General features: G+C 38.9%; 1 protein-coding gene and 4 non-coding genes across 5 annotated transcripts; 2 read left to right on the top strand and 3 right to left on the bottom strand.

Annotated features, from left to right (window-relative positions):
- Window positions 1-3,412: 3,412 nt before the first annotated feature.
- On the bottom strand, window positions 3,413-54,911 carry LOC134532383 (PDF receptor-like). Its single transcript, XM_063368819.1, has 11 exons — window positions 54,754-54,911; window positions 46,394-46,501; window positions 40,199-40,359; window positions 38,634-38,737; window positions 34,133-34,283; window positions 23,878-23,980; window positions 22,978-23,095; window positions 21,865-21,934; window positions 18,423-18,508; window positions 15,394-15,577; window positions 3,413-4,568 (listed from the first exon to the last, which is right to left on the bottom strand). Exons 1-11 carry the CDS (start codon window positions 54,839-54,841, stop codon window positions 4,404-4,406), a joined length of 1,338 nt encoding a protein of 445 aa, XP_063224889.1. The 5' UTR covers window positions 54,842-54,911; the 3' UTR covers window positions 3,413-4,403.
- Trnap-ugg (transfer RNA proline (anticodon UGG)) lies at window positions 30,104-30,175 on the top strand. The gene has a single exon. It is a non-coding gene; the product is annotated as a tRNA-Pro (tRNA).
- On the bottom strand, window positions 41,622-41,693 carry Trnap-ugg (transfer RNA proline (anticodon UGG)). Its single transcript has one exon. It is a non-coding gene; the product is annotated as a tRNA-Pro (tRNA).
- On the top strand, window positions 43,299-43,370 carry Trnap-ugg (transfer RNA proline (anticodon UGG)). Its single transcript has one exon. It is a non-coding gene; the product is annotated as a tRNA-Pro (tRNA).
- A 5,096-nt stretch (window positions 54,912-60,007) lies between the features above and the next one.
- Window positions 60,008-60,079, bottom strand: Trnam-cau (transfer RNA methionine (anticodon CAU)). Its single transcript has one exon. It is a non-coding gene; the product is annotated as a tRNA-Met (tRNA).
- Window positions 60,080-60,948: the final 869 nt, after the last annotated feature.

Genomic DNA, 60,948 nt, shown 5'->3' with positions numbered 1-60,948 from the left:
AATCAGGGTTACATATGTTTTAGTGAGGCGGGGTAAGTTCGACGCTCGCTGGGGCCTCCTATGTCTCTCTATATATGTCCCTCTATAAAACTCAACTATACTTTTCAATATATAAATCTCTTTTTTTTCGCTATCCCTCTCTATATCTCTATCTATATTTCTCCATATCTCTATATATCTCTCTCGTATCTATGTTTCTATAACATCTCAATGTATCTCCCTACCTTTATCTATATACATCTCTCTATATATCTATATATTTATCGATCTATTTATATCTCTATATATGTATATCTCCCTCTCTCTATCACTTTATACCTCTCTATACATTTATCTCTCTATGTAAATATCTTCCTATCTCTAATTTTACAAAACAGAAGACGAACACTCAAAAATTTCTTGCAGGTGTGACATAGGTATAAAATAACACGTGCATACTATAATGCAATGCTGTGTCAAAATTTCAAAGCAATCGGTGAAAGAACTTTAGGGAGATTTAAGATTTTGAAAGAACGAACATTTACATTTTTTTTTTTTTGGATTTTTTTTTGGTGACAAAGTAACATTTTTGGGCCAAAGTAATTCGTATTTACGGTATTTTCTCTCTCTCTCTCTCTCTCTTTCTCTATCTCTCTTATCGTCTGTTCTGTAACAACCACTTCTAGTTCCCCTCCCTCCTCGAACAGCTGTAGCTGCGTCCCTCCGATCCAGAGAGGGGTGTTGGCCTTTGCGGGGAGGGGGAGAGGAGGTGGGCCCCTGGCACAGGAAATGGAGTTTTGATTGAGTGTCATTCAGCCCTGCAGCTTCCAGAATTAAGAGATTTAGTGCCCAAAAAAAATACATAATCCCCGTCGCCTGTCGTTCCACCCCAGGGGGTAGTTATCGCTACACCGTGTTTTCAGGGCCGGGTGTGGAAAGAAACAATGACGCTTTACATGACGTGTTATTGCTAGAACCTACTGTGGGGGTGGAAATAGGAAGGGAGGAATTGAGCAATGACTTGAATATATCGTGTGCGTGTGTGTGTGTGTGTGTGGGGGGGGGGGGAGAGAGAGAGAGGACGTAAATGCGAATGGTATAGAGCTTGAGGGGGAGAAAAATAGGAAACTAAAAACGCCAGCCATATTGTTTTAAACACTTTTCATGCCATAACAAATTTTTTCAACATATAGGCAATATTGGAAAATTGACATTCGATACCACAATGTCACACATTAAGTAATTTTCATAGATATTGACAGTATTCGTACAGTTGTAGACATTCCTGAAAATAAATTCGGTTCCTACTAAATACCAAAAGTATTCAGAAGGGAATATATTCGTAGCAGTTCTTTAAATGATTCGTGCATTGTGAAATTTTGATTTGATAAAACTTTTTGACATACGTCACTACAGTTTTGCAGATTTTTTAATGAAAAAAGGTTTAATAATGCAAAAAAAAAATAGAAAAACAAAAACGAAAGCATTAACCCATAAAGAACAAGCTCAAAACAGCTTATGTTGAACAGATGGACCGAATAATGAAACTAAACAGGTATCATTGAAAACACAACGACGACAGCACAGAAGAACACATTCAAACTTTGTATTTCAGTTGGCAAAATAAGTTCCGTGTAAGGAATTTAGTCATGAAAAATAAACAGCACAGATGAACGCTGTGGGCTGATAACGATGCCATGTCTCCATGGCAACGGCCATTTTATCGGTTGCTTGTAGTTTGGGTTGGATTTATCGATCAGTTAATATTTCAACTTAATTCTGACTTTTGTTATGTGGTTACTGTGTTTGTTAAGTGTTTTATTGCCTCGCAATCCGCAAACGTAAATCAAGTTATTCAGGCGCGAAGAATTGCAAATACGGAAATTCAAGCGGAACATCACAAAATTTTCAAAGGTGCACTCAGTTTGCGTTTAATGACGCGACATTTAATTCCGATCCTTTGATTGAGTACAAAAATTCAGAACCTTACTGTTCGTTTGTTTGTTTCTTCTAAAAATTGGTGAAATTTTGCACACTTAATCTTACAAACAAGAGGAAGGTCAATGTTTACGTGAAAATTTCGAGAAAACAGAGGTGTATGTGTGTTAGTGAGGCGGGATGATAAGCGCGACTCTCGCTGGTATTTCTAGCGCGCTATAGCCTCTAGCGCAAAGCTCTGAACTGGCGCGCAGTCTTCTCTTCGCCACATGATAGCTGTGATATTTGAGCGATGACCGTAACATTATATAGATGAGAAATGAAGATAAAGGTGTAATGCACGTCCCTTAAGTGCTTTCAAGAATTTGTACCGGTTGTTTTATGGCCAAAACTTACTCAATACATGCGTTTTAGTCATTTTAACTGTTCAAAAAATACAGTTTAAAAACTTAATCCGAAATCAAAAGTACTTTTCGGCCCTCACATAACTGCTTTTCATAAGCAGACCCCACTCGGGTATATTGAGTAGTTTTGAAATCGTGTTTTTTTCCCCTGAAGCTCTGCACACCGTGTGTGTGCCCGGGTAGGCGGAGCCCTTAAAACAGAATTTTGATACTACAAGACGAAAATGCGCTTTTGCGTTGTTGATGTTCTTTTCGTCTGCTGGCAACGCTTGGTTTTTTTCTTTTTCATTATTTCCCCTTCATTCGAGACTCGGCAGTGGCGTACACTCGTGGAGGGGCATGTATAATGAGTAGCGCGAGAGTTTTCCACCTGTAGACTACCGTAGTGAAGCACGGGTAGTTTAGTTATTTCCCGATAAATGGTTGCCCATAGCGAAGGCAGCTTTAAGATATAATTACTTTAATTTCAGCCCATCGTGAAATGAATTCACTTTTTCCCCCGGTCTCCGCTGATAATAAAAGAAACTTTGAAAAATATTTACAAAAATTTTAATTTAAAATAATTTAATGAAATTACGCCATTGCTGGTTTACACTGTAAATCTTCAAGAATGGATGGAAAAGATAAATACTTAAAACAAGACAATATCAACCAATGTATTATCTTGTTCTCCGTGTTTTTTTTTAAGTATTCGTCCTTCGTTGTCCATCCTTGAGAATTTTCTGTGCCAACCATTTGTAAACTAACAGCGGCATTTTATGGAATTGTTTTGAGATCAATCTTCCCCATTGCGTTAAAGAACGTCATATCACAACGCAACAAAGTCTAACCAAAAAAGTCCAATTTACGCGCGAAATGCAGGTGCCTCTAGGTAAAGGTAACATGGCAGACAATATCCAGAAATGTAGCAAAAAAGAAACTTCATTTTCCTTGTATTGGTGGAGGTCGAGATAGCTCAACGAAAGAAAGGTTCTGCTTGCCAGAACAATGTATTATTTGTTTGCATTCGGCGGGCGAACCAAACATACACAGTCAATTAAACACAAATATTATGTAGTGGCAAAGGATTTTGTTGAGCCAAAAAAACATTATTTTAAACTCAACTGTATATTTATAAACGCATTTTTTTACACGTGAATTCTGGATAGGCTTACAAAATATTTTGTCGTGTACAAACAACTAGGCATTTTTGTATCAGACAGACCTTTTCCTCTGTGTGGGTTAAGGTGAAATGTAGGCTTCTTTTTTCCACGCGGATGTTGAAGCTGTTTAGAACACAACAAAAATATCGGCAGGTGGAATCTGACGTTGTTTATACGGAGATGTGTTCATCTGGAACTTCAAAGAACTCTTGTTTACTTGAGATGCATGCTTCGTAAAGAATCGCAAATTTACTGTAACTTCTAACAGAAGTAGAGCCGCGATTATTTCACGGATTTATTTCACTACATGATGTACTTGACTTGCCATATTTTACTTTAGATGCTCTCACTAGCCTATAACATAGCCACACGCGATTGGGTTCCTCTTCTCCTCCTTTTTCACATCTGGCCCAGGATCATCAAGGGCACTGCAGTTCTGTCATCAACGCGAAGTAGATGCAATGTGGCAGCATAGAATTTCCGGGACCTCGGGTCCTTATATTTTTGGCGAAGGGCCTTATCGGATGGCCTGGGAGTTATGGAATAGTTCCCAGATATAAAGATGATGTGACGGTGAGGGAGGGGCTGGTAAAGGGGGGGAGGTGCTGGAGGGAAGCCCCTTCCCGGAATTTTCGAGACGTTTTCAAGCCAAACTGAATCTTAAATTTCGAGGGGTAAGTTTTGGCGAACTTTCGATTTCTTCACAAATGAATGCTAACGATCAAATGTCGATAAAAAAATCTCATCCTCACACGAGGCAGTAAAATCTTTGAAGGGTTTCTTAGTACGGAATCGAAAGTGCCTCCCCCCCCCCATCTACGTCCATATTGTTTATTAGATGAACTGGACGAGTGGAGCCACCCCCTGAGGAGATGTGTGTCATGGTTGGAGGCTGCTAGGTACAGGCAGTGGAGGTGAGCAGGCGTGCGTGTGAGGGAGGTCACCGCCGCAGCATCCCGGAGACGCTGGACCACCAGGAGGCACCGGCCCGGGGCGCCGCGGCGTCCTCGCCCGGCTCGCAGAGCTGGCTGTCGCCCAGTCGCGCCCTCTCGTAGCGCCGCGACACCAGGTAGTGGCCCGCCCACTGCCACACGCTCTCGTACACCTGCGGCGGGCACGTACCCTGTGCTGCTTCCACCACCCTGGTCCGCTGTCCGTCTCTTGCCTGGTCAGCCGGGCGATGGGTGGTCCTAGCCTCTGGTCACAGCTAGGGTCACCTGTATTTCGCGATTTCATTTCATGTCAAGGTGTTTCACAAAACACTGTAGCTTTTTCTAAGAGACCCGGAAAAATTCGCGCATTCATTTCGTGTTTGGCTGAAATTCAAACTTGTGTACATTTCTGCTGGTTCTGCTATTGGCTCGCAGTTTAACTGGAACTCTCTGGGCCGATGAGAGACTATCGATCAAAGAAGCGTCGAATCACAAGCTACCCAGTGGAGACGCCTCGCAATTTACCTAGTACCCAATGAACACGCGTGTTTACTTGAGAAATGCAGGGGATAATGGAGGCTATCCTAGAGGTCATTGAATCCGCGAATTTTGCAGGTCCCTAGTCATGGCAAATTGTGAGGGTGCAGCAGTACGGTGACCACATTCTCATTGGCCCCGTCAAGAGCGGGACGACACCTCTCATCGACCTCAGTCAATAACCACAGGAGAAAAGCTACAGTATTTTGTGAAATACCTTGACACGAAATGTACCTATTCGCGAAATACAAGTGTCCCTAGTCATAGCTAAAGCTCTAACACCTTCCCCGATAAAACAAGAGGGGAGCAATCCCCATACAGCTCTGGCTTTTTGCAACGGCTCTGTAGGTGACTCACAAACTACCCTTCAAGGGCGCTGACTTTGGAGGGAAGGTGGAGGATAGGCCGGCCTTCGGGTCGGAAAACACTGTTCGTCTCAACGACTCTTGGCTAAGGGCAGGAAAAAATCTGAATTCCTATTAGACAGCAACAAGGTACACTTTCACCAACGGTTTCTCCCTTGTGATTGGCCGCCGTGTCGGAGGGAGAAGTCGTCGCCTTGTCCGACCGAGCCACTCAGGACTAGTTCGCTTCCGCACTGAATTACTGTGGTTGGTTGTGAAACGATCGGAAATGAACTCACCCAACCACGGAACACGGACGATGCTACAGTGGTTTTAACTTTCGACTGGTCTCGGAATATTTTCGCAAAATACGCATGCCCCTGCTACTGTTGGCCAATTAGAAACCCTCAGCCAAAATAAGTATAGACTCACAAGTAGCAGTGCCAGGATTTTGTGAATGACAGTGTTCAGTATAACCATTACATCATTTTAATGAGCAAGTTTTCTTAATAATAGTTTTATTTTAAAGGAAATTAACTGTCACAATTAAAATCTCAGAGAGCAGTAGACTTCTAAATCTTGGACGTAAGTATACATACAAAACTACAAGTGATGGATTTGTTTTTGAGAAAAGAAAAGCTGAATATTTATTATTTTGGTTTTGATTTAATCGTTTCCAATTCTCTTTTCCACCATCAAATCTTTTGAGATTTCGTTAAAACAAGTCGCAAATACATATATATCTGCAATGAAATAAATAAACTACGTAGATTAAAAACTTGTATGAAAGACACGCTTACAGAAATACGTGTGCAAACCGGGATCAAATATAGAACTGCTTGGAAACACAATTCCTGTAGCGACTGTGCATTAGTCATGTCGGTCTATAATGAAGCCCACTGAGGAATACGATAACCCTTCTAAAATAATCTGTCTGTAACTAATTGTCTTGTTCTGTCTTTCCTTGTGTTTATTTTTAATCTTTGGAGGATGGGGTCCCAACCCCACGGATCTCTCTGCAAGTAGGGAGGGGAAAAATTCGCAGTTTCAACGACCTCCAGGATAGACTCCACTATCGTATGCACACTCGTGTAAACGTCACCTGTTCATTGGCTGCTGTACTTGTGAGACATCTAAGCCGGGTAATTCGTGATGATACGTCTTTGTGATGATACGTCTTTGATTGAAGTTCTCTAATTGCCAACAGTATTATGACAGTGAGCCAATAGCAGAAGAAGCACCAATGTATAATTATTTGAAATCTAGCATATCACTAAAATAATCCAGTAATAATTACAGTCTCTAATCAATAATCATACATCTTGTTGGTAGAGGTAGAGAAATCTCGCGGATTTATTTGGTCGCAAACTATAATGCAAAACTACATAATCTTGCACTATGGTCATGATTCGATCGCATTCGATTGGACACACCCTTTTGCGATCGTGAGCCAATGATGTCTAGCTAGGAAAGAAAAGTGAATCAGGTAGTGCCAATTAACAAGAACAGAAGGTTATCGCAGGGAAATCAGCCAATGTAAACTTTGGTAGAAATTTAAAATTGAATTTTGATTTAGAACTTAAGTCCGGTGCCAAGCGAATACTCCCCGATATTTCCCGGGTCTGTACTCACGGACGTAGATCCTGAAAAAAAAGGGGGGGCAGGAAAGTCAGACACCCCCTCCCCTGGAACTAAAACGCATCTCACTGAGAGGGGCAAATGTAACTGTCAAACAGGCACAATACAATTAATAATAATAATAATAACACCAAAACTGTGCCTAGAGACGAGGAAATTTTGCGTATTCGTTTGGCGTCAGGCTAAAATTCACAGTCCTATACTCCACCCAAATACGTTTTCATATTGGCTGATATCTTACAGCAGATACTCTCCTTCTTTTGAATGGGTGGATGTGATTAGGCCACTCCACAACTGGATGGTAGCTGACTGGACCACAGTCGTAGAGGGGAGTGTCGGGAGAATTGTGATCCACTTGCCAAATGAATTCAAATGTACGCATGTTTGCAGTCTGCGTTCTTGTAACCAAAAGAATAGCGAAATATCCGTGCCTCTAACTATGGTATTCGGACCAATTTTCTAATATTATTATGTTCTCCGCTTACACTGCATGCACACACATGGGCCTAGACAGCCCCTAGCGAGATGTCTTGCGTTGGTTCACGCACAAAACTCTTGGGCCGCAAATTTCACATGCTCGGCTACTTAGTCAAAATATTTCAACTTAATTAAGCAAGAACGCTGCTCACAAAACACCCAGAGATTTTCCGAATTTACAGATATCTTCGTGAAATTACGAATCCTCAGTTTACTTTATTTCAACCCGAACTCACGGGAAACTTTCCTTGAGAACAAACACAATATTTAAAGTATTTGTTCAATCAACGTTCTCAGAGAAATTGTTCATTGCTCATCCCCCAACATAAGACGGTTGCATCCCTTTTTTTTTCCTCCTGAGACTACTGCACGTACCCTGAATGGACTATACGGGTCAGTAAGACTTCAAAATCCTTTCTCCGTGTTTAAGAAAACATTATTATTTATGTCTTGGTTAGTTTAAATTCAAATGTTTTATGTCAAAAGGAATTTTAAAACCGTTAAAACTATAGCATTACATAGATTAAAAAACTTTTTAAAAGCTATGTTTAATATCTTATACGTAAGTTAAATCAGGTTTATCTTATGTGCTAATTTTAGTTGTTAGTTTTATATTTTCTATTGATTTGTTAATTTTGTTTTTAAGTATTTTTTGTTTTTCTGAGCTATAGTTTTTATTAAGCTAATCTTGCATATACCTACTTAGTAAATATATATGTGGTTAAGTGTAAGACAATGCGGCACGTCTTAACTTGACCACTTGAAATAAAAAAAATCTCCTTTCTTCCACGCGGATGTTTACGCTATTTACAACATAACAAAAACATCGTAAGTCAGAATCTAGCGTTGTTTATAAGAAAATATGTGTTTATCTGAAACTACAAACAACTCTTGTTTATTTGAGGTTCATGCTTCGTAAATACAGTAAATTTACTTTAACTGCTGACAGAAGTAGAGCTGCGATTATTTCATGGTTTTATTTCACTATAGGCTGGACTCATCTTGCCTATACATGACCGAGCAATTTTTTTAGAGCTTCAATTAGTAGATAACAAGTTCACACGTGGTTGGGTTCCTCTAAAAAAATTCAGCCAGAATAAAAAGGCAGTGCATATGAATGACATAACGACGACAAGACCAGTATAATTACAGAAGGAAAAAAAAATGAAAACAAATCCGTACAACACACCGACGCTCAGGCGAACCGCACGGACGAACACAGTAGGCTTTCAACGAAAAAAAACAAAACATTTGCGACGTTTCGGGAACTGGCATCCGCTCCCATCATCAGACGCAGACATACAAACAATGGTGTCCGTTCAAGGTATCATGTCAAATCAATCTTCACCATTGCAAGAATAATTCATAAAACTTTTAAAAAATTCTTGGTCATACTGTACTTTAACGCTGATTCCTAGCTGATGTGGTGTAAACATCTTTGTTTTACAAAACTCACTTCAAGATCCCATTTTTACGATTATTCCTAGCGTTATCGTTACCAGCTATTGAACAAACTTATAACTAGAGACCGGAAAAATTCGCGATTTCAATGACCTGTAGGATGGACTCCATGATCCTCTATGCACTCGGGCGAATTATGTCTGCTCATTGGTTACTGACTCGCAGCTCCTGTTAAATGGGATGCTCGTCATTCGCCACTTCTTTTGTTTACATTTTTTTCATTGGCCTAAAGTCCTTCAGATATACTGTGGCCCAATCACCGAAGCAGCGAAATTGCCAACTTTTTTGGATTCTAGCCTATCGTGAAATGAACGCGCGAATTTTTCAGGTCTCTACTTATAACATTAGCACTCATGCAGCTACGGTATTTTTTTGCTACCAACTGCTGACCAGAGTGACTCTTAGCTTTATAACAGACACACGCTTCATAGATTCCATGATAAAGACTAGACATTCCTAATAATCTGATGTCAACAAGGCAATGTGCGTTTGTTTACAATTAGTCTCAGGGATACGACTTTGGTTAAAACTATTACCATTAAGGTAATAATTTGATTCAGAACTAAAAAAAACTATTACTGAACTTAAACGTGAAATAAGTGTAGTAAGAAGTTAATACGTCATAAACCCACTGGTTGAATCCACCACGCCAGATGGTTGTGACGGTTGTTACTGGTGAACAATCTGTTTAGTTGGCGTATGATCTACGTCCCTATTTAACATGTATTGGCTCTGATTTCTAATAAGTAAAAAGTGCTCCAAATGAGTGTAAGTAGGGGGATAAAGCCCTGCCATTTAGGATTTTTCCATATTTTTTGCTATAATTCTTGTTTTGAACTATTCATCCCAATTTTTGGCATGTCAAAGCATAAATCAAATCTCTCATACCTTCTGTACCTTGTTGTAACTACGTGTTTACTAACAGTGCCGCGAGGAATCAACTTGTTACTTCACGTGGGTGACCACAATTGTTATGATGATCAAACCAGCTCACAAGTGTTGACTTAAACAAGAATCCAAAGCTAAGTACTACGCCATTGTCAAACCCAAAAGTTTAGCACGGAAGCTATATTTAAAGCGGTATAAAAATATATGAAATTGCCTGATGGCGAGGCCGTATCTCCCTTAACTGCTCAGCTTAGATGATGGATCAATGCAGCATGTTTCATATACAAGAAATTTTGATTCATCAATGGATTTTTGCTGACGTGATGTAAACTTTTGGACATACGCCATTTCTAAGCACTTGTATGTCTCTAGAAGAAAACTACAAAAAACCCAAAAGACAAAAACACAAATTAAGCAAAAAATTGCTGTTGTCAACAGGATATAAACACCACATAATATTCCATAACAGGAATATGGTCAACAAACAAAGAAAAACAAAGAAAAATGGACTAAGAGAACGAAAAAAAACACAAATGATGACAGCACAAAAATATTGAACCAAAAAAAAAATTCAGCACAACAATTGAAACGAGACAAAAATACGACAAAACGAAAATACGAAACAAACACAACAGTTTTGAAAAACAGAAACACGCGACGTTTCGGGAACTGCTATCTGCTCCCGTCCTCAGGCAGAGACGCGCATGGTACGAAAACACAGGTGCTGATTTTCCAATAGTAATTCCAGTCTCAGCGCAGTAATTTACAAGTTAGTAAACACTCTTTATTTTTTAAGATTTTTCAATCACTATCGTTTCACGGATTCAGATTTGTAGAGTAGAAATAAAAAATGAACAGGCTTAACGTATGTTTCAACATGATGATGAAGATGATGATGGAGCTCTGATGAGGCACAGTTACGGAAACGATCTGTTCCCTTTTCCTTTCATCAGGCACAAGCAGACTTATTTCGTGTGTGTGTGGACAGAGTGGCTTACCTTGAAACAGGTGAAGGACTCGGACAATTGAGAATGGCAGCTCGTCAAGTCTAAGGTTGAATCCGATGTTTGGAAAGCGAGCGGAGGTGAGTCCTTCACCGACATCAGGGGAGATATCTGGGTCAAGAGGCCGCGCTTCACGTTCAGTCGCGTCCGCAGTCGAACCAAGAGTTCGCGCGGTCCGATTCTAATCTGCTTGGTTTGAAGGCTTCTGCCGAAACACGTGAAAGCGTGAGTTGTGACTTGAGTCGCCCGCCTGTTCAGGAGTGTATCTGTGTATAGTGGGGTGGGATGATAAGTGTGACGCTCGCTGGTGCTTCTAGCGCGGTATCGCCTCTACATAAGTGCAAGGCTCTGAACTGGCGCGGTGCCTTCGCGCCGACAACTGTGAAATTTGAGCGGTGACTGTAACACTATATGAAGGCGAAATGAGGATAAAGGTGTATTGTAAGTCTCTTAAATGCTTTCAAGAATCTGTAATTGTTTTGTGATGTCTAAATAATAATCTGAAAACACGCCTTTTAGCCACTTTAACTCTTTTAAAAATACCGTTTAAATCTTTAACTGGTAACAAAACTACTTATCGGCCCTCAGCGAATTTTTAAATGTTTTTCGTAAAAAGGCCCCACGCGGATATCTTGAGCAGATTTCAAATAGCGTGGTTTGTCCTGAAGCTCTGCGCACCGCGTGTGTGCCCAGGTAGACGGGGGCCTTAAGGGCCCTTATAGGTCTCGCCTACCTGGGCACACACACGTAGTGCCGAGCTGCCGAAGAAACCACGCTGTTTGAAAACTGGTCAAGTTATTAAAGTGTGTTTACTGTTTACAAGAAGCATTCAAGAATACACTAAGGTCATGTGAACAGTCCTGTTTCCGTATTTTTTTTTAAACGTCTTTAAATGTCTCTCAAAAAGAGTGAGAATGGCTAAAACGCCTTTCTGGTTCAGGATGATTTCTACACTGTTAGAAATTACAGTAAATGAAAATTTTAACCCAAATAAACGAAAACTTCTTCGTAATTTCAGACAGCTGAATTTTCGTAGAAACTACGCCGTATTTTGACTTCCAAGTTGTATGCTTCGTTCTAAACAAAGGCAAACACACACATTGACAAAATAAGAGTGTTCTTGCTGTAGACTTAAACGGTTTTTCTTTAATGTTTTATTTATGTACACCAAGAATATTCTTTTGAGTTCGTGTTAATAGTAAAAGATTAAGTTCACGAAGATAGCCGTAAAGTTTCGATGAGCCTTGGATAATTTGTAACCAGCTTTCTTCGTAAATTAAAGGTGATAATTCTTAACAGTTTAGGCATGAAACAACCAGTAAAGATTCTTGAATTCACTCAAGGGACTTGCATTTCACCTTTATCTTCATTTATCCGCACATATAATGTTTCGGTTACCACTGATAGCTACGACGAGAAGACTCCGCGCTAGTTCAGAGGCGACACCGCGCTAGAAGCACCAGCGAGCGTCGCACTTATCATCCCGCCTCACTGACACAGGTACACCCCTGAATTGTCGACATCGGGGAGGAGCTGAATTGTTGCCCCTTGGAAGGGCAGCCCTTCAGGATTTTTCTGGCAATGGTATGTTAGTACAGCGACTGGAAGGGCAGCCCATCCAATTTCTGAAAACATGTTTCTTTAAGTGTTTAAATAATCCTGAAAACTTTCCCCTTGGAAGGGCAGCCCATCAGGATTTTTCTGACAGTAGTGTTTTTGAAAGGTTATCTGAATTGTTGCCCCTTGGATGGGGGCAGCCCTTCAGGATTTTTCTGACAGTGGTTAGTTTAGGTTAGGGCAGGGCAGGTTAGGTTAGGTTAGGTCACTTTACAAACTAACCACTGTCAGAAAAATCCTGAAGGACTGCCCATCCAAGGGGCAACAATTCAGACAACCTTTCAAAAACACTACTGTCAGAAAAATCCTGATGGACTGCCCTTCATAGGGGCAAGTTTTCAGGATTATTTAAACACTTAAAGAAACATGTTTTCAGAAATTGGATGGGCTGCCCTTCCGGTCGCTGTACAAACAAACCATTGCCAGAAAAATCCTGAAGGTCTGCCCTTCCAAGGGGCAGCAATTCAGTCGCCCCGACATCGGTGTCATCAGAGACTTCGAGCCGGAGAAGACGTGATAACGAAGCACTGGCGGAAAAGAGCGCACTCCGAGGGAAACTCACCAGATCACGGAAACGTCCGCCACGTTCTGCATTCCGGTAATCGAACCCGGACCCCTGTTGATGGACATCGAGTTATCCGACCACCCAACCACCACGCGTGAAAATAGAAGTTGTCACCGGTGCTCCACCTTGGAATGTGTGTGACGTCGGGACTTTCACGTTCTTTAAATTATTCATGCAATGGAGAATTTTGATTTAGTACAATAATTTCTTGGACATACGCCATTGAAGTTTTGCACTGTTTGTCATGGAAAAACACAAATTAAGAAATAAAAATGAAAAAATAAATCCACAGAGAAAAAGCCTAAACCAGCTATGTCGAACAGATAGACGCATGATGTACCTAAACAGGTATTATGAACAACACAACGACGACTACACGGATGAACACATTCATTTTTTTAAATATCAGACCGCACAAGAATTACGTTGAAGGAATATTAGTGATGTAAAAAATTATAACAGCACAGACGTGCACAGTGGGCAAACAACGAGACAGATTCAACAATAACAGTAAATGCAGGAAGACAACGAAACCTGGACAAACGCAGCAAATATACGAGCACAGCGATGAAGATAAACAGATATTACGGACAACTTAAAATACAACGCCGGCGAACACAGTAGGTTTCCTACGACTAAACAGTTTCGACGTTTCGGGGAATGGCATCTGTTCCCGTCCTCAGGCCCAAACAAGACTCATACGTTTTTATTGATTATAAAGGACTCTGGAACACAACAAAGAGTCGGAAACGTTTTATCGATCCTCGCCTCGTCGAATGAGCGTGGTGTTTTAGAAATTACAACCACCGAATTACCTCTTTTGGACTCTCTGACTTCATCTACCACGTGTTCCTGATATACCAGACATTTCTACAGGGGAGCAAATCTGGAGGATTCTTTGGAGTAAGGGGGGGGGGGGGGGTTTGCGGGTGAGTTTTAACCGACACGAGTCACCTCTGGATACGTTGCATGTATGTCGTTTGCTACCTATAAGTTTGTATATATGTATACATTAAAAACAAATTTTAAAAATATACAGAACGTGTTCCATGAAACATATTTTGGACGTTTATATTTATCAAAAACCCATTCCAAAGTACGCTTTTGCAAGCAGTGAGGGGTCTCTTAATTCCCCGTGCAACCCCCCTCCCTCCTATCGCTCGGGATCTACGCCCAAGCTTTTCTGTAATGTAGGCTCGACAGGCTAAAGCAAATAATTTTTTCTTCTTCTCAAAATCACATTTTTGAATATTACACTTTTTATTGACATTATGGATGGAAGAATATTCATAAAAAAAAGTCTGAACTAACGATATCGCAATGAGAAGTACAGGTTGTCCATAAAATGAGTCCCAGTTTCAATGACATTATAACAGTTAATTTAGAACATTTACAGCAAATCATACGTCAAATCAAAGGTAAACTAACGTAATTTTTCTTACAAATGTTCAATATGTGCACCTTTAGCTAAACGGCACACTTCCAACTTAAAAGTCCAATTCTTCCCGCGTTTAGGTTAACAACTCCGGAGTATTGGAAGCAATGGCCTCTCTGCGTCTCAACTCTGGAAAATCATAAGGCAGTGGCCGAACGTAGACACGATCTTTTATAAAGCCCCAAATGGAAAAAAAAAAATTGCATGGCGTTATGCCAGGTGAACGTGGAGGCTAGCGCAAAAAAAAAAAAAAAGGAACTCACTCATAGCGACCATCGGCGGATATTTTTGCCACATGGGTGTTCACGATTAAACTTTAAACAAAACTGAAATAACTACAGATTCACTCTAAGCAAATTGCAGGACACAAAACGCTTTACGCTAAGGGTCGCCATTTGGCAAAGGGGACGCTGCAAGCGAGAAAACAACAAAGCAGTAAGTACTAACGCTTATCTAAATCTGTTTTGAGTTACTTCTTTAAGCGTGACCTCGAACCAAAACTCTACAAACGGTTTACAGTTGATACTACCAAACAATTTCTAACTGGGACATTCTTTTATGGACATTCTGCACATGCATCTGAGGAAGTAGAGACATTCGTAGAACATATTCTCTGCTTTGCAAAGATTAATAAACAATAGCAATGATGAAGTAAGGACTGAACCAGAGATTAGGAAATGATACAGATGGAGCATTAGGCCCGTCAGACGCGAAGAAATTTTTTTATCCCCAATTATTTTTTTGGTGAAGGTATTTTTTTTTAAATTAATATCAGCTGTTCCGGCCTGCTTTTATTAATGGCTGTAGTTTAGCTGTTCGGAACAAAATTTATATCAAAAAGGACCAAAAAGGAATCTTCATAACACAAAACAGATGTAATGATATTTTTCCCTCCAATTTAACCTCCGAAGCAGGTACAGCTGATGAATTTGCAGACAAACGGTACGTGTGGTACACACGGAAGTCTAGTCTGGGGAATCCTCCATCTGTACGCCGGCCCGGGCATTGGGAGGGGGGGGAGACAGGACGCACCTCCCGGCGCAGGAGGCAGTAGAGCAGCGCCGCGAACAGCCCCTGGAAGCCGCGGAAGACGCGGTACGAGTAGACCCACAGCTGCATCTGCCACAGGCTGCGCGGGCGGGACGCGTTGGAGGCCAGGTAGGCGTCGCTGACCAGCAGCAAGGGCAGCAGCACCAGCTCCAGCTTCGCCGCCCTCCTGCGAGCCGCGCACACACATAACTTAGAAAGTCACAACTTAGAACTGTCATAACTCAGAAAACTTGGAAAAATCCACGTAACTTAGAAACACACAACTTAGAAAGATCATAACTTAGAAATACACAACGCAGAACCACACAACTTAGAAACGTCATAACGTAGAAAGTTACAACTTAGAACTATCATAACTTAGAAACACACAACTTAGAACTCTCATTACTTAGATACACGTAACTTAGAAACACACAACGCAGAACCACACAACTTAGAAAAGTCATAACGTAGACAGTCACAACTTAGAACTATCACAACATAGAAACATACAACTTAGAACTGTCATAACTTAGAAACACGTAACTTAGAAACACGCAACGCAGAACCACACAACTTAGAAACACACAACTTAGAACTGTCATAACTTAGAAACACGTAACTTAGAAATACGCAACGCAGAACCACACAACTTAGAAACGTCATAACGTAGAAAGCCATAACTTAGACAATTCTAAGTTATGTGTTTCTAAGTTGTGTGTTTCTAAGTTGTGTGTTTCTAAGTTGTGTGTTTCTAAGTTATGACAGCACCCCCCTGCGAGCCACGCACACACGGTCCTGACACGGACCATGGGGGATGCCTTCATTTCACAGACGAGAGAGCCACACCCGAAGTTCCCCCAAGTTCGTGCTCGCTTTCCCCCCCCCCCCCCCCCCCCCCCCGGTTCTATCTCATTGTATAAACCTGTGTGGCATTAAATTTTGCGGTCGATTAGGATAGGTTAGCTACATTATAAATACTTTAAAACATTTTGGATGGTGGTTGGTTATATTAGGTAAGTATAGCTACATTAAAAATACTGTGAAATCTTTTTATGGTTGCTTAGCAAATAACTTTTTAATATGTAGCTATCCAGGGCTAGGAAACCGTTTACATGATTTAACAGTATCTTTAATGTAGCTATCCAAACCAAATCAACAGTCCACAATGTTTTAAAGTATTTATAATGTAGCTAACCTAACCTAACTGACCATTAGTTATCATAAGTTACAATGAACAAAAAAAGAACCGAAGATGCACGATCGGGCGCTTGGCTCTCTCGTCTGTGAAAAGAAGGCTTCCCACGCGAAGATCCCACAAGCCTTCTCGAGCGAGCTACGACAGTCATTACCGTGCAACACCGGCATTTGTTAGGAGTGATTTCGTGCACGGAGCGAACATGTGTGACAACCACGGTGCTGCCATCTGCGGCGGATGACGCGAACCAAAGTTCACAAAAGTCAAAAGGGAAACTTTTTTATTATTAGCTCTTTAATGAATTTTAACAATATGGGTAGGATTTTAATAAAAATTCCTTTTTGAAAATCAGGCCCAAAGCCGGTTTTTTTCCCCAAGGCTATTCCGCTTTTATCTGAGCCGTTTTATTACATAGTTTGAAATTTCGGTCTGCAAATCGAATGAATTGATTGTCTAGTTGAAAAAAAAAATTTGCTCGGCATAAATTAAGTTTCAAGTGTAGTATTATAAGTGTATTTGCAACATGAGAACACACGAATTAGCTCGTTACCGAGGTTGGATGTTGCACACCTCTGACAAGAACTGAAAGACTCGTTCACATTGTTTTTTTTTTGTCTTTTAATGGCTAATGAGCACAGCTTTTTTTCTATGTATAATGCAAAAAAAGTTTTTAAAACGGGTATTCTGATTCCAGTTTGCCGAGTTTATTCACACATGTTTGTAAATTATGTTCTGTTTTTCCTTCTCTGTTCGTACTCTTTCTACCCTTTTTTCTTCTGCATTTGAATGCCCGTGATCTCGTAGTAATAAGGATGTTACAGTTAGTTACGTGTTCTACACAAATGTAGCTTAACAGTGTGATTGCGATGTCACAAGACGTACGAGTTATCATTCGACATCTAACAGTGGTATCTGATGATTCTCCATTAAATGTTATGTAGCCATAGCACAAAGCGAACATAATTGTTTCCTAAATCTCGGCCCCAACTGACCATTTGAATTTTTTCTTTGGTTTTAATTTTAGACACTTGAATGTGTTAACTAGATGATGAAACAAAAAAAATGAATTTATAGTAATTAGGATAACGACGTAGTTAGTAAGGTGAAAGAAAATTTATAAATGATATTTTTTCATGATATTTAACAAACGTCGCATTAAATGGAGTATGAATCCAATGAAAATAAAAATGGCTGCAAAATGAAAATTTTATGTAGTGACACATTCGTAGAAAATGACCTAAATAAAAATTGGTTGTCTGTAAAGTCGGTTTACGGACGATAGTTTAACGTGACAACGTCATAACAAAACATTGATGAAATGATTGCATACTTCTATGAATAAAATTAAATAATTTTTATTGAATTATCACTATTTTGTATGGATACAAAGAAGGAGTGAAATGAAATCTACAATTTAATTGATAAATTTACTTTTATTTCTACTCATTAATTCAAATATGTTTATTACTTTAACGAAGAGATTATTTTAACTAAAACTTTTATACATGTTTGCTATTGAACTTCTTCCAATCTGTGTTATTCTGTTAAGGATAGGACGATGATAGGAAAAAATGGAAACGAATGGGAGTGTTTCAAGTTTAATGTGCCTCGGAAAAGTCAAATCGATGGTTGTTCCAATCGAGTGGAAGAGAGAATGTTGCGGCGCAAGCGTACAATGAGTGTAACGGGACACCTCGTAACGGGATAATGTGCGTAACGGGACACTTTTTCGTGCGTGCAGCCGGCGTTCATCGATTTATTAGACGTTGTCACGTCAAAACGCAAATGAAACAATGACCTGGCAGGTCGACCCGAGAGTTAAAAAAGGGCTTACCTGGCCTTGTCTATGTCCTCGGACTGCGAGTCCTTGTGCTTGGTGGACACTAGCCTGATGGTGTTCGCCAGAAGGCCGACAGCTAACTGGAACAAAGCGTTATTCACAGCATTAAACAATAACAGAAAGAAAAATAACAAACGGAAAGGCAGTCATGTGGACTGTCGACAGAAGTGAAAACTTAAAACTTTGTTTTTAAATGTGTAATGTGTAGGGACCGGAAAAATTCGCGGGTTCAATGACCTCTAGGATGAACTCCATAGTTCTACGTACACTCGGTCAAATGCCACCCACTCATTGGCTGCTGTCGTGTGAGACGTTCCAGTGTAGCAGCCTGTGATTCGATAAAGCTTTGGTTGGGTGTTTCTCATTGGCCCAGAGTCACCCAGGTGAGTTGTGAACCAATAACAGAGGCAGCACTGAGGTATAACGATTTGTATTTTAGCCTATCACGAAATGAATTCGCAAAATTTTCCGGTCTCTAGTGATGTGACATCATTTCTACGTAAATAAAAAAAATTGGTTGTCTGTAAAGTCGGTTTACGGACGATAGTTTAACGTGACAACGTCATAACAAAACATAGATGAAATGATTGATCCAGAAGAAAAGGAAATATCATATTCGGCCTGAGACTGAGCCGTAATAGGTTTTTGCAACCAAACCATTTAGACATTAAAAATATTATATTCTTTGAGGAAGAATTTTTTTTATAAATTTTTCTATCTTTTGAATGATAAAATCTACCTCTGCATACTTTTATGACTAAAATTGAATCAATTTTATTGAATTATCAATATTTTGTATGGATGCAAAGGAGTGAAATGAAATGTACAATTTAATTAATAAATTTACTTTTATTTGCATTCATTATTCAAATATATTTATTACTTTTGAAATGTTACGTGCGCCGTATTTATTTTTACAAGTACAAAAATTATTTTGGCACCTGCCGGGATTCGAGCCGACAACCTTACAATTAGAACATAGCGCCGCTGATCGCTCACCCACGAGGTTATTTTCGATAATTCATAGTTTCAAAGGTTATATATAAATTTATAAAAATTTTGTTTACGGTATGGGAATAATATTATTTCGTTTTTATAACTCGATTTTATAACAAATACGCATCCCAAACACACCAAACTTATTTATAATGTGTTACAATATTTTTTAAAACATTGTGCAAAAGATCCCGGTTGTAATTTGAATTATTATGTGTAACTGTAAAACACCATTGTTGGTTCAAAACGTATTTGAATATTCAACATTACTTTTAAATAACTGTACCGATTGTGCTGAAAATCGGTGGACAATCGTTAAATTACATAATATTAATAATTCAAACGACGAAAATATGATTGAAAAGTCAAATCGATGGTCGTTCCAATCGAGTGGAAGAGAGATGCCACGCATGCGTAGGCCCTACAATGAGCATGAAGAGAGATGCCACGCATGCGTACAATGAGCAAATAGGACACATCCGTAGTGGGACATCCGTAGTGGGACACTTTTTCGTGCGTGCAGCCGGCGTTCATCGATTTATTAGACGTTGTCACGTCAAAATGTACGTAAGAAAATGATTATGGTATCATATCAGTATGATGTCAGCATGATATATTTTGTCCTTACATCATTATTTAGTTACAACAGATGTCAGTGGTATGTCAGAATTACGTAAAAATTCATTACCTAGCTATGACTTACCAGTGATGACGGACCTAGGTCATGTGTTCACTGGGCAATGCACAGTATACACAAATTAAACAATTCACGTGGTCAATTTAACTTCACTTACTGATACTACAGTATGTCAGTGACGCGAACTCACAAGATTTTACCCATCCAGAAAGAGTCAAACACGCACATGATACAGTCGAGTATATACAATGTATTAGTTTATATATGAGTATACATGTACACAGGCCGCTGCGCGTAGCCAGTCTGACGCAACATGTCACTGGCATGTTGGTGACGCGAACCCATAAGTTTTGCCCATACCAAAAATCGCTCAGCGCTGCTAATTAAGTTTCACTTAAAAAAATCTTTAGAGTGGCGTTCTACCAACTGAATACCGCTAAACAAGACCTAAAAATATGACATTAAGGAATTGACCCGCACATTCAATGATCATGTAAAAGTTAAAATGTCTCTGTAACAGAGCTTCTCTAGGAAGAATCAAAACCAATTATTATAATTTAAAACTGCCATTAAATGTAACTTGAATATTACAAAAATATTTACTACAAGATGCAAAATATAATTTTTTTATAGTATGTTACAAATGTAAATGAAAAATTAACTCACTATTCAAACAAAATAAATTTAATTAAATATAAACCTAAACGGGAGCAATATAAATAGTATTAAAGCTAACCTAGTGTGAATTTTCTTACTTAGTAAAAAAAAACATTAAAATTTTTTTGCAAGAAGAAACTTATGCTTCTGGATCAAGAGTGATAGGCTTAAACGATTTTAATGTGACGACGATAAAAAGAAGGAATGAAACAGCATCAGAAAAAGTGTTGTTTTAGCGATCGCATATAAGGTTGATTTAGAGGTGATAAAAATGAGGTATGTTATTTTTTATACGTCTTTATCCCAACCAAATATATCTACCATCTCACTCAAACACAGTAAACAAATATTAAATCGTGCGTAAATACTTGCATACATAAAGGCAGTGTGGTCGCGAGTGAATGCGTGATCCCTCTCCGTGGCTCTATTTCAATCGTTACTCTATGGCCAAGGTTACACAAGCTTTATGTTTGTATTCCCAAGGGTAAACCTTTGTTTTTATATCTTCATGATATACCTATAGCTTACCTGTAATATTTGTTTACTACTGCGTTTACGTGTTTCATTATTTAAAAACGTACAATAAAAATGATTTTCGTCTACATACTTCTACAACTTATCAGTAAAAATTCTTATTTTAATACAAAATACAAATTAAGTATGAAGTTAAAATGAAAAAGTATACAAAAATACTTTAAAGTTGGGTTATATAAAATCAAAATTTATTTTGCTGACTAAATATTTTTCATAAGCATTCCCAATTTAATTAATTTAAATTTCTTTCGAAGGTATGGATATTTAAATAAAAAAAAATATGTCATTAACAAAATGATTTAAGGGCTGGAAATTTTAAGCTAGGAAATCATGATATGCAACAAAATGAAATGAGAATGTGACTAGTATATTTAATTTTCTGAAATATAACCCTCGTATATAATACAATTTTCGTAATACATTTTTGCAGTGCAAGATTAGGTATTCATTCATAAACTTTGTAACTAACATAAGACGTTCACAATAGCTACAAATTACAAGTTTGCAAAACGAAAACACAGTTTTCTTATTAATATCAAAAAGTATGCAACAAAAACACAATAATGACCATGCAGAGAATTATGGATGTGTATTATTATCTAGGCTGCTTACGCAAGTTAGGAATATTCTGGGTCCAAACTGAATCCAAAAATATGGAGTGGCCGTATACCCACGCAGACATCTGTAACATTCCAACACATTTTGTTTGAAACATATAAAATCATTTCAACACAGTCTTAATTGGTAAAAAATAAAAAGAACTTTGATTTGATTAATTAACAACCACCTTAGAGGCACAAACAGAAAAATACTTAAAACTTAAGACTATTCCCGTTTCTTATATATTTATATACCTTCGTATCTATCTCATGCGCACATCATAAATACATCGAGTAGCTGTAACTAGACGGAAATGATTTTGTCTGATATGTCAGACGAACGACTACCGTTAAAAAATTACATTTTGGTTGTACAGTATGCTGCACAGTCCCGTGTCTGGCCCCCTTGCGACACTGGTTTAGGAGAAGGGGGGGGGGGGGAGGGTGGACCCAGAACCTGTTGGCACTGCTGTGGACCCGAGATTATACATTTCGGTAACTGAGCCCAGAGAAAACTACTTCTTGGACGGTTATCCACAATACGGGCTCCGAGATGCGGCTGTGGGAGACTAACTAAAATGATGTTGTGGCAGGGATTTCGGTTAAGTTGCTGTTAAATTTGCTAACTTACCTGGGACGCGACGACCACTGATAGAGTGATCGATGTAGACGTTCGGCTAAAACTGACCAGTAAACGTATACCTGACGTGCAGACACCGGGCCTTTGAATTCTTCGCGAGACTCGCCGGAAAACGAATGACTTGATAAAGGCTGCACTGAGAAAAAGGATTGTTTGCCTCAACAAAATATTTGTTTATGTATGGCGAAATAAATATATTTTGTTAATTCAAACAAATATTTTTGAGTAGGAAAGATTCTGTTGACCCAAAAAAAAAAATGATTTTGTCAACTCAAATGTATATTTGGTTGGAAGTAACAATTTTTTTTGGTTACTTACCGAGTTTGGTTAAACTAACAAAATATTTTGTTCCACCAAGTAGTTATGTAAACAAATATTTGTTCGATTCAAACCAAACCTTTTTCTCTGTGATGGTCGTTGTGCTACTTTTGAGGAACTGTAAAAATAGATTGGAGACGGCTCACGTGTTGCGGGGACTGACTTCACCTCTGAGTGCTGTGCTTGATGAGTGTGGTGACGAGCCAGGCCGTCGTGACGACTGCACTTGACCCCCAGCCGATGGCCAGACTGGTGCGGTAGCCGAGCTTCCTCTTCAGAGCACCCCCTGCTGCACCAAGAAGACCACTACCGCCACTCGCCTCGCGCTCGTGAGATTTACTTTCAGATCCTTTTAATTGATCAAAAGTCTCAATTCTCATTGTAGTTTTACTGTTTTTGGTATTTTAATTTATGATCATTATTATTATGGTTCTAATATTCTAGTATTTAAAATTTGTCATAATTTGTGCCTTTTTTGCACCATTAAAAATTCTAATTTTTTCAGGCTAAATTGTGTCTGCTTAATAATCTGTTTTAATAAATTAATATTTAATTTTATATTTTTTCCATACCAGTTTGTTGACTCTGGTGTTCTACCAAAAGTTCCTTCTCGCCTCTCAAACAAATAAAAAAAACGTGTATGCAAGGAATGAATATCTTCCAACTGTTCAAAAACGATGGTGGCTGCTTTCAGGTTAATGACTAATTACTGCTTATGTAGTTTTTGTAAACCCGTGATGACACCACGATGATAATCAACAGGTATGAAAACGGCTTAAACGTAAGCGCCACTGAGAAGCAGAGTGGCGCAGATGCGTGGCCCTTTTGGGCTTTCAAAATGAAAAGACCTATCACTGTTCCTGAAAAGTGGAAAAATATATACAGCCCTGGTAGCCACAGTCTAGCAAAGCTATGCATTTTAAATAACCAACATTGTCTGTCAAATTTATAACGTCGAGAAAAATGTTCGGTAGTGGCAACGTGTTCTCATGGGAAACCCACTAATACCGTGTTTCAAACAAGCAGCTAAGCTGTACATGCTTTAGCTACGCTATCGCCTGGGCCTACCTGTCACGTGACTGTGAGTGACGTAAGCGTCCATGAACAGCCAGAGGAACATGGCAGTGCGGGAGTACTCGAGGAGCGAGTAACATATCTCGCACAGGATTGGCTGTAACAAACAGTAGCAATTATCCTTGTGGCATTGCCTACACGCGACTGTTTTATTTATCTTAAAGCCGTGTTTTATGATCTGCAAGAAATACTTATGCTTGTATGTAGACAACAGAATGTTGGAAATAGGTAATTCTTTTTGCATTCTGTAGAAATATATAAATATATAAACACAAAAGAATGTTTCAAAATTCATGATTAATGCGTTACTTGGTGACAGAACGCAACTAGACAATCACAAATCACCATACAATGTATTATCGGAACTCAATCGGTCCACATTTTGAAAAAACTGTGAGGTGGGACATGAGTAATTGAAAGTTTATGAAAGTTGTATGTAATAGGGGCTCCGGGCACAGGATGCAGGATGTGGATTGTGATTATCGGTCCGCCATCTTGGATTCTGACGTCACGGCGGCCATCTTGGATGAGCGTAACGGGACAAAGCGTAACGGGACATAGCGTAACGGGACAAGTAGATCACGGCGGCCATCTTGGATGACCGTGACCTTGACCTTTGACCTTGACCTTTTAACTGGTCCTTGACACCGGCAGTCATGAAGGACGAACTTCCTTCTCCTTGGAGACTAACGACGCCATCCTTCTTATGTGATCGATAGTGAGCATACTGCATAAAATAAATAAATATTATTTACCTGCAAGCAACACGTGACGTCATCTGATGTTGAAAAGCGCAACTACTTGCAGCAAGTACCTTTGCATGAGATAAATTAACTCTCACCACTGAATAGTGCTATTGTAGTCAGTTAGAGACATGAAGTTTCGTAGCCGCGCGGCCAATTAGTCATGCAGTCTCGTAACCATGCGTTCTGGAAGCTTCGTAGTCCTATAGCCTCGCGATCACGTAACCTTGAAGACTCGCAATCGCATAGACTCGTAACCTCATGGTTCGTAGTCTCGTAGTCATGATGCAATGGAGCCTCGTAGACTTGAAGCTACGTAAGCAAGCAACCTTGTAATCTTATAACATAATGCTGATGGTGCAGATGTAGCAAAAGAGAAAATTCAGTCGAAGACAGATACGGCAACTGGAGCCTTGTAGACGAGTAGCTTCGTAGTCAAGTACTCATACAGACTTGATGACCTCTATCCTCGCAGTCACGTAAACTCGTTTTCTAGAGGCTTCGTAGCTCTGTAGCCTCGCAGTCTCGTAAACTTATAGATTCGTAGTCACGTAGTCTCGTAACCTCATGGCTCGTAGTCGCGTAGACATTATGTCTTGGGACCTCGTAGAATTGTAGCCTCGCAGTCTCGTAACCATGCGTCCTGGAAGCTTCGTAGTCCTATAGCCTCGCGATCACGTAACCTTGAAGACTCGCAATCGCATAGACTCGTAACCTCATGGTTCGTAGTCTCGTAGTCATGATGCATTGGAGCCTCGTAGACTTGAAGCTACGTAAGCAAGCAACCTTGTAATCTTATAACATAATGCTGATGGTGCAGATGTAGCAAAAGAGAAAATTCAGTCGAAGACAGATACGGCAACTGGAGCCTTGTAGACGAGTAGCTTCGTAGTCAAGTACTCATGCAGACTTGAAGTCCTGTATCCTCGCAGTCACGTAAACTTGTGTACTAGAAGCTTCGTAGCTCTGTAGCCTCGCAAGCCATGTATAACTCGTAACCAGCTAGATCATTTTAGACTCGTAGCCATGTGGTCTCATAGTCTCTTAGACTCGAAGAATTCTAGCCAAATATATTTGGAGCCAAAAGACTTTTGGAACCAAAAGACTGTCGGTGTCAATGACTGATGGAGCTAATGAATATTGAAGCCAATGAATATTGGAGCCAATGAATATTGGAGCCAATTAATACTGGAGCCAATGAATATTGTAGCCTTTGATTATTCCGTTTTCCTGTGTGTACGTTCCGTTTTCCTGTGTGTAAATTCCGTTTTCCTGCGTGTAAATTCCGTTTTCCTGCGTGTACGTTCCGTTTTCCTGCGTGTACATTCCGTTTTCCTGTGTGTACTGAGTTCATGGTCTATATGTCTGATATTGCCATGACCCGTTCTTGCGGTCCGTGCCTTTTCGATGACGGTGCTTCCAAATGTGCTGCCTTTTCGATGGTGGTGCTGCCTTTTCGTTGTCGGTGCTTCCAAATGTGCTGTCTTTTCGTTGGCGTTGCTGCCTTTTCGTTCTCGGTGCTTCCAAATGAGCTGCCTTTTCGTTGGTGGTGCTGTCTTTTCGTTGTCAGTGCTTCCCTTTTGTTGATTGCGCGTAGTACAAAATGTAGTGATTGAATATTTACTAATTTAAAACCACTTGGTGTTACTAAAATATTTTTCAAGGTCACTTGGTCCTTTAGTATGTATAAAAAATGTCACGATGGATTAATAGAATATAATTAGATAACGACGAAGGTCATGCGGTCCTGAAATGACTAGCCTATACGTCTGATAATGTCATGACTCGGTCTCATGGACTGAAGAAAATTGATCTATATGTGTGGCTTTGTACATGAACAGCTTATAGGTTATTCAGATTATTGAAAAATTAGACTTTCATGTAATGCATAGCGGTACTGTATTTAATTCGTTGGTCAGGTATATTTCCTTGAGTTGTTTTTCGTAGAGCGAATGATTAATAAACTCCACGAAAGGTAATGGAAAACAGAATCTCAAATTTATTTAATATTTAGTTACAACTGACACTGGTCAGGAATCGAACCGTGGGCAGGAATCCATCGATTCAATTTGAAAATTAATAATTGATTTTTTTTCCGGTGACTTTTGGAATTTTCCCCGCATTTCTAGCTAAATAATTACATGATTTCAAGATGGCGGCCAAATTCCAAGATGGCGAGCACCTCAGTAATAAATGATTACTGCACTGTAGCAGGTTATAATAAAACTATCATGATGGTAAGACGAGTACACACAAGATGGTGTCCTCCAGCAGACGAAAACATGATGGTGGCAATGACCGCTAGCATGAGGTAGCTCCTGGTAGCATGTACTGAACATACAATGACGGTTCCATGATGTTAATAAAGGTCAAAGATCAAGGTCAAGGTCAAATTTCAAGGTCACATTTCAAGGTCAAGGTCAAATTTCAAGATCAAAGTTCAAGGTCAAATGTCAAGGTCAAGGGTCAAGGTAAAGTTCAAAGTCAAAGTTCAAGGTTAAAGGTATGGCGAACAGAACATTATACTAACATGTCGCCAGCACACTCTAGCAGACTACAACAAGATGGCGGTCTTCTGCGTACGAAGACAAGATGGCGGAAATGACATCATAACAGCTGATGGTAAATACCTTGATATTGGTGGTAGGTCAGTCTGTAGGTGGCTTCTGTGGAGGAAGGATCTGATCGTTTTTATTTTTTATTTTTTGCCCTCACCGGTTTCGAACCAAGGACGGGAATTGATATAATCAATCAGAATTCTATTAAGTTAATTTTTTGATGAATTTTGGAATTTTTACCGATTTTCTAACATAAAAAATACGGATTTCCAAGATGGCGTCTAAATTTCAAGATGGCGACCATAACGATGATTGCAACATTAATAGGATCCAATATGGCGGTCGTAACGTAAAGTGTAAGAATGACATGGTACTCAACCAAGATGGCGGGTGTAACGAAATATGCAACATTTATATAATCCAAGATGGCGACCGTAACGATAACTGCAACAGTGGTTTTTAAGATTTTTATTTAATTCGGTTATTTAAATTTTTTAATGATTTTTAAAATTTTTCCCGATTTGCCGATTTTCAAGATGGTGGGCGTAACGAAAATTGCAACGGTTACGACTCAATACAAGATGGTGGTTCTGTCTTAAACAGGAAGTGCTATTATTACTTAAAATTTAAAAAAAATTCAAGTTCGAATATGCATGTTATTTTTTATATACCTTATTTAATTCTCAGTCTGGTAAATGTCTCGATGGCCGAGCGGTCAAAGGCGTATGTTCTCCAACCTAGAAATCAGAGCTGCGCTGGTTCGAATCACAGCGCTTCCAATGTATTTTGCATAAAAAATTAAATATACTATGTCGATAAGGATCATAATAGCTTTGGAAGGTAATGGAACATCGACCATATGTGATGAGACAGAGCGACGCTGGCGCTATCTAGGAACAATCAACAGAAACAAAGTCGACGGTATCCAAGATGGCGGCTTCCAGTGGAACTGAAAAAAATCAAGAGCGACGCTGTCGCTATCTAGGAACAAACAACAGAAACAATGTAGTCGGTATCCAAGATGGCGGCCTCCAGTGGAACAAATAAAAAATCAAAAGCGACACTGGCGCTATCTAGGAACAAACAACAGAAACATAGTCTACGGTATCCAAGATGTCGGCCTCCAGCGGAACAGAAAAAAATCAAGAGCGACACTGGCACTATCTAGGAACAAACAACAGAAACAAAATCGACGGTATCCAAGATGTCTGATCCAATATGGCGGATCCAATATGACTGCCGGGGTCAAGGAGCAGTTAAAAGGTCAAGGTCACGGTCATCCAAGATGGCCGCCGTGATCTACTTGTCCCGTTACGCTATGTCCCGTTACGCTCATCCCAGATGTCCGCCGTGACGTCATAATCCAAGATGGCGGACCGACAATCACAATCCACATCCTGCATCCTGTGCCCGGAGCCCCTATTACATACTACTTATGAACATAACGTTTTTCTTAACTAATTCGTTGTCCTGCCATTTCCACTATTTTTGTCTTATTTCTCATCATTTCATAAAACAGCACATATCTCACACTTTTTGGCCCGTTCTACAATGACGGATCACGTAAACGGAAACGGATCTCACGGAACAGAGTTTCCACAACAGCGCGCAGACGGAGACGGACCCGTACATATTAGCTCTGCAATGTTGAGCTCTTCCGTTTACGTTGTTCCGTGCGACCAATAGAAGCTGAGTATTTGGCTGCGGTGGTAGCCATGTTTGTTTATGTTCTAAATACGTTAAAAATTGTTTCAAGTACAATAATATCTAGTGTTATATTATTACCTTGTGGTTTATTTTTATTATATACGCCAATTCTGCCCCGTGATATGATTTCGGAACATAATTTTATTTAAATTAAATTAATATTTCGTAACCTTGAAATTAAATCTCAATGGTTGCCATTTGTTACGTTTCCGTGCGTTGTGGAAAAAGAAGACCCGATTGTGAAATGTTCCTGGTGATCCGTCTCCTTTTACGTGATCCGATTTTGTTTCCGTGCTATTGTAGAACGGGCCTTAGCGCTTCACCGTTTTATTTCCGAGAAAATATTGTATGGGAACTTGTGTTTGTCTAATTTTTTCTGTCACAACCAAACTTTTGTACCATGAATATTAAAACTCACTGTATATTAAATATAAACAACAACAGAGCTGGAGAAGAACTGGGAATTGTGAACTTCATTCCGCTGCTGACTGCCGAATATTCGTCGTAAATAATGTCTAATGTGGATAGCGCGTTTTTCATATTGAAAACAACATTATACTTTCAACTGTCCATCACAAGTCGGCATTAATGGACTGATTATGTATGAACGTATGTCGTTTGACACTTTAGTTAAACATATAAAATAAAGCTACAGCATATCGCGCTAAAGCCTATTACATGTAACTTTATTTTTAATTTATAGTTTTAAAAACTAGTACTAATGTTTCACTTATCTTTTTGACATTGTTGTTCAGTCAACAGTGCTCGTGAAAACCTTCACTTACTTGTATGTTTTCGTAAACACACATTATGAAATTTGGAAGATAGGTAGCACTGATACTAATTATAGGCTGATAGATTAAAGAAGTATAAGTCAAAAATGGAAAAAAATGGGATTAAGCCAAACGTCTGCTAACCGAAAGAACCTGATGTGCATGTTGTCTTAGCAATATAGTTCTGCAGTGAAAGTTTTTTTTACATGAAATTAGGCATTGGGTGTTTATTAGAATACGTCAAAAATTTCCAAAACTGGTAAGGATAACGAGTACAGGTCAAATTTTGACCAATATTTTTACCTATTAGCCTAGAATTTTGATAATTGTCACATTTCAGACAATTTATCTGAAACATGCGTTATCAGTACGAGATAACAATGGAGTACGTCTCTGCTATCAGTACTTATTTGGTTGGTTAGGAAAACTTACCTATTGTGGCTCGTTGGTCTAGGGGCATGATTCTCGGTTTGGGTCCGAGAGGTCCCGGGTTCAAATCCCGGACGAGCCCTCATTTTTTTGCTGGACAAATATGTTTATATGTAAAGTAGTATTATAAAAGATAAAATTGTGAGTTTGTATGTTTGTCCGAAGAAAACTCGAAAACATCTGGACTGTTTTCAAGGATTCTTTTACTGTTATAAGTCTACGTTATACCAGACCAACATAGGCTACGTTTCACTTTTATAAACTTAATTTTAATTATACTTAAAAATAATGGTAAACAAATACCACATATAAACACATGAATGTCTTGAGTACATGCACATCAGGAACAAGTAAAATTGAACCAAAAATACATGGACGTGTGGATGTATATTGATTGTTTATTCAACTCAATTTTGTTACCTATTTTATTCGTGCTAACCTTTCCATGGCGGTAAGACTATGTTTCACATTAGACGTTTGAAAAAAAATGTTAAATAAGATATAGCAATATTTGCTTTGCAAGCTTAAGCTGAGTAAAAGTTACAGCTATAATGTAGTTAAAAATGTAGGCAATAATGCAAACGAACATTTTATCGAAACTTTAAACAAACGCTATTGTGGTTAGTGTCAACGTGTGTTATCATTATAAATGGATCTAATATCCAGGCACTAAGTGACTTTTATTATTATAAAAAAATTGAATTTCTCAATTCCATCTATCCATAAAGCCTTCTATCTCACTGTCTAAACATAATAGTTGGGCTTCTAATTACTTTGATAAGTAACCAACCCCCAACAAACCTGTGAAAGATTGCAAGTGAAAGAACTCAAGAACAACATGATTGAAACTACCATGCTGATCTGAGAAAAGAATGCTATTCTCGTGGACAACTGTATGTTGGTCTATCTATCAGCGAGTGCGAAGGATCGGTATATTTTTAATCCTTTCATAAATAGTACAAAAAATTGTGGTGTACTCAGAGATAAAGTGTCTCTTTCACTGCTTCCGCTCGTCAGTCAGTGCGACAGGCATTCCTATAGGGCATAGGTACTCCAAACATTGAGGCCAGCACCCAACACCGCGAGCAATTGTCCAATTACAATCCAGCGGGCTGACTTTAAGTATCAGTCAAGATGCGTAAGGAGCCACATAAAGCACTACATATAATTACCACTAAGCAGAGAAACCTGAGAGCGTACCTCTACTATGACGCTGCGGTACCTAGCGAATATCAGTGACGTCAAAGCAATGATAACGAAAAAGATCTGAGTGTAAACGTAGTTTTCTTATGGTAGTTATTGCAAGTGCCCGTGAATATTGATACTAGGGACAATATTGGTGGAGAGGATACGCTAAAAGCTAAACTGGACTTTAAATACACACTGATCTGATTTACATTGATTTTTTTAAACCTGTAATTAAAAAAAACTCTTGCATCATAATTATCCGCTGTTAATTATTCCATTGCACTTAATATTAGGAAAATATTTCATGCTTACGTTATCTTGTATCGTTTAACAATCGATTCTTGGCTCGTGAGATTAGTTGTTCTCAATCTAAACAGATAGCGCGCGGTTCTTTTATGGCGTGTTCGAAATCTTCCTATGTATGGTCACAAAAACCATAGCAAAAACGTTTAAGATTGAAGCAGAAGGTGTTTAACAATAAATTATTTTTAATGTTTTATCAAGCGAGTGTAGCTAGCGCTAAGAAGGTCGCTTCTTATTGACGTATTAAAATTTGTCGAGGACAGCAGAGACGAGACGGCAAGCAGTAGGTACACAATTTGGCAGTAGATTAAATAAAACGTAGACCGTGCAAAGTAAGCAGCACAAGAGTGCGGCTAATATCGTCGGATTACTGGGAAAATTTAGTAACAAAAAAAACCAGCAACAGGTATAAATATTCCGCTGCTTACAATAAGACAAAACTGCATCTGCCAAAACATTTTCTTGTCTGAAACATTCATAAGAAATGTGGCTTGCACTTCTTGACTTCTTCTTGGCTCGGAGACATTTCTCGTCACCTTGGCTGTTAGAAATCACCAGATTTTAAACTATTAACTTACCAAATTTTTTCACTAACCCAGTGGTTTTCAAAGAGTGGACCAGCGCGTACTAATACACCCTAGTATCCTTCGGTATTTCAGAGGAATATGTGTGCAGATATAAAAATAAATATAGTCACACTATTATACCATTTCATAAAGAATATTCCACTCGTTTTATAAACACACATTTTTATGTGTTATTTGAACGACTCTAAATGTTTTCGTTTAGCAGTGATTTCGTTCGGAGTGGCGCTATAGTCGCTCTTTACTGTTTGTAGACAAACTTTGAGTTGACCATTGTTGAAGTGAAAATTCTTTGCTGAGGGGGCTACAATTTTCGAGCGTTACGAAAATTTCGTTCACACGAGGGGAATAGTTGGGTACGTGGTGGGGGAACCGGTAGAGGAGGAGAGTGCGTCAGCGGTGACGCCACTCCAACGCAAGCGCTAGCGGTCGAATGGGAAGATGGCAAATGGGAAGGGGAAACAGGTACGTAGCGCAGCATGCTATATGCTAGTTATACGGCCGGAATGGGAGACGACAGGGGAGAGGTAGACATGAAGAAGCAGTGATGCTACGGAATTCTCGTAACGCTGCTTGTGTTTGTCTACTCCCCAGTTCAATTTATTTCTAACAATACCAAATAAGCAAGAATTTTCACTTCTATCTCATGTGGAATTCACGCACACGCTTTATTGTATACATGCGAAGCGTTAATTATTGTAACATATTTCTCAAAAAATTTTATATGGTACGCCTACAATTATGTGTAGGATTTTTAGTCTGACCCGGCTTCAGAAAGTTTGAAAGGTACTACACTAACCCGATTAAATATGCAATTTCCAAAGTGTAGCTACTAACTCAGCACTCAGGGCTGCCAGGAGATGAAGTTTTAAACAGGACCGCGCGCCAGCCAGATCTATTCGCTCGTTGCAGTGATAGTCGTTCGAACTTATAACTACGAAACTAATAATGCTTCAAGAAAGATTGAGCCCACAACGGGTAGATCACGTCCTTACGTGTTTGTAGAGCGCGGTATTTGTTTTGGTTTTCTTGACGTCATCGTACCAGTGTGGTTGATTTTCACGATTTAGTTTTGTGTAAAGTTATAAAATTGGTGTAGCATTGGAAACGCGTTTAGCTAGGACATCGATTATTGTGCCTTTGTGAAGAGCTAGAGAGCACTATTTGGAACCAACTGAGACAATAAAAATATTCGCTGCAATATAAGTGAAAATCCGTTTTATATTGAAAAAATATAAAATAACTAAAGATTTTTAATCTAACGTGGATTATAAATATGATCGGGATCATAGAAAAAGCTATTCAGAGGAAATAATGCTTATAAAGGAATCCCATAAGCCTAAAGACCAGTACCGAGCGAATGAGAGAGCTACGGCAGCGTCGAAAAGGAGATGATGAAAAAAAAACAGCGCAGAGTGATTACGTAGCTGGCTCATCGGGCATATAGCGGCTAGAGATAGTCCAAAGTCTATGAATAATTTAACCATTGTATTGAAGAGATTTATAATAATAAAAATGGGTGCGTGTACTTAGGTATGCGCGTGAGAAGTTATACTACTTTGGCATCATTAAAAAATAGTTTTTAATTGCATGCAAATAATTCTTCACGGTAGCGTTATTCTCCATGGTAGCGTTAAACGTTTAACGCAACCTTGTTGGAAGTCGCATTAGAAGTATAACTTCAAAAAAAATGGGTGCGTGTACTTAGGTACGCGCGTGAGAAGTTATACTTCTTTGGCATTATTAGAAAATAGTTTTTAATTGCATGCAAATAGTTCTCCATGGTAGCGTTATTCTCCATGGTAGCGTTGAACGTTTAACGCAACCTTGTTGGAAGTCGCATTAGAAGTATAACTTCAAATAAATTTTAATACGAAACATTTTTTTTATTATTTCATCCTGAAGATTTCACGAACAATCTACGGCGTGTATCCGAACTACGGTTTTTCTTTGTATTTTTTTACCGTGTTCCTGAGCTGCAGCGGAGACGGCAGCTGTTCGAGGTCGCCGACCTTCAAGGCGCGGTCCATGTACACCAGCAGGCGCAGTAGCACCTGCGCCAGCATCGCACCCAGCAGGTTGCGGTGAAGGCGCACCTCCTTGCCCCTGCCGTACCTGCAACCACCCACACCAGGCAATAAGGGAAAAAAAGCGCACCTCCTTGCCCCTGCCGTACCTGCAACCACCCACACCAGGCAATGAGGGGGAAAAAAAGTGCACCTCCTTGCCCCTGCCCTACCTGCAACCACCAACACCAGGCAATAAGGGAAAAAAAGCGCACCTCCTTGCCCCTGCCGTACCTGCAACCACCCACACCAGGCAATGAGGGGGAAAAAAAGTGCACCTCCTTGCCCCTGCCCTACCTGCAACCACCAACACCAGGCAATAAGGAAAAAAAAGCGCACCTCCTTGCCCCTGCCGTACCAGCAACCACCCACACCAGGCAATGAGGGAAAAAAAAGTGCACCTCCTTGCCCCTGCCCTACCTGCAACCACCAACACCAGGCAATAAGGAAAAAAAAGCGCACCTCCTTGCCCCTGCCGTACCAGCAACCACCAACACCAGGCAATAAGGAAAAAAAAGCGCACCTCCTTGCCCCTGCCGTACCTGCAATCACCCACACCCAGCAATGAGGAAAAAAATTTGGTTGTCTGTAAAGTCAGTTCACGGACGATAGTTTAACGTGACAACGTCATAACAAAACATTTATGAAATGATTGCATTATTTTATGAATAAAATTGAATAATTTTTTATTTAATTATCAATATTTTGTATGGATACAAAGAAGGAGTGAAATGAAATATACAATTTAATTGATAAATTTACTTTTATTTGCACTCATTAATTCAAATATGTTTATAACTTTAACGGAGAGATTATTTTAACTATAACTTTTATACATGTTTGCTATTTAACTTCTTACAATCTGTGTTATTCTGTTATGGATAGGACGATGATAGGAAAAGTAGGAAACGAATGGGAGTGTTTCAAGGATGATGTGAAGGAAAATGGCTTACCCAACACCAAAATGCTGTCAAAAATAACATATTTGCGCCACGGACTCCGCAGCAATGCTAGGAGGAACGGGTTAGCAAAGAGCAATGAAAATGTTACATTGAAATGCATGAAAACAGAATTACGCCACGGACTCGGTCGCAATGCTAGGAGGTTCAGGTTAGCAAAGAGCAATATAAAATTAGCGTAACGGGACACAGCGAAACGGGATTATGTGCGTAACGGGACACTTTCATGCGTGCAGCCGGCGTTCATCAATTTATTAGATGTTGTCACGTCAAAAAAGCGCACCTCCTTGCCCCTGCGGTATCTGCAACCACTAACACCTGTAGGCAAATAAAAAAGCTTAACTCCTTGCCCCTGCCGTATTTGCAACCACCAACACCGGGAATTCTTGATTAGAACGATGGAGGGGGGCGGGGGGGAAAGGGGAGAACACCCCTTCTTGCAACTAATATACCTACCTGGAACCAGCAAACGTTCTTGGGGTAGCACACGTTAGACGCAACATTACGTTACGTTTTTTACGTCACGCAATGCCCGAATATTCGAGTCATGCAGGGGTATGTACTGGGTCTTAACCCACGACCCTTGCCTCGTGAGCCGAGAAGGTTAAAAGGCTGGCACGGAGAATCGCCGAAATGCATGGTTAAGAGAATCGGGAACACCCAGAAAAAATACACCGGCTGATGTCAACGTCCGTAATGTTTACAACAAATAAGAATAAAATTCTTAAATGACTTACCATGTCTCAATACTTGTTTTTAATTATACGAACATAAGTGAAAGTTTTTAATTGTAAATTAAATAATTATTGCAGAAATAGGGTTAAGTTTATAATTTTTTCTCTCATTACCAAAGCAGCCTTCATTTTTGAGCAAAATACCACTCACTGAATCACTCATCACAAATTAACTGGAACTATAAGACCCACAGACTGGTAATTCGGCATGTATATTCCTTTTACTACATATACGTCCGCTAAGAAAGGATTTTACGAAAATCAGCTCCCAATTTTGGTGAAGGATGGGGGGGGGGGGGGGGGTGTTCAGTGAGCTTTAAAGTTTAAATTTTTCCTGTATTTCAAGTAAATGTCCTACAGACTTGATCTGATGTGTAATGATGTGCAAAGCCCGGTCAGCACTTCAGTTAGTCAGTCATGAATATCGAAAAAATTAAATTTCAAAATAAATTTCGGAAACCTAACCTGAGTTCTCCAGGAATTTTTTTTTGATAATGTCATAAAACTAAATAGTTTAACGACAAGGTTAAATTAAATACGAATGGTTAATTAAATACTTTAAACAACAGTTCATGCTAGGATTGAAACATAAATTAGTATTTATCTTTTTATAAAACCTTAAAATAAACAGTCACCAAAGCAAGGGCGTCGCCAGCCGATGGCCTGAGGGGGGGGGGGGGAGGGGGTGGCAAGTTGTAGGAAAAGTATGTTTTTATTTGCATTTGGCTACATTTATTTGAATCTCTAAGGCTCTAGGGGGGGGGGAACTGACCCTCCCCCTACTCCCCCCCCCCCTGGCGACGCCCTTGCACCGAAGTGATATAAACATCTCTCTCTCTGGCAGTTAAACATAGTTATATTATGTTTTCAACTTAAATGGTGGAAAATAATGAATGATCGAGGTCACTCCAGGGTTTGAACTGGAGACCCAGGCACACACGGCACACGAGCAGGTCGAGTCTCCAGCCAGGACGCCGACGTGAAAAGACGATTGACGCGCGGATGGAGACAGCTTTTGATGATCGCCAGGGACTGGGGGGAAATCGGCGGGTTCAGCGACCTCCAGGATAGACTCTATGATCAGGGACCGGAAAAACACGCGGATTCAATGACCTCTAGGACAGCCTCCTTTTATCCTCTGCATTTCTCAAGTAAACACGCGTGTTCATTGGGTACTATATTGTGTGGCGTCTCCACTGGGTAGCTCGTGATTCGACGCTTCTTTAGTCGATAGTCTCTCATTGGCCCAGAGAGCTCCAGTTAAACTGCGAGCCAATACCAGAACCAGCAGAATTGCACACATGTTTGAATTTCAGCCTATCACGAAATGAATCCGCAAATTTTTCCGGTCTCTATCTATGATCCTCTGCATGTTCGGGCAAGCTTCACTTGTTCGTTTGCTGCTATTTGTGTGTCGTGTCCAGGGTCGGCCTCCAGCAGACAGGCCCAGGGCCTGCCCAACATTTTTTCAAAATTGAAAACTGGAAATAAGACTTTCTATAAATAAAATACACAATTGAAATATAAACAATTTGGTCGTTCACCTTTTCACGTCGAAGTCCTGGCTGGATCGTGGAGACTCAAGCTGCGCTCACGTTGTGTGCGCCTGGGTATCCAGCCCGACCCCTGGCATGACCTAAATTATTAATTGTATTTCCCAAGAATTAACTAAATGCCCGCCATTGTTGAATGTATAATATAACTAAATATGTTTGTCAGAGAGATGTTTATATCACTTCAATGACTGCTTATTTTAAGGTTTTATAAAAAAGGTAAATTAAATTATATATTTCGTAAACTATGATAAAAAGTAAATCTTATTTTCATTACAAACCGCAATTGCCTGCCCTTCATAGAGAAGGGCAGTTTGCAATGAAATTAATCTTATGCATTCGCCTGCAGATTTGTAACATTTTACATTAACGTACGAGTTGTGTTGTATCATTCACCTTATTATATTAACACAAACTTTAATCTTAGAAGTTAACCTTTGTAGATATTGACGTGTATTTCGTTGACGTTCAATCATACATTTATGATATTTCTTATGATTAATATATTATACATGTTGGACTTCGGAGAGAAATAAATTTCCCTCGGAAAGCCACATATCTTACCATTTTAATTTTGAGCTTTAAAAATTCCCCGGACCATCCTTTGATGCGGGGGAGGGGGGTGGGCTATACTCCCCGGGTATAGCCCGGTCTCCCAAAAACTGCGCACACGTCCCTGCAGGTACAGTCCGGGCCAAAAAAAATAATCCTGGAGCCGTGCCTGCTCATGTCACCTGAGTAACTCGTGAGTTACTTGGGTCCCACCTCCCTGATTGGCCCAGAGTCGTCCGGGTTAGTAGCGAACGAGCACCAAAACGCAGCACATGGGTTCGCAATGGTATCACGTAGAGACCTGCCAAAATTCGCGGATTCATTCGGCGATAGGCTAGAAATTCAAACACACATACCTCTCAGATAATTTTGCTATTGGCTTACTGTTCATCTGGACGAATCTCAACCAGTTGTGAACCTTCAACCGAAAGAAGGATCGAATCACAGACAAACCAGCTGAGACGACTTGCAAGTCGGCAGCCGATGAACTTGCGCGCTATTTGCCCGAGTGTGCAGAGGGGTACATGTGCAGTCCGTCCCGAAGGCCATCGAAACCGCGAGTTTGGCAGGTCTCTAGCCGTATCGGACACCGAGGGCTCACCGGGACTTGAACAGGATGAACAGGGAGACCAGCAGGGCGACCAACGACAGGCCGAGTCCCACCTGCTCCACGGTCCAGCCGCTCTTCGACACCGTCACCCGGTCCTGGAACAGCAGACGCGAAAAGAAATTTCGTTTTTATTTACCTAGTGGGTAAATTTTTTTTTGAAGTTTAGTCTTGTAAGGGTTCCGGTTCTGCTTTCCGTCGTGCGGCTGAGTAGCGCGGGACTGAGTGATGGACAGAGGCGCGTGCCAGGTAAGAGGCGAGCCACTGTCGATACGAGCTCCAGTAGGGGAGGGTGAACTGCGGACTGGACCAGATATTGATTAATAAGTGAACAGACATTTTGAGTGCTATACTTTAATTAAGAGTGTACGAATTAGTAATATATTAAAGTTTATTCAACTAATTGGGCTATCCTTTACGAACCTGTAGTCCCACTCGTAACAGTACTTGTAAGTATCGGTCTCACATTTTTTCATTATTTCGTCATTACCTTTTTTTCAAGTAATACTTCTAAAACTTTAACTCTATCCTCCCTTGCAATTGTTTTTCAGCCATAAATATTTTCAACCGATATTCACTTAGTTTAATATCATTGCGCAAGTGATGATAATTAAGAGGAGTTGCGCACCTTTTTACACCCAGGATATTGCGCTAAGTGAACATATGTTAGAATTATTTGTGGTAGAATTAAAATTGGTTAAAAAAAGCCTTAAATAAAGGAGAAAAAATGTGAGGGAATCTTTCAGTACGCGCCAGTGAATTTGCAAATACACTTATAATACGAAACTCGGACACAAAATATAACTTAGAATTATTTAAAATAATGCCGAGCGTAATGAATATGCGCAAAATTTAGTTCTGAACAACATTTCTGGGTGCGTGAAGCACACGCAGTTTTCCGCACCCGCCGTTAGAATTCGTTGTCGGAGAAGCTACGCCGACTATCGAATCATTCGAATTATTGTAAAGCGAAATTTTAAAACTACCCGGCTTTGGGTCTGATTTTCTACCAGGTGTTTGATTTAAAATACTAACCATTTTGTTTTAAAAATTCATTAAACAGTTAATACTATAAATTTTCCCTTTGGCTTTGTGAACTTTGATTCGCGCCATCCGCAAACAGACGGCAGCACCGTGGTTGTTACACAATTTCCGTTCCTAGACATCCATCGCTACTAACACCTAATGCCTAGAGACCCGGAAATTACGCGGATTCTTCTGGCCTCAGGATAGAATTCAAAGTTATAGGTGTGCTCGACCCATGTTTACTTTCCCATTGGTTGATTTCTTAGCGAGAACATTTTTATCCTTGTTAATTGGCACTACCTGATCCGCTTACTTCTCTCCTAGCTGGCCATCGTTGGCTCACGGTCGTAGAGGGGCGTGTCCAAACAACTGCGTGCCAATCATGAACACAGTGCGAGAGTGTGAAGGTTTGCATTCTAGCTTGCGACTAAATGAATGCGCGAAAATTCCGGGTCTCTACTAATGCCGTGTGCCGACAGCTGGGATAGACGCATGGACGTGGTGTGAGGATGATGGATGGACGTTGACGGTACCTTGTAGGCCTCGACGTACATGCCGTACAGCTTCTTCATGGTCTTGAGCAGGTCGGGCTTGAGGCATGTCGTGTAGTTGGTCCACCCCCAGGGACTGCCCAGGTCACCGGGCTGTCGGCCCTGCCACACCCCTTCCGGCCGGCACGTCTTGTACGCGTACTCTGGGGGCAGTCGGAGGGGAAAAGACACTCCACAACAACACCAGGGGCGGCATTCCAAGACGTCACCGCAACGTAGCGAATAAGCACTGCCTTGTCGGGATACAACAACAGTGACCTAACTCGCGAGCCGTATTCCAGGACGTGTCCAAAATGAATCCCGGTAAGGTAACAAATCGGCAAACGTTTTAATAAACGGGGGCCCTGCGCGAGGCTAGCAACTGGTTTCAACGCATTCCAGCAGACGTTTCGCAACCAACGATACAATTATTAGGTACGGCAAAAAAAATACCAGAGAGATCAACACCATCGCAGCAAAACAGAACGTCTTTATGATATTCTCAAGTACTTTTTTTTATGACAGTTAAAGTGTAAAAAAAATGTATTTAAGGATAGTTTCGTAATCATAAAGTTTCATTTGGCACACCGACAAACTTGTTACGTCACCAAATGATTACAAAAAATGACTATATGCGAGTTAGTGGCGCCAGACGTGGGTCCAGAAGTGAGCTCTGTGCATGCGCGGAATTCGGAAAACTGATCGGCAACTAGAGACTTACCGTGTCCTATCGCGCACTAGGAATATGGCGAGGGTTGCAAGTGTAGCATATTCAACACCTAAAACCTTATTTTCGTGTCTTGGAATACCGTCCCAAAGCCCGCCCGTTAAACAATCACACGGACAAATAATATCAGTAATGATCAGCTCGGTAATGCCCAACTCTTCCGTGCTACCAACATAATTCGAGTATGCTGCGTGGCGCAATATAATATGCCTGAGGGCATAGCGTCATGTTTTGACGAGGCCAATACTTTCAGCGTTTTTCATTGATAAAGTAGAGAGCCGTAACTTAGTTCGACACGTTTTGGCTGCATATATCTGTTTAATATAATTCAAGTTGTTGGCCTCCAATTACAAATATGAATCTACCAACCACTGTTGTGTCAATTTTCCAGCGCTAATGATAGTAGCTATTAAATTGATGACGAATAGATGTAAAGGCACATTTGAATTTTAGTATGCTTATGTTTTTGCGAACTCTATTCAATTGAGCACCTTCATAGAAACCGCCCTGCAACTATGGTTTTCATCCTGCTGTATTTTGAATCGAATCCACAGAAAGGACGATCATTCAATGGCCAGAGATCATTAACATGCAACGCAGTTTTTCAGGAGGTTCTTCATTAAAATTTTTTTTGCCAAATATTTTTTTTATAATTTAATATATATAAGAAATAGTTTTCAAATGCAATCAAAAACAAACGGGCTCGTCCGGGATTTGAACCCGGGACCTCTCGGACCCAAACCGAGAATCATGCCCCTAGACCAACGAGCCGATATTTTTGATTTATTCACAAAATATATATACAGTAATCTACGTTATCAGTGATAACTACGGAGTACTTCACAGATATATTCTGATAAGACATTTCATTTGATTTTTCCAAAACACAACCACACACACCTACACACACACACACACACATCTATATTCAAGGCAACGCAATCTATTGACAAAGTTATGAATTAAACTGTTATTAGCGCCTTTAGTTCACTAGCAGCCACGAGCTTCATTTAGCGGATGGGTTTCGCCAAGGAGAAGGATATGTAGTTGCCAGACCTTACTATATGACCGTGTGGCTGATATAGAGAAATCACAAAAATTCAATGATTGTGTGTCTATGACATACCTCCTACGATGTTCTGTTATAAAACTGAATTTACTTCTTTTTCACTCCTTTGGGGATTGAATTTCATAATTATATGTAGTCTAAGTCATTCTCCGGATCATAAACTATCATTATGCAAAAAACCATGCCAATCTGTTGCTGCGTGAAAGGACAAACATACAAACACTCTTTAGAATTAAAATATTACTAGCAGTTGTGTGTGTGTATATATAAATATATATATATATAAATATATATATATATATATATATATATATATATATATATATATATATATATATATATATTGACACGTGGCTTTGTAGATTAAAAAAAAACTGATTATTGCATTTGTTATAATGCTGTGACATCAAAAAACATTCCTATCTAGTTTTCTTTTCTTGGTACCGAGACCCAAAAGCCAACGTGAAATCAAAAGCACATATATTCGCTATATATGTACATGTCTATCTAACTTTTTATGGACACAATAACGTCCGTTATTTTGAGCAAATTACTTCCAGACAGATACATAAAATATAAGAAATGGAAATTTTGGAACAAGTTCGTTAAAGGGCAAAATAGTACCAAAGGGGTAGGAAAAGGAGTTTTTTTTTTTGAAAAACTGAAGAATCGCTATATCTCCCTTACTATTAAATATAGGAAACTATTTAAACTTATTAAGCCACTTACAAATAGATAAAAAAAATATTCAAAATATCGTTTAAGGGACAAAAAAATCATAAATTTCTTAGAAGAAACCTTTTTAAATTGGTTCAAAGTTAATGGAAATATTATATAAATATCTAAAACTTTCGTCTGAAACAATTTTGATACCACCTAGTACAATATGAAAATTGAGGTTGGCCTGTTTTGTTTCTACGTACAGAAATATAAACTTTTTTTTATTTTCAGGTAAGCAGTTAAGAGTTCACTTTTTTTTTTTAAATTCAAATACTTTAAGGGAGATTAGATAGTTTTAACAAAGGTCAAGTAAACGGCGCATAGAATAATATAGGCTAATGCTTTACAGTGCCATGCTAGGTTCTCTTCAGCTGCTTTACGATCCAATTTCACCAATTTGATAACGCACGTCACCCAATTAATTGAAGTACACCGCAGGTAAACATCTTACTTGGAAAAATTATCGATAATGTTGGAAACACCACATGAAATGTCTTATCAAAATATGATATCTGTGAAGTACTCCATAGTTATTACCGATAACGTAGATTTATATATATTATTCTAGGGAAATTTATAAAAATATCGGCTCGTTGGTCTAGGGGCATGATTTTCGGTTTGGGTCCGAGAGATCCCGGGTTCAACTCCCGGACGAGCCCGCTTGTTTTTGATCGCATTTGGTTTTCGATCAGTAAAAACCAGTAGTTTTATTTGTTAGTAGAGATTAAATTTCACCATTTCTGACAATACTTCTAACCAAAACATTCTTACTTATTTATTTAAAAATATACTTTGTTAGAACTAAAAACCTGGTTCTTAAAGAAATCATAAACAACGAAAATATAAAAGGTTTCGCATAAATTTACTACTGGATTTACGTTGGTATAGAAACATGTCTATACTCCACATTACTTTCGTACAACATGCTACAATCTGTTACCGGCTTCGCCCTGGTAGATAAAGTAATATGTATATACTAGCTAAAGTACCCGTGCTTCGCTACGGCAGTGTGCCCCTCATCGTAGGTACGCCACTGCTTCGCCTTGAATGAAAAAAAAAAATAAAAAAAATGAAACACGAAATTGGCGTGGCTAGGAGACTATTAAGATAGCATCAACCACGCAATAGTGAATTTTTATCTTGTAGGATCAAAATATTCCATAGAATTTTGCATTGTGCTTGGGATGCATTAGAACACTTAACAAACACAGTAACGAAACAAAGTCAAAACCGAGTGTGAATATCAACTAATCGACAAATTCAACCCGAACTGCAAGCAACCGTTGCAACTGGCCGTTGCCATGGAAACGCAGAAGGTATCAACAATGCAGAAGCCCGTCACCATGGATACAAATAAAGCTTCAACAACGCAATAGCAGAATCCGATAAGCCATTTATTTTTAGCATGAAGAGGTTATTACAGAATTACGCTCCAGAACTATACCACAGTAACCAAGATTTTTTCCAGGATAAAAAAAAAGTAGCCTTTGTCACTCTCCGACCCATAAACTAAATCTATTCAAAAATCATGTCGATCCGTTGCTCCCTTGCTGCGTGAAAGGACAAACCAACGAACACATTTTCGCATTCATAATACAGTAACTCCCGTTTATCCGCGAAATTAAGTGGCAGGGCTACCGCGGATAGTGAAAAACGCGGATAATCTGCAAAAGAGACGAAAATGTTGGGGGGGGGGGGGGGAAGGAAACATTAATTTCAATTTAAAAATCTAAAAATTTATTTACAGTTAAAGTTACAATGAATAGTAAACATTTTTAAATGATGCTAAAATTTTAGTATTTTACTGAATAATTAACATACAATACATTTCAGTAATGCAAAAATAAAAGAACTCGGTACTTACTTCGTACCAAGGATACAGTACTGTACGTACTCAGACACTTCATTAGACACTAAAAAAGCAACCATACGACTAGAAACAAAGCGCGACAGAGACAAAAATAGCAACGCATGCCAGCCTATTGCGTGAGTTCCGAGAAGGCCTGTGGCGTTTTACTGTATACTGCACAATACACTCGTCAGTAGAGTTCAAATTTGCTCACTTGTAATAAAATACAGATTTACATATGTGCTGTATTTTTTCGTAGCATGCGCGGATAATAGGGAGTTTACTGTATTAGTAAGGATGAGTATTATCACATGGTGTCACACAGTTACGCTTTAAGTTACATTTATATATACATCGTACAATGACATGATATAGATAGGATTATGCCTACTTTCTATGTTTCAAATTTCAATTAGTATTTGATTTGAAATATTGAATATTTAAAAATTTATAGCTGCGCCATATAAGTAACGTTTGAGTTAGCGTAAGCTTCCAGGAAGCAGTAAATGTAGTCCCTTTTTTTCAGGTTTTAGTTATAAAGTTTGCTATATCTTAAAGAACATTTCTATTAATAAATAAATAAAATTGACCACAACCCATGTACATCTGGAAGAATGTACATAAATAAAAGTAATAAATTTTTGAAATAATTGATTGATTGGTAAATGTTACATAATTAAAGGAAATGTGTTTGAAAATCACTCAATTATTTATATCCACACTTCCATCTCTCTTTGGTGTAACTTTATCCTTCACCACTGTCATATAAGCCTGTATGACCGTGTCTCTGACTGATATGCATATATTCATGATGTACATATATCCATGATACAATTGTTTCCTGTGATATTAAGTAATTTATTAATCAAAAAATTAATACATTGCCATGGCAATAATATAGATTTATAAAAGTGAAATAATACAGTAGTTTTCGAGATTACACCATAAACAAAACAACTATCTCACACTCTTATCTTTGTACCGATAGCACAGACTAAATATTATTACGTTGCCACGAAGAAAGCTATTTGACGCATGAAGGTAAGAAGTAAAGGAGTTAGTGCGTAAAATCTTTGCAATGTTAATACTTGAAGTCCAAATGCATAGCGTAACAGTTTTTTGGTTATAATAAAACGCTAATTTCGTGCAGATGTGTTGGTATTATGTTTGTTTAGTAATATTCACTACATCATGGCGTATTTACGACTCTTCCTAGCGAGTTATTTTTAAGTTATTGAAACAAATTTATAGCATACTAGCTAATGCCTGGCATGCGTTGCAATGCCGCAATCTTTTTATTTTAAAAAGGTACTCATATACAAAGCATCTGTCTATAATTCTCTATTTATGCATATTTATATATTTCTCTCTCTCTCTCTATCCCTATATACATACATATATACATATATCTATGTCTTTCTCCTTTTATATCTATCTGTATCTCCTATATCTCTCTAAACCTCTCCTCTATATACCTATATAAATATATCTCTTTATATATGAGGCACTCTATAAAAGTGAAAATATAAAAATCTATGTCTTTACTTATTCAAAAAAAATTTTCTATCTTTTTATTTGTCACGGATGTGACACCGGTATTAAATAAAACCTCGCGCGTATTCGAATGCAAAGTCGTGTCAAAAATTTCAAAGCAATCGGTGAAGGAAATTTTTGGAGATTTTTAGATTTTGAACGAACGAATATTCACATGGAGTAGCCTCAGTACAGCTACGGTTTGTTTTGCTGTCCGACTGCGAACCGGGGTTGACTCTAACTTGAGAACAGACACCCACCTCCGTAGACTGGTACCTCCGTGGTTGGACGGGTACTCACTGGTATCGTCTATGCCCTTGCTCTTGGGGCAGCGCTGGATGGCCGTGGCACCGGCCTCCGTGGGCGGCCAGCACAGTACCGTGTCCCACACCGCGGGGCAGTACAGCACTGGGGACAAGGCAACGAAACACTCGCGGCCCGTTCCATTCGGCTGATCCTCGAGTCAGGGCTCTCGCTCAAAGTCACCCTCCTCCTTTAACACCGTCGTTTCAACAACAATTTTAGCTTGCAACATCAGCTTATATAGGCGTACAAGGAAAAACCCACTAAGTCCAATAGATATTCATATGACAAAGTCTAGTTTAATGTGTTTCATGACAAGTACATTATATGACAAGTATATTATTATGTTAGATTAAACATGTTTCAGTACCGTATATATTTTACAATATTTCACAAACCCATATGAATATAAAAATCAATTTTTCTCATAATTTCATTATATGGACTTAAAGGGTTTTCCTTAAACGCCTAAGAATGTTCTTCAAAAAAATTTTTTTTTTGCATAGAATGCAGTATTATACAATCTAAGGGGGTAATTTCTTATATTACACTAATTTATTAATTTTTTATTTTGCTTCATGTTTTTACATAAAATTCGACATATAAAAATATTTGTTTTATAAATTATTTAACAGTTTATTATTTAACGGTTTTCAGAAAATTAACGAGAAATTTGAAATAGGTATAATCTTAGCATGAGCAAAGAGCACACCGTGTCGTAAACAATTTTAAAATATTAAAAGTTTGTTTGTGGCCTTCGTCCGTACGCTCCTTATTATCTGAATATCATTCGTAAATCGATTAAAAAATGTGGTTTACTAAAGAGCCTAGTAAACTGATGTTTTTAGAGTTTTTGAAAAACTTAAATTGTATTGTTTGATTGGGGATATCCTAGAGTTTTACATTCAAGGCTACATACAAATTGGTTAATTAAAAAATTTGTAGCACGTGATTTAATTTTCTTAATTTATGCTAGGACGGAAAAACAAATTACGCTTTAATGTTCTCAAAACCATTAAATAACACTTTTTGAAAGGAAAAAAGAAAACAATTTTATAACCATCAAATAAACTTAAATTACTGAGTATAATCACCGGAAAAAATTCAAAACTATAGATGCAAAATAATTACGATATCTTCACTATTATCTTAAGTGATTTTCTTGTACATATAAGTCAAATAAATAGAAAACATTTTTACTATAATAGATTAATTTGTTTGTAAATAATATAAATTTTATCTAAAACTTTAGTCCAAATAATTTTTGATAATATAAACCATTATTGCAAGGGGTTTAAAAAACCTGAGGTTGGAATAAGAAAATAAATAGAACATCCTTATCATGTACACTATCGAATCCATTCTTATTATTGTTTAGCTTTCTAAATATTGTCTAAAAGTGTTGATAAAATAAAATTAAAACTCACTTACCATTACTGCAAGAGGTTGCAATAACAAAGTTTTAAAGTAAATAAATGATAAATTTAAAAATATATTTTCCATCAAATCCGTTATAATTTATTGTACAAATCCTAAAATTCATCGAAAACTTTGGCTGTCACGATTATTGATGAAACGTATTATAACAGTAAAAACAGTGGTTTAAATAAAAATAATTCAAAAATTTCTTAGTATCAAATTCGTTCGAATTTATTTTAAATCATCATGATATTATCTTTAATATTGGTGCAAAGAAAATTTGTTATACGACCACGTTATTAGTGCAAGGGATTAAAAGTAGTGTTTGAAGGTCAAAAAAATCAAATAACTATCTTAGTTGGCATATAATGACAAATACGTTCTAAGTTATTCACTGCTGGATACATTGAGTTAAAAATATTCATTATATTTTCGTTGCTTGGAAACTGAGCAAATATTTAATCGATCAATTTGTAATATAAGAAACCATAAATATGTTATGTACATTAAGTTCTTAAAATGTTCCAAAAGTTTATAGAAGTTTCCAATATATTTCCAGAATAAATAGAAACTTCGAAATCTACCTACGTCTGAAGGCTGTGCTCAAAGGGATTTTTTTTAAATGTTGGGAACAATCCAGACGTTTACTCAGAGTGATTTCGAGAAAACAATTGAAACCGAAATCATATTGGCTGGATTTTCATAAATAACAGAATAAGATACACAAGAAAATCACATTCTTGTGGTTTACAATTTTTGATACTTTATAAAAAAAAATTCAGAAAACTCTAGTACTGTAACAATCGTTTTCAAAATAATTTGTTAGCTTTGCATGGGATTCAGGTAAGAAGTGTAGAATTATTTTATCTTTTATGAATTTTGTATAGTAGTTCAAAATAGAATTAAGTACTTACACAGCATGCCATGCAAAATTATTTAATCTAAAATACGAACTTATATTCCACAAATGCATGATTTTATGAAAATGCCTGAAGTTGGTGAAGGCTGACTACCAAAAATTTCTTCTTCTGAGAAAAGATTCGCTGTCAAGTATTGAATTTAAATGTTTTAACAATAACTAAACTATGATAAAAATATCAATAGCCATATTTTTATATTGTAAAGAAAACATTTATGAGCGCTTTCTGCCTATACGACGGCAATTTTTTTCAATAAGAAACGGTAAAGAAGCTGTTTCAATATTGTCTATTTTATTTCTGTATGTCTCCTTAAAGTATGTGCTTTCCTTATAAAATTGTAACATTTTTCTTACCTAGATTTATTTTCTATTTTAATTTTTTGAAAACAGGCTTCATTATGACACAAAGGTAGTGTGAACAGTTTTCTCTGATTTAATAACGTTAATTTAAATCAATTATTTTCTGTATTTTATCTCACAAAAAAGTATTATTATCGTCACTTTAACAGTAAAATTACCAGATAAATTTTATTGAACAATTTTATTAGGTATATAGATGAGCTATACATCATTATGTGTAATTTTGTAAGCCTTTGTAGGTTTTTTTTCTATTTCATGGTGTGAACTTTCCCGACACCTGTTCACACGGGTAGGGTGACCACCGGCTGAATTCGTCAAAAGCGATTTGAACACCCCGAAGAAAGGATGGACAGAAAACGCACCGAAAAAAAAATACCAAGCAGGTAAAACGTTAGAGAGTGGTGTATGGTACATTTTCTGTGAAGTGGATGATAAAGCTCATTTTTTTTCTTTAATAATGCTGGTTAATGCTAATTCCTTGCTGTTGCGTTGTTCAGAACTCGCTTATTGATGAAATTGTATAAATTCTTCCTAGAGAGTTCCTTTTAAAGAAATTTTTGACGTGACAACGTCTAATAAATCGATGAACGCCGGCTGCACGCACAAAAAAATGTCTCGTTACGCACATTGTCCCGTTACGCTGTGTCCCGTTACGCTCATTGTACGCTTGCGCCGCATCTATCTCTCTTCCACTCGATTGGAACAACCATCGATTTGACTTTTTCGAGGCACATTAAACTTGAAACACTCCCATTCGTTTCCTACTTTTCCTATCATCGTCCTATCCTTAACAGAATAACACAGATTGGAAGAAGTTAAATAGCAAACATGTATAAAAGTTATAGTTAAAATAATCTCTTCGTTAAAGTAATAAACATATTTGAATTAATGAGTGCAAATAAAAGTAAATTTATCAATTAAATTGTACATTTCATTTCACTACTTTGTATCCATACAAAATAGTGATAATTCAATAAAAATGATTCAATTTTATTCATAAAAGTATGCAATCATTTCATCAATGTTTTGTTATGACGTTGTCACGTTAAACAATCTTCCGTAAACCGACATTACAGACAACCAATTTTTTTAAAATCCTTGCATCATGGGCGTTGTACTCCAACGGTTTGTTTTTTTGGCTATCTAACCGCTGAGCAAGAATGACTCTCAACTGGAGAACAAAGGACTGATACTTCCGTGAATCAGATCTCTCATCGGCAAACAACAATCCCCCGGCCGCAAGTCGCGGTTCTTCAGGTCAGACCATCCACTCCGGCGCCGGCGGTGACCTGTCGCCATCCTCTCATGCCCGCCAGGAGGACGTAAATAAATCAGCGGCAGGGAAGTGAAGGAGAGGCGGGTTGGCAACAACGACGAGCCCCCCTCCCCCCCTCCTCTTCCTCCTGTCACCTCGACGACCGCGCCTCTCATGCATAAACCCGACGGCATAGGGTTGGGGGAACCTCCTCGGATGTTCAATGTTTCATGGGGCATCCGCGCCTGGGACAGCCTGTCCCGTCACGACAAGTCCAACCCTCGTCCCTGCTTTTTACAACTTCCCCCCCCCCCCTCCCGGCACCTATCCTCCACGCAAGGTTGTTGCATTCTCGTGTAACTATTATATTCTTCCGATTTCTACAGACGATGGAACATAAAAAGACAAGTACAAAAACACTACGCAAAGCAACATTCGGGACTCAACAGGTTGCAATATCACGTGGCCCAACTCGACTCGTATCTAAACAATGGTATTTACAGTCGTGGGCGTACGTAGATCCCTTTGTACGGAGTACGGAGTAAGGGGAGGGGGGCAAACCCCCTTCCTTCCCAGCTGAAGGGACCCGCTTGCACAGCACAAGCGTGACTATGAGAAGGGGTTGATAAGCGTAAAAATAAAAATAAAACTGGTTTTCACGGCAAACTTTATGTCTATATTATAGTCTTCCTTCCGATTGCGTGCATTTAGGCCAATATATGGGGGGTTATACAACGTACAAGCACCTCATCCAGAGACGACTTGTGTCGGTTAACAAACCCCCCCCCCCCCCCCCAACACCCTTTTCGGATGCTACAGATTTGCGCCCCTGTCTACAGTATTATATAATGTAGTTTCCCCCCCCCCATATTTACTGTCGTAAAAATGTTGCACAATTCATCTCCCACAGGGGCGTAAACAACTATTATTGAAAGGTAATGAATTAGGAGAGGGAGAAATTTCTCTAACACCTGGACATGTAATTGTATACACAATCGTTGTAATGATATTTAACATGTTGAATGTTGTCCTGATTAAACGTTTATACACATAAAAATATCAAGCTTTACACTTCCAAATCACTAGGTGACCCATAAATTACGTAATTTACGAAGAAACGACTACGCAAGCACCTCTCCATGAAAGACCTCTCGCGTCTCGACATTTTTCCTCCGTGGCTCGCCCGAAGATCCTGATCCATGATCCTGATTCAGAAGCCTCGTGGATTCAGATGAATTTTGTCTTGTTGCCATGGTTTCCTGGTGTTTTCCCCATTTAACGGCGGTCACTGCGTCGACGGTGTTTGAAACCTGAGTCGCTGCCGGCAGTCCACAAATTCGAGCTGTCGTGACGTGACCCTATGCGGAGTCGATGCGGGAAGCCTTCATCTCACAGACGGGAGAGCCACACCCGAAGTTCCCCGAAGGTTGCTTAGCAAATAACTTTTTAATATGTAGCTATCCAGGTCTAGGAAACCGTTTACATGATTTCACAGTATCTTTAATGTAGCTATCCTAACCAAATCAACCATCCACAATATTTTTAAGTATTTATAATGTAGCTAACCTAACCTAACTGACCATTAGTTATCATGAGCTGTCCAAAATAAAAATAAAAACCGAAGATGCACGATCGGGCGTTTGGCTCTCTCGTCTGTGAAAAGAAGGCTTCCTGAGCCGACGCAGTGAGTGGCGACACAACTCCGGTCATTAGCCTGGAAAGCTAGGAGAGGTTGGATGGACCTCCACCGGACCACGGGTTCACTGGTTGATTTGAAGGTTCCCAGTGTGATAGTGGTAGAACGGGGTAGGCACCAGCAGTGCTGATAACGTCTAAGAAATTAGGACGCAGCCAATTGTCTGGTTAGCTGAGTGAGGCGGGGGGTGGAAGGTGGTGTCTATGCTGGGATGGGTAGCCTCAGCCTCTGGGCATACCTGGATCTCTTAACACCTCTCCTGTATCGCGTATACGGCTTATCCGTATCCATGCCCGTGGGGGTCCCGGGACGGCAAGGGCTTACGCCTAAGAGAGCCGGGTTACCAAAGAAAAACCAGGGGAAACCCTGTGGAACTACTGTACTGTACTGTCGTTGTGACGTGGGATCTGTGTGATTAAGTTGTAGAACAGTGGCGGCGCTAAGTATTTCCGAGGCGGGGCCTCGTGCTATTTACTTTTACCGAGGCCCCCCACGCCGCCCCCGGGAAAATAAAAAAAATCTAACTCTTTCAAATAAAATTTCAAGCCTACTTGGAACTGAATTTTCGACGATGGTTTTGCTAATTTCACATGAAGGACATTTGATATTCTTTCATGATAAAATTATCCTCTAGCCAGTTTAATAAAAGTTTGCGATAAAATTCCGGTGGAATCGCGTCAATATACGTGGCAATAAAATATTTGAAAGTTTTTCTAATTTGAAATTGGTATTCATCAGTATTTTAATTTACATGCTAATGAAATTTTAATTTGCCTTTTCCTATTAATTTCAGTATTTGTTTTTTTTACCAGAACGCTAGACAAACAAGTTAAAAAAAAATCTGCTCGGGGCCTTGGGTGATCGTCGAACAAGAAATTTTCCTTGAGCTATTCGATGTCCTGCGATTACGTGTCTTTCTATCTTATACTCGACATTCCATAAGACAGTACGTACCGCTCTCTAGCAATACACCAGGTGAGTTACAACCGTACATTGTATGGTGATATCTGCCTGTTTATTTGCGCCACGTGTATTTGACACGTGATGAGTTATTCATAAACACTCAAGCAAATATTCATAAATAAACATTTTGCCAGACTAATTTAGTCATGGTTTTCTCACAGGAATTTCATTCCTTGTGATTCTGCAGTAAGGAATTTTTGTAATTAGTCAGTAAACCAAAATTCCAACTTGGTTTGTGAAGTATATCCTTAAGAGTTACATGTAACTGGACGAGTATGGAAATAAGAAGCAAGCCTGATAACTAACAGACACGGGATATTTATGTGGTGTAATGATGCAGGATGACTTAAAAAAATTACTTTAAAACAAGCAATTCGATATCGTTTTCCTTATGTTCCTTCATACAAAACTGTAACGTTGTAGTCCAACATTTCACGTCGTTCCCTATCACAATATATATAATTAATTAATCAACCTTAGAGTAATAAATTTACTTGTAGAACTTAATAAAACAATTAACTTGCTTTATTTCTCTTTTCGTCAGAAAGCAGATGAAGAATGAAGCAAGAAGCTTTGTTCGGATTTATAAAATATGAAAAGATTTATCAGCGATTGTAATTGCGGACGTACGCTTTAAACAGGGCTGAAAAAATAAACAAAAGCGTATTTAAAAGGCGCGTTCCCTTTTGACTTTCATTGCAGAAGTAACTTCCAAGTGGCAAATAATTTGGCAAAGCAAATTGACATTAACTGTTACGTATCCTTTTCTTGTCATCATATCGGGGTATATTTCTATTCGTTCTGCCGAGACCGCCTGAATTTCCCCCGGAAAGTGCTGTTTCTAAACCAGATGTAAAAAAAATTAAATAAATAAAAATACTGTCACAAATTTTTACCTCAAATTTACTAAAAACACTCGTTACTAATTACCGGAAGGTTCTTAGCAATATTACGAACTTGTCACAGGCTACCAGTAGGGATGTCTCACCAGTTCGCAGCCAATGAACAGGCGGCATTTACCTGGAGGTAATTGAAAACGCGAATTTCAGCAAATGTACGAATATCTTCGTGAGTGTATTGATGATTTTTTTCTTTTAAAAATTAACCACAAAAAGGAAATTCTTACTATTAAAACCATCAAAAAACATGTTTGTACAGGAAAGCGGAGGGGGAACTGTAATTTCATTACGTACATGTTTACCGTGTCTATAGAAAAGAACAATGGAGAAACTTGGATTGCCGAGACATACACATAGTTTTATAAGAAGTTTTGGGTCCACCCGCTAGATAGTAGCTTTCAAGAATACAAAAATTATAACACAGCTACATTGATTGTGAGAAGTAATGCATCAGGCAAACGAATCAGTGAAAAATTAATTCACTTTATTTTGGTACCCAAATATTTTGTGTTGTGGTACGCCAGAAATAATGCATCTAATACTCTTTATACATATTTTTTTTAAATTAAACATAAAAATTAATTTTTTTTTTTGCACAGTTTAAATCTCTTCTACAAAGAAATTAGTCGTCGAATAGTTAAATTTTCATTTGTACCTCCTTTTTCTATGAAAAGGACACTAGGAAGTCAGAGTAGATCGTAGTTTTTTGCGAGGATACACAGACGTGTTGGGCTACGGAGAACCCTTCGTCTGCTCGAGGTTAGTTCCTCCGTGGGCAAGTCCGCGAGTTCGCCGCGACACGAACCCTCCCTCGACCCGGCTGCGCGCAAGGGGACGTGGACTCACCGTACGCCGAGGAGCTGTAGTTGGCGTAGCGCGAGAGGCACGCCAGGGGACCCGTGGAGCTGGCCGGATCCGCGTCTCCTCCGGCCATGGCTGCTGCTGCTGCTGCTGCTGCTTGCTGCTGCTTGCTGCTTGCTGCTTGCTGCTGCGACCCCCCGGCGACGACTGGAGACCCGCAGGACCGGCGGAGGGAGCCCTTCTTCTTCCCCTCCTCGCTCCTCCGTGGACCCCGACCCATCTTCAAACCACTTCCCCTCCCGAAGCGGCCAGCCTGACGTCACACCTTACCCGCGTCTCACTCCAATCCGCGCATCGCACAAGAAACCAAAGACTAAAGGTGGGTTTACGATTGAAAATTAAGAATTAAGACTTCAAAATTAGTCGTGTACGTACCATATGATCTCTAAGTAAACTAGTGGAATGGTTTACGATTGTCGTGTGTGAATTTTGACGGGTCGTGTGCGAACCATATGATGACTTAAGACTTAACAGAAATGGTTATATTTTATATTTTTCGTTAAGACTTAAGGGAAGCGACCAACCACAACAAACCGGAACTTTTCAACCGGAAGTTTATTTCTTATCATTGGACCGAGCGAGGCAGTATTTTGGGTTAGAATTCGTATATTTGTCATTTGTATTCATCATCCATTTCGAAAAATAGATATCCCATTTGTCAATAACCTATTTCAAACCTGCTTCTCCGTTTCTAACAATGGTCGATCATGTGTTTTGTGCTGTGATAGGTTAGAATTAACGACTTCTATGTCAATCATAAACTGGAAAATGTAGTTTTGACTTAATCGTGTGCTCGATTTTAAGTTATAATTCTTAAGGAAATCAATCGTAAACCCAGCTTAATAATACGTACTTGTAAGAACGCCATTTCCGTGCGAATATACTCCCGTGGCGCGGTGCACAACAATAACCTCGAACCAGTACGCCGCCACAGTCATGCCGGCCGAGTTCGTATAGGCTTCGGCCTGAGACGCACTTAGAGTCTCTCCCTAACCCGGACCCCTCCCAATACACTTAGTTTTTAACTTAGGTTAGGAAAAAAAAAATTACAGTGGGACATCCGTAGTGGGACAATTTTTCGTGCGTGCAGCCAGCGTTCATCGATTTATTAGACGTTGTCACGTCAAAAACTGACGCGCAATACTATATTTTAATATTGATGTTTCATTCAAGCCTATTGTTTTCAAACCACGAGGAAATATAATCGAATATTCAAAAATTTTTACTCTACTTTGTTTTTTCATGCTTATTACTTAATACCGGATAGCTAGTCAGGGAACGGTTTACCAATAACTTATAACTATTAGGAGGTACTGGGACAACAAAAAAGCATACATTTCTGGGTAAGAATATGAAACCGGTGTTACCGCGAACACATTATTTTGTAGTGATACGGTTGTTTCATGTAAAATGTACAAATTTAAAAAATATCTGTAATTTCGCATGAGTATTTCTATTATTCGCAAAAATAATTTACGGTCTAGGAGTTGAAGGGGTCCGTCAATCTGAATGACGATACCGATTGATAGGCGTTGTAATATGGATTGTATCTGTTCATTCAATGGCACCCGTCAATGTCCTTCGATCGAAATGTTTATTACTGTCCGTCCATTGATGGACACTCGTGTCAATTGCTTCACACACAATCAATTGACCGCTTCAATGAGCATCGTTGACGATACTATTGACTAAATTATTAACGGTCTAGGGATCCCTTAACGTCGGATGGTCATGTAAGAAGGCTTCAGGAGGTAGTTTCCTTAATTATTTGGCTTTTATATTTTATTGCTTATTTCCCATGATTATAAATGAATTTATAATATAGCTATTATTGCTGGTGTGTGAAAACTGTTATATGAAGTCAACATGTGTTTGTTTGAATGCTTTAAGACAAATCTTTAAAGGTCTCTTTATTTCAATGCTGGCGCGAACTGATAGAAACAATTCGCATGTCATGCAGTTTTGAATTAACATATTGTTTGTATCTTTTTCGTAAAACTCCTTAATTTTTAGGAATGTATTAATAAATACCTACTTGGAATAATACCTTTTCAATGTATGAAAAACCTGAATGTTTTTCCAGGATTTTGAGAAGGTCAAATTTTTAGATCTCTATGAATGACATGCAGACTACTTAACAGTTTTTACAACAAAGATGGCATACAAACTATGTAATTAAAAACTATCGATTACAATGATACATGCTCTCATTTAACGCTAGAATCGAAGTATAAATTAGTATTTAAAGATTTTTAAACCTTCAAGTGAACACTTTTAGACTTAAGGAGAGCTTTCTTAGGTATTCACTTATTGTTATATGATGAATGAAACAAATTATGAACCAAAGCACAGAAAAGGAGGATCCAAATGACCTACGAAACAACCCTTGTAAGGCAACGGCACTTCCAAAACTATAATGGACTTCAGACCAGTAGCGGTACCAAATTGGTGCTCATAGTACACTATCTTAGATTTTCAGCTACGTCGAAGTGGTAGAATGTGACTCTGAGATGCTGCGAAAGCCTGCAATCTTCTTTACTCGATGTTTATAGCTTCGAGTAATGCAGGGCGTAGTAATAGAAACTCATAACCGACTCGAGGATCTATTACCCGAAACAAAACAAAAAGTCAGTGAGTACACGCCAGAGATGTGTAATATTTAACCTCGGTAATGGCCAAATTATTGTGTTCTCATGTTGAAAATGCACTTATAATACGAAACTCGGACACAGACTTGACGGAGAAATCTTTAACACAAGCCCAGTGTGAAAAATATGTACGCAAATAGTGTTTTCAACTATATCACTTGAAGCGAATCACAAGTAGTTTCCACACCCGCCGCTAGAAATCGCTGCCGGAGCAGCTATATCGACTATCGAATCATTCCATTTGCAGAGCGAAATTTTAAACTATATGATGGAAAGGCTCCGATAAAAGCGACAAAGACTTGAAAAATTACCAAACCCAGGCTTTATAACTGATTTTCGACAAGGAATTAGATTAAAACGCTGCCCAGCTTGTTAAAATTCACTGAGCCGTTAATACAATAAAAATATATCTTTGTGAATTTTGGTTCGCGCCATCCTAACCGTATTCCTAGTGCACGATAGAAAGCGGCCAGTTCCTTATTTTTAGGTAACGAATTTTAGTATCCCATCCGTACCTGTCTGTTGTCCAAATTACGCGCATGCGCAGAGCTCACTTATCCGTTGATTTCGTCCTGTTAGCGAACCCGCGTCTGGCACCATTAACTCGTATAAAGTCATTTTTGTGATCATCGGGGGACGCACCAAGCGTAATGGTGTGCCAACTTAAACTTTAATATAGCGAAACTATCCTGGAATACATTTTGTACACGTTAATGATCTTTAGCAAAAATAATCTTGAGTAAATTTGAAATGCGTGTGTATATATATATATATATATATATATATATATATATATATATATATATATATATATATATATATATATATATATATATATATATTGCGGTGGTGTTGCTCTCTGTAGTGTATTGCCGTAACAATTTAATCGCTGGTTGCGAAATGTCCGCTAGAAAGCTATAAAACTAGGTTCTAACCTCACTCAGGAAGCTTTTTATTAATATGATTGCCGATTTGTTTCTTTTTGAGATCCGGTTTGTACAAATTCTATAATACGGCCCAACGAATTACGTTATGGTTGTATCCCAGCAAAGGAGTGTGTATACCTCACCCGACCGTCTTAAAATACAGTCCTTACTGTACTGAAGTGACTGTGAATATTGAGTAACAGTCCGCGGGCCACTGGCCGACTCCGTGGATCTTTATTTAGGCAATCGGCGGTTGAAAACGTAACGCGGATGAAGAAACGTGGATGAAGATCGGCGCACCGCAGGAAGTAGTCTCGTCGGCGAAAGATCGCAGGGTTATCCTGATGTGGTGAAAAATTAAAGTTAAGTGTGGCGAAAATCTTTGGAACTCTGAACATAAGACGACAGGCCTCCTTTTTGAGGAAGCCATAATCGGGCAAAAATAATAGGAGTCTTTTTCAAAAAAAAAAAAAAAACTTGCACAAAATTATCAGACACCTACTGTATAAAATACCCAAATAATTATTCTATTTTTTTGTTACGTAACCCTAAATAACCATGCTACTGATAGAAATTCAAAAATAAAACCAAACATGTAAACATATAAAAAAAAATTCCGTGCATGTGCATGACTTAATGAGGCGGTGTTATACTGGAAAAAAATTGTATGTTCAATGCTAACCTTGTAAGATATATAAAAAAATATTTCAAAATGGCACAACACTGACCACTTATTTGAAACAGAGGCCGAAACGCGTCGGGAGACGCGAACGTTAGAAGTCGACTCGCTTTAGTTTTGAGGGAACAAAGGGGTTGAGATCCCCCCCCCCCCCCTGGTCGTGCCAGGGCGGAGCGAGTGGTGGGTAGCTGACGCCACCGAGGAAGCGAGAAGGAAACAGAGCGACGCCAGGCCGCCAGCCTGGTCCCCGCTGCTACAGTCGCTTCACTTGGCTCAGCTGCAAGTAGAGACCCGTGAAATTCGCGGGTTCATTTCGTGTTATGCTAAAATTCAAATAATTTTACCTTAGTGTTGCTTCTGCCATTGGTTCACTGTTAATCTGGAGGACTGAAGGCCAATTAGAGACCCTCACTCATAGAAGTGTCGAATCAAAGGCCACCCAGTTGAGACGACTCACAAGTCAGCAGCCAATGAACAGTTCGCATTTGCCCGAGTGTGTAGAGGATATTGGAGTCTATCCTGAAGGTTATTGAACCCGCGAATTTCATGGGTCTCTAGCTGCAAGTCGCCCAGAGCACTTTGTGCTCCTTCAGTCACGCTTCTCCATCGCTCTGCGATGACGTCATTGCCTCCTAACCTACCGAAGAAGCCTCACTTCAACAACCCTGTCAGCTCGGGAGCGTCGAATTGGTTTTATCACATCTCGTGTGATATTAAGCGAGAACAAACACATCCACTGAACACTGAGAACGCAATGAAGTATTCGAAAATGTAGTGTCTGGCACACAAAAAGCTCGTGGTTTTGAAAAAAAAAAATTCCAATTCAGACCCTCATTAAAAATGAATGTGTAAAATAAAATTTGAAAAAAAAAATAATGTTGTGCAAAATGTTTTGACATAAATCTGAATAGTCATGCAAAATTTAGTTCTAAGAGTATGTGTTTCAATATATTCATGAATAAAAATGGCAAAAGAATATTTTACGATAGCAGAGCGTGGTTTCGATCCACGGACCTCTGGGTTATGGGCCCAGCACGCTTCCACTGCGCCACTCTGCTCATGTGCATTAATAGTTTTATAAATAATATATAAGTTTCATACACTGAGTTAATATGTTATTGCATTTGAGTGTTTTCAAAGGTATAAGTAATGAATTAAACGTTTGACGTACTTTTGATCTAAAATTGACTAATATTTATGTAAAAGAACTGTAAAATGTTAACAAATCGCACCGTACTTATAATGCATAAATCATATACATCTGTATTTAAAACTAAATTTAAAATTCATCCCTGGAAAATATATATAAGTGATGAAAAATAAATTGCATTAAAATAATACTATATATAAAATAAATGTATGTGTCAATTTAAACTTTGTTTAGCTACAATACACCAAATAACAAACAAAGTTCCTTGATATTTCAACATTCATTTGTTAGACTGGACTTTTATGAAACATTATTCTATATATATATATGGTCTATATGTACCACATATCCACATATTACATGTGGTATATGTAAAAAGAAATGTTGTATCCTAAGCAGAGATGCCACCTAGATATGTCACATCGACAAAATCTACTGCCCAGGGAATTGGTGGAAATGAGAAAAATTCATGTTCGCGATGCTCTACCAACGCAAAGTGCCTTCCCAAGCGTATTAAAACAACATGAACCTTACACCGACACGGTGTCGTAGAAATTGCTGAGCAATTACCACTTTCACTGTGTAGTGTAGGATTGGTTGTTGTGGTAGAAACACGACAGAATTTGCAACAAAACAGACAGTTTAATATAAACATTGGAATAGTAAAGACTGCTTTACAATGAAAAGTATTACGTAAAAAGTATTACGTGCATCTGTATTTTGTTATTTTTGGCTTTTTAGTTTACTGACTCTGTGTTTTTTGATTGAGTTACACGT

Source organism: Bacillus rossius, chromosome 5 (assembly GCF_032445375.1).
Source record: "Bacillus rossius redtenbacheri isolate Brsri chromosome 5, Brsri_v3, whole genome shotgun sequence".
Classification (NCBI taxonomy): Eukaryota; Metazoa; Arthropoda; class Insecta; order Phasmatodea; family Bacillidae; genus Bacillus; species Bacillus rossius.
This window is presented reverse-complemented; position numbering and strand designations above follow the sequence as displayed.

What these genes read in the sequence shown, in the direction of transcription:
- LOC134532383 (XM_063368819.1), bottom strand. Translation starts at nt 54,841, where the DNA reads ATGGCCGGAGGAGACGCGGATCCGGCCAGCTCCACGGGTCCCCTGGCG. An exon ending in CAAGGGCATAGACGATACCA is followed by an intron (nt 40,360 to 46,393) that starts GTGAGTACCCGT and finishes GACTGCCCCCAG; the next exon opens with AGTACGCGTACAAGACGTGC. An exon ending in CGCTGCAGCTCAGGAACACG is followed by an intron (nt 23,981 to 34,132) that starts GTAAAAAAATAC and finishes TGTTTGTTACAG; the next exon opens with CCAATCCTGTGCGAGATATG.